General features: G+C 39.6%; 2 protein-coding genes across 5 annotated transcripts; one reads left to right on the top strand and one right to left on the bottom strand.

Annotated features, from left to right (window-relative positions):
* Window positions 1-15086: 15086 nt before the first annotated feature.
* Window positions 15087-52659, bottom strand: SAMD8 (sterile alpha motif domain containing 8). Of its 4 annotated transcripts, XM_032423591.1 has the most exons (7): window positions 52441-52530; window positions 38146-38195; window positions 32748-33340; window positions 23511-23606; window positions 21432-21549; window positions 15901-16051; window positions 15431-15735 (listed from the first exon to the last, which is right to left on the bottom strand). In XM_032423591.1, exons 3-7 carry the CDS (start codon window positions 33323-33325, stop codon window positions 15431-15433), a joined length of 1248 nt encoding a protein of 415 aa, XP_032279482.1. In that variant the 5' UTR covers window positions 33326-33340; window positions 38146-38195; window positions 52441-52530. The 4 variants fall into 4 exon arrangements, with proteins under 4 accessions (XP_032279480.1, XP_032279482.1, XP_032279481.1 ...); XM_032423589.1 differs by lacking the exon at window positions 38146-38195 and having other exon boundaries at window positions 15087-15735; window positions 52441-52614; XM_032423590.1 differs by lacking the exons at window positions 38146-38195; window positions 52441-52530 and adding an exon at window positions 35710-36190.
* A 1708-nt stretch (window positions 52660-54367) lies between these two features.
* On the top strand, window positions 54368-57081 carry LOC116644184 (dual specificity protein phosphatase 13). Its single transcript, XM_032423547.1, has 3 exons — window positions 54368-54516; window positions 55292-55509; window positions 56882-57081. Exons 1-3 carry the CDS (start codon window positions 54368-54370, stop codon window positions 57079-57081), a joined length of 567 nt encoding a protein of 188 aa, XP_032279438.1.
* The last annotated feature ends 1032 nt before the right edge of the window (window positions 57082-58113 follow it).

The raw sequence follows: 58113 nt of genomic DNA, 5'->3' as shown, positions 1-58113 counted from the left end.
ATTATGAAGGAGTCACCCCAAGAGCATCAGGAAGGCCTCAGATTTAAACAGATTCTTAAAAATGCAGGCCATGTTTATGTGGCCAGCTAGGAGGGAAAGGGCAGCACATAAGGAAAGATGCCTAGGCATGATAGAGCATGGCATGTTCAGCAAACTGCAAATAATATGGCAAGAAAGGTACAACAGATGGGATGTCAGGGGAGGAAATAGTAGGAAGAGGGGTTACTTAACAAGGGCAGGCTGGAGAGGTCAGTGGAGGCCAGACCAAGGGGAGTAGGGGCTGGCTGTCCTCAGTACTGGGCCCACACCACATCTGGAGTATATTTAGGATGATGGTGACAAACTAGGGGGCAACAACGAAGTGAGAGGGTAAATCTGGTCCCTATACTCCATCTTGGCCACAGGCAAAAGTCTAAATTTGTGATTTCTTAATAGAAAAATTTTGAAAGCATATGTGTTGGTCCATTGAATTCCAGGCAAAGCCAAATGAGAATGCATCAGTGACTCACCAATGAGATTGCATTTAAGATATACAGCCTCAGAGCCAAGACCAGCCTTGTGAAACAGCTTTCAGGACAATATGGAACTGGATATTGGCCAAGAAGGCTGGAAAAACAAACTCTGACCTCTTAAAGAAAGCCAGGCCTTTCAAAATATAGAAGACCAGTGGGAAGGGGGATTAGAAATAAAATGCTAGGTATACCAGTTATCTATTGCAACCTAAAAAATACACTAAAACTTAGTGGTTTAAAATAATAATAATTTATGTCTATGATTCTGAACACCAACTGGACAGTTCTCCTGATCTCCTGACGGCTTACTCAGGCAGCTGTCTCAGCTGATGGGTCAGCTAGAGGCTGGGCTCAGCTGGGATAGTTTGATCTGCTGGGCCTCTCTCTCCTGATAAGATTTTTCATTCCAGTTTCCTTTATGGCACAGCAATTTCAGGCCAGCATCCCAAGAGGGTGAAAATGGTAGCCTAATGAGTCACAGGTCAGCACTTCATCACATTTTATTAGTCACAAAGACACTCCTGTAAAGGGGTGGGGAAACAGACTTTGTCTCTTGATGGAGGGAGCGGTAAAATCATATTACAAGAGTGTGAGTCTACCCCAGAGGGCTTGATCCCTACTGCTAAAACACCTGTATGATGTGGGGGAGTGCCGAAGGGCTGAAAAAGAAAAGAGAGCCTTCCCCCCACTCCCTGACCATGCAGGGACAGAACACTGGCAAAGCTGAGTGGCAGAGTGGCCAAACTTCAACCAAAGCCTTCGGTGAGTACAACTTAAAGGGCCATCTAGCAGAAAAGGTTAATCAGGGCAAACATAAAGGCTAGCAAGAGAGCCCTATATGAAAAGAGGGCGTACTGCTCACCCTCACACCCTGACTCTCTGACAGAACTCAACTTTTAGGGAGGTTTGGTTCAGGTATGGTAATTGAACTAGTATGACCTTATACTCCAAAAACACCTTTTCTCTTTTATATCTGGGACTATTACCTCATTGTCTTCTTTCAAGCACCTTGTGAAGTGAGAACAGGACTCCTCTTCTTCTTTTAGAAATAAGGAAACTAGGACCTGGAGGGACTACTTCCAGTCCTCCAGAAGGTTGGCACAAGAGTCAGGCTTCTCATAATTCCCTCTCAGTTCTCTGTCCTATGCCAGGGCACTGTCCTTGTCTCTGATGCCTATTGAGGTCTCCCTCTGCAACACCCTCCCTCTCTATAATGAGGACCTAGGTCCTCCATGCCAGTTTGTGGGCGGAGGAATCGCCTGGACAAGGGCAGCTTACTGGGGCTTTGGGAAGGTGACATTCAAAACCAGCCCTTTTCTCCACTACTGGGTATTTATGCAAAGAAAATGAAAACACTAATTCAAAAAGATATATGCACTTCCATATTTACTGCAGCATTATTTACAATAGCCAAGATATGGAAGCAACTCAAGGGTCCTTTGATAGAGGAACAAAGAAGATGTGGTATATATATATATATATACACAATGGAATATCCATCAGCCATAAGAAAGGATGAGACCTTGCCATTTGTGACAATGTGATTGATCCTACAGGGTATTATGCTAAGTGAAATAAGACAAAGAAAAACAAACAGCATATGATTTCACTTATATGTGAAATCTAAAAAGACAAAACAAATGAATAAACAAAAAACAGTAACAGACCCATAAATACAGAAAACAAACTGATGGGGACACCTGGGTGGCTCAGTTGGTTAAGCGTCTGCCTTCTGCTCAGGTCATGAGCCCAGAGGTCCTGGGATTGGGCCCCATGTTGGGCTCCCCACTCAGCGCGGAGTCTGCTTCTCCCTCTCCCTCTGCCGCTCCCCCCCTGCTCGTGCTCTCTCTCTCTCTTTCTTTCTCTCTGTTAAATAAATAAAATCTTTAAAAAAGAAAAAAAACAAACTGATGGTTGCCAGAGGGGAGGTGTGTAGGGGGATGGGAAAAATGGGTGAAGGGGAGTGGGAGGTACAGGCTTCCAGTTATGAAATGAATAAGTCACAGGGATGAAAGGTACAGAATAGGGAATATAGTCAGTGGTATTGTAATAGAGATGTGTGGTGACAGATGGTAGCTACACTGGTGGTGAGTACAGCATAACATATAGACTTGTGGAATCACTATGTTATACACCTGAAGCATTAGGTAACATTATGTGTCAACTATACTTCAATAAAACAAACAGCCCCCTCCTCCTTCCAAACCGCCCCGCTCCTTCCAACAGCCCTCCTCAACCTGCAGGCTAATCACAACTAATTCCACTATTAAATGGCTTTGGTAAGGTTATAGTCAAAGGGTGGATATCACTTTTCGGTTTCAAAGTACTTTCACACTATGAACTCAACAGATCCTTATAATGTGATGATGATGGTATCTTATACTTATGATATTCCAGGTACTATTTTATATCCTTTCCATGTATTAACTCATTAATCCTCATAATAACTCTATGAACTTAAGTACTATTAGCAACTCAAAACTGAGACACAAAAAGGCTATGTAACTTCCCAAGGTTACACAGCTAGTAAGTAGAGGGGTCAAGATTTAAGTCTAGGCACCTGGCTTCACAGTTTATGCCCTTAAACCACTATACTATACTGCTTTCCAAATATTATCATCCCATCACACCAAATAAGGAAACTGAGGCAGTGATTTGGTGACTTGCACAAACTGAGGCACAGTACCATGCCATCACGTATAGGAGACAGAAGCCAGGCTTTCCCCCTGTAAATCAAGCCCTATTACAGTGTAACAGTTGATGTTATCAGCCATTTCTATTTGAAATGGTTTTCCTAACAGGAAGGATTATATGGGGTGGGGGTGGGGGTTAAGCCCAGAGTGGGAGGCCAAAGGCAGTACCAATTCTGAATCTCTTCCAAAACATGCTACACTACAGCTAGGGAAATGAAAACATAATGCATTTTAGACACGCTATTTTTCTTGAGAAGACAATGGCCATCTTTAAGTTTTGAAGCAAAGGAAGGATGAAGCTGTGAAAATGGGAGCTGCTTAGTGAACGGACCCTAGAAGCTAGTCCCCAGGAAAAGAAGCTTGACAAAGGGAGGGCCGAGGAAGGTCATGCTCCCAGTGCCAATGTATGAAGGCATCAGGCAGTGTGCAGGGAGAACACAAATGAATTACATTGATCCCGGATGTCATTTATCTCCACTCTACTACTCAAGAAAGGACAAATTTCTCTAGCCTGCTGCCTAGATAAGAAGCCCAATCTATTGCTTTCCTTTTGGAGCCCTCCATGAGAATGCAGTTACCAATTCCCATGACCTATCAAATGGGCTGAGGTCTACTTTCACCTCTGCCAAGCCCTGGTCCACCCCAAGGCTTAATCCAAGAGTCTCCTTGGATGCTACAACTCAGGTACCTGACCCACACAGGAACTCCTGGCTCAGAGTGGCAGGATTATGCTAAAGGCTAGACTCTTCCCACTCCTGGCTAGAGCCTAACCTCCCCACTGTAGGAAGGTAGGATTCTACTCTCTAGCTCTGGCCAATGAAAACTATTTCAAGGCTAGGTCTCTCTCATCTCAGGGCCAACACCCTCATCATTATTTCAGATGTCTTTCCCTTAAGCGTCCTCAGTGGTCACTTAGAATTCAGAATACTGTCAATTGCTTTGTGACTTGGTGTGTTGACTGCTCCTGAATATCATGACAGAATGGGGTCAGCAGATCTAGTTCTGGCCACCAGAGAAACAAGAATTCAAGTTGGAATGGGGGAAGGATTAAATGGTCACTATTCATTGATGGACACGATTGTCTATGACTATATGCAAAATCCTAAGAAATCTACAAAAGAACGTCTACAACTAATACAGTACAGGAGCTTGGCAGTGTCACAGGATAAAAGGCCAACACCCAGAAGTCAATTGTATTTCTGTACACTTGTACAATTGGAAACCAAAATTAAAAGATGGAATGAGAGAACAAAAAAGCTAAGCGTGATGCTTACGGTAACTATTTGTATAGAGCTTCAGTGGACAGAGTACTTTTACAACTGTCTAAGAGGAGGGAAGAAGGAACTAATGCAGGAACACCTGTATTCTCACTCCACCCCATTCTGAAATGCCCTTAGGGGAGGGGGCGTCAGACTGTTGAAAGGTCTTCAGGGGATTCCTATCACCTCCAGAAAGAGAAACAAACTGACTGGGAGCATCAGCATCTAACATCTGCATCTAACCTGGGAACCTGTTAGAAACAGAGGAAGGGGGGAGGGAAAGCCAGGTGATTCTGATGCACCCACTATGTTCAAAACGGCAACTTCCATACTTAATTCTGTGCCTGAGACCCAAGGCATCCAGGCTGCTGAGGTTTATAGCACCCTCTGCTGGTGCCCATCTGCAAAGGCCAACCTCTGAACCAAAAACAAGGCTCGCATAACTAATTTGCTAGCCTGTGAATTTTTTATTCAAGTGAAGGAATGTTAAGAAAAATCCTGTTTCCTATTCCATCCACTGACGCCTCATTCTACCATAGAATTTCTGACATCATGGTGCATTTTCCTTTGGTTCTGCTGTGGCTTTCATTTCCTTGTGCATCCTTCATTCTTCTAGACTTCTAATAAAGGACCCAGAAGAGTTTGATGAAATTTTCACAGACAACCGTCTCCAAGGCCAGGCAAGTCACCCACATAGGAGGTCTTCTCTGCCTTAGCCTAAGGGCAGTGTCACTCTGGCTACAATGGAGATGTGAGTCACTCCAAACCCAAAGTCTCTCAATGGCTTCCTGTAACTTGAAGCAAAATCTATCTAGTCTTCACCAGGACCTTTGAGGCTTGCATGATTAGAGCACTGGCCACTTCCTTCTAAGTTCACTTCCAATCATTCTTTCCCTTGCTCACTCTTAAGCTAAGTCAGCCTCTTAATTGTTTGGAGAACATGCCAAGCCTATTCTAGAGGTCAATGCACTCCCTTTTCCCTCAACCCCTAGATATCCACGTGGTTCCTCCCTCATTTCATTCAGGGCTCTACTCAAATGTCTCCTCTGCAGAAAGCCTTTCAGTGCTGTCAGATAGCAAATGCTTCCTATCACTCTCTATCCTCTTATCTGTTTTCTACTGTGTGTGTGTGTGTGTGTGTGTGTGTGTGTGTGTGTGTATCCACTTTTGGCTACCAAGAGTCAGTTCCCACCAAGCAAAGATCATGGTGTGGGGGGGGCACAAATTAGTCAAAGTTTTTTAAAATTCACGTAGCAAGAGAGACAAAACACTATTGAAAAGAATAGGAAAACTCAGTAAGAGGGTGTTAGGAGGGGCTTGCACAAGATTTGGGCTTGAGTTAGGAGATGCTGTGGAGGGTTTAAGGAAACAAGGAGGTGGGATGCTATTCTGGATTGAGTGTTTTTAGAAAACTGGGACAATTCAGTATCTTAGTTACTCATATCAATAGGGAGAGGGGTATCTGGTTATTTTTGTGTTGCATATGTTTATCCAGGCCCATTTATGAGTGAAGATGGTCCATCACAATCATGCAGAGCCCTCATCTGATGTGATATTCTAGAACATTATCCATGTTCAGTAAGGGAACACCACTGTCAGTTACTAGTTGACACCTGTCAGGGATGCTTCTTTCTCATATGTTATTGTCTAGAAAGTAAGCTTCCTGAGGGCAAGGACTTTCATTTACCACTGAAGCACCAGTGCTTAAATAGTGCCTGGCATATGGTAGGTGCTCAATAAATGCTTGATAAATATTCTTTCAAAACATTTTCCATACTTCAGGTCCTACATATCTAAAATGGAGCCCTATAATGGAGCCCTATAATGGACAGGATAAATTCAGATCCTTGGAATGTCTCATAGGTCAAGGCAGAGTAAATATTAGCTGCTGGTGGGCAGGTAGGTATTAACATTTACCCTTTATAGAACTTTAAAATGGAAAGCAACTGAGTCCTCCAGACTCTCCCTTAGACTAGACAGGACTTAGCTTCCTTCGGGTGCTTGGGAAAACAATTATCAACCCCCTGCCCCCTGCAATGGCAAGAGATGGACAAGGTAAAGACTATGCTATAAATAAAATGGGAGAAACCCTTCTCAATCTGTTAAATCATCTTCCTTTTCCCATTCAATATTTTATAGTCATATGAGCTTTTAACAAAATATATGACAGTGTGCAATGCAGTTAGTCCTCCAGAAAGATATGCATCCCAATAAAGCTGTCACGTTCCCTTACTATATTACTATTTAAAAATACTTCTGCAGCTTACTTATGTAGAAAGGGAATTAAGGATATCATTTTTAAACCTTTCAGATTGGCAAAAATGATAAAGTTCAGTAATACAATATTTTGGCAATGGTGTGGATTTACTGGCAAACTCATACATTGCTAGTGGAAGAATAAATTGGTACAACTTCTATTAAGGTCAATCTGACAATATCTAACAAAATTTAAAATGCACAAACGCTTGGACACAACAACTTCACTTTTAGCAATTTATTCTACAGATGAACTTGCACACATGCAAAGTAATATTTATTGTAGCAGTGTTTGAATAGTAAACAATCTAAAAGTCACTTCAGGGAATGAGTAATAAATTATGAATGACATCTATACAATGGAGTATCATGTTGCCATTAACAAGAATGAAGCAAATGGCATTCTTTATGTACTTATATGGAAAGAACACTAATGTATCAGGTGGGAAAGAGAAAAGCAGTTCTTGACATTGGGGAGCTGGCCTGGTATCATCAGCTAGAACTTGGATGTTGCTAGAAGCTGGCCTGGCACCCACAGCTAGGACTACTGTTTTCTTGTTGAACATAAAAAATTTCGTAGAATACCAACATATGACGAGGAGACCTGTGACCATGATAGATCAAGATAAAAACAAGGCTATCAATAATCATGTCTGAACACAGATAAAAACATGAACATTATTGAAATCACAAAAATGACCAAATATGCCTCTACCCTAATATGAGTGATTTTTGTTTCTTTACCAATTATAACAACAGCCTCGATTCATGCCTCCTGCTTTAAGATTAAGATACCCAATCAGAATTGCCCCAGCATCTTGATAGCATTCAACCCAAAGCAAATCCATGCTTCCTTAAATCTTTTCTCCCAAACCACCTAATCCAAACCCAAATCCTGAAAGTCCCTTCCCAACACCCTCCAGCAGAGATGTCCTATAATTTACCATGGTGTGCATTCTCCCTCATTTCAATGAACAATAAATCTAACTTATTCAACTAAGCTATGTCCTTGGGGGGAAGGCATTAGCATATGTTAAGTGAAATAAATAAGGTGCAAAACCATGTATATATGTGCATATATGTATATATGCTACAATTTGTTTAAATAATATAAGCACAAATAGAAAAATATATATTTGTTTGAATATGCATGGAATGCCTCTAGGAAAACATCTAGTTAAAAATGATTGCCTCTTGGAAGGAGAACTAAAGGTTGGGGCACAGGGGTAGGAAGAAAAGTTTTTAGTTCATATAGTTTGTTACTATGTTCATTAATTACTATTAATAACTTTTTAAAAAGATACTAAGAATCATGGGTGCCTGGGTGGCTCAGTTGGTTGAGCATTCAACTCTTGGTTTCGGCTCAGGTCATGATCTCAGGGTCCTGAGATTGAGCCCCACATCGGGCTCTTGGCTCAGCGTGGAGTCTGCTTCCATCCCTTAGCCCCTCCCTCCCACTGCTTGCACACGTGCTCTCTCTCTAAATCTTAAAAAAGAAAAAAAAAGATAGTAAGAATCACAGATACCCCTGTGATCAATAGTGAAAATTCAGAATCTTGCCTGGACAGTTAGGCTTATCAAATTTCTACAGGTGTGATTTCCACCATGTTGGAGTCCCTCAAATCACATCACTACTGCCAACTGCTCTCCAGCCTACAAAATCAGTCTTTGTGGAAAAACAGGATCAAACTTCAGGTACATTGACATCTTATTGATGAAGGCTGCTGATTAATCTGTACTGAAAAACCATTAGGGGGCACCTGGGTGGCTCTGTTGGGTGGGCATCTGCCTTCGGCTCGGGTCATGATCCTGGGATCCTGGGATGGAGCCCCGAGTCTGGCTCCCTGCTCGGCGAGGAGCCTGCTTCTCCCTCTCCCTCTGCTGCTCCCCCTGCTTGTGTTCTCTCTCTCTCTCTCAAATAAATAAAATCTTAAAAAAAAAGAAAAAGAAAAACCATTAGGTACACGTGTTTTCTTTAGAGTGGGATCCAAGACTCTTAAGGCTGGAATATGAACAGCTCGTGGTGGTTTTATTCTATTTTATTTTTTTTTAAGCTTTTATTTATTTATTTATTTGTCAGAGAGACAGAGAGCAAGAGCACAAGAGAGCACAAGCAGGAGGAGGGGCATATGGAGAGGGAGAAGCAGACTGTAGGAACCTGGTTCCTGGACCTACTATCTTAGGGTCTGTAGCCTTTCCTTCATCTCCAGTTTGATCTTTTATGTACTTTCATCATCTTACCTTTCTCTTTTTGACTTACACTTGTGCCCTTTACTAACTCCTCTGTCTTATTAAAAACACATACCCTGTCAGGGTGCCTGGATGGCCTAGTCAGTTAAGCATCTGACTCTTGATTTTGGCTCAGGTCATGATTTCAGGGTTGTGAGATCGAGCTCCGCATTCAGCAGGGAGTCTGCTTGAGATTCTTTCTCTCCCTCTCCCTCTGCTCCTCCTCCACCCCTGCTTGCTCTTTCTCTCTCTCAAATAATAAATAAGTAAATCTTTATTTATTTTTTAAGAACACATAAGTTTCTTTTTTTAAAAAAAAGATTTTGTTTATTTATTTGACAGAGAGAGAGTGAACATAAGCAGGAGGAGCTGCAGAGAGAGAGGGAGAAGCAGGCTCCCCACTAGGCAGGGAACCCGATGTGGGGCTCGATCCTGCCCTGGGATCATGACCTGAGCCAAAGGCAGACGCCCAACCAATTGAGCCACCCAGGCACCCCAATAAGTAAATCTTAAAAAAATAAATAAAAACATATACCCTGTCAACAATTCTCTAATACATACACAAATCCAATTTTTTGCATGACAGTAAGTCTTCTAAACCTTTCATCATGTTCTTATCAATTTCTCCTTCAGGGAAGGCTCAGTTCAAGTTTTACATGCTTAGTAAATTCTGCTTGGACCCTCAGTCCCTACTAAGCCCTTCCTCTCCCAAGCTAACATTAAACGAAGACAGTAAAATTATCTATTGACTCAGCTGTTTCCAAACATTTCCTTCCCCTACCCTCAACTCTTTTTTTAAAGATTTGAATTTATTTATTTATTTATTTATTTATTTATTTATTTATTTATTTGAGAGAGAGAAACAGCATGAGAGGGGAGAGGGCCAGAGGGAGAAGCAGGCTCCCCGCTGAGCCGGGAGCCCGATGTGGGGCTCGATGTGGGACTCGATCCCAGGATTCCGGGATCATGACCTGAGCCGAAGGCAGTTGCTTAACCAACTGAGCCACCCAGGCACCCTATCCTCAACTCTTTTTTCAAAGAGAAAGCCTACAAGGAAAATCAAATATGTAAAACACCAACTCTGCATGGAAATGGTACAAACTCCCCACCTCCCTTTCCCCTAACCCTGAAGATGTTCAACCAGGCAGTTTTAAAACTGTGGGTTTATTCCACCAATGAATGTTGTTGGCTACCTTTTCATGTCAACTTCCCAGCTAGATTATTAATTTCCTGGGGGCATAGGCCCTGTTTTATTGTCCTAAATTCAACTAATATTTCAGCATTATGTACCAGCTACTAAGCCAGCAAGGGTAGAGTACTTTCATATCTGGCCTTTAATACAACCTATGAGAAAGGCATTTTTTTCTCCCCTCCTTATACATAAAGTTAAGTGGAGCTGGAAGAAAAGACCTAATTTAATCAGCAGCAGAGATGCAACTCACGCTCAGGCCTTCAGAGTCTTCAATCAGTGCATTTTCTATTCCACCAAGTAGCCTCTAGGTCTGTCCTGGACTATTCTTTCCCAGAGTTCCCGAGAGAGACTATCTGGGGCCAGAGAGGCTGCAATTAGTAGTGGTCACGAAAATAAGTTCAGTCATGGATTAAGTCCATATGGTCCTATGACAATGCTTAGTGTTTCTTAGTGTTTACTCCATGGTTCTGGGCTACTGAGCTACTCTGAACAGCTCTTTTCCCTTCTTTCCCTGTTCATCATTATTTCCAAAGCTGACCTGCCAGGATGAAGGCATCTTCCCATATAATCTACAATTAAATCAAAACCAACCAACCAAACAAAAGCTTTAATGTGTCCAGGAATAATTAGCTATTTGCTTCTTTTCCCTCCCTCTCATCTTAATCCGCAGTTATTCTAATACCCTCAGGAAGATTACTTTTCTTTCCTAGTTCACACAAAGAAAGGAGAAAGGGCAAATGGCTTATCTAATAGACAACTAAGAATTAGTAAATGCCAGGAACTAGATACTATATTAAAATTTAAAGTTGCTGGGCCCAATCATTTGCAAAGATAAAAATTTACTGTATAAAAAATAGACGAGCTGCATTAGTAATGCAAAGACATTCAAATAAGAGACTGCAATTCAACTTTCAAATGTTTTATTTTTAGTATTTTTGAACATTTTAATACAACAAAGATATAAAATAATATATTAGTTAAATCTGGATTTAATTTAGAATCAAGATATTTACTTATATACAACACTGTGCTTCAAGGTATGGCTACCATAGAAACGTTCACATCTTCAAGTAATACTAGTTTCTCTGTGGACAGAGTTACATTTAGGTAGAGTTCTTAAAACAAAACATGCCCACTTTAGTCCAAGCTAATTTTGCTTCCCCCACTAAGTATCAGTTTCCACTTCCTTTGTTCCATATCAGAAATACTTCAATTGTCCTAACAATCCATAGATTTCTGAATAAAAAATTATTAAAATTAAGCATTTGTAAGATGACATTAATAACATGGCCTGGCTACCATTCAGACAACCCAGTAGTTCATATTGAAACAGACCTGAAATAATAATGAAATTATCATAGTATTCCCTCTCCCTTCCTATCAGGCACAAACCTTCCTTATGCTTAAACATGGAATACACTGAATAAAATGTCTTTTGGCTAATTTAGGGTAGAACATATTCTAAAACCAACTTTACTGGTAGCTAAATTATGGTTTACAGATTTCATAGATATTTTTATTGAACTTGATGTATAGTAATAGGCCACATTTTAGTTATTGGAAATTGGTGGCCTTCACTGGGCGTGAGGGGTAGATGAGAGGGGAGACCAAAACCTACTTTCATAGTAATTTCAGTCATTCAGAGCCACTCAAACACAAAGAGGGAAAAACCCTCAACCTCTTTCCTTTCTCACTGGTCACCTGAAGCAGTCTGACTTTTGATGTTACTAACAAGTCTCTATAGAGGTATAGGGGTAATTCAGGCTACACTTTTTACAATTGCAAACCATCGTTAACTGCCAAGTGAAGAAGGCATTAAAACTGACATGCTTTGCTGGCTTTGAAACTATCTAAAAGAAACTGATACTGTTTAAGAAAGCTATCGGACTATTCTAAAGGAGAACTTTCTTGTCTCAAATGCCTGAATACCTTAAAGAACTGACACATGACTCTTACTGTAATTACTCTTAGTAAGGGATAACTTAAGTCTACAAAAAGACTATCAAAGAATTAAATTTATTAGATCACAGAGTTTAAAACAAGAATATGGTTAACGTTCTCAAGCATTTTGGAACAAGAATCTTTAGAAAATGTTTACTATAAAACTCATGATGAAATTGCCTTTTGCTGAATACACTCAAAGCAGGTTAGTGTTATGAATATGACTTTGAATATATAAATAACACTTTCCAAACAGATGTCTCTAAAACAGACTGTTTCATATCAGCTATAAGAGGATTTGGCTTCTCTGTTCTCTGTTTACAAATTATAAGATTTTTGGAATTCTAAGTAACAACACTTGGGCAGGTACAGGGTAAGAAAGAACACCACCTGCAGTGTCAGAGTTACAGAACCAGGAGGTCTTCAGTCAATGGATTCTTTCTAGTGAACAGTCCACATTTCTTTAGCTGACTGGTTCTAAGGCTACTCTCATTGCTTTCTGATTTAAAAAAAACAAAAAAAAACAAAAAAACTAATAAACAGACCCAGCATGTGGAAGTTGTTTTTACTCTAACAATTCTGGCCACTCTAGCAATTCTGGCCACTGAGAACTAAGGAGGATAGCCCTTTGAGAATTCTGCAGCATAGCCAAAAAAGGTTTCTCCCAAATTATTCAGCGTTAACAGCACACTTGCCTTCTTCAAAACCTCCTCCCTATGAACTTCAATTACGCTTCAGTAACAATGCCCTGCATAGACTTAAAAAAAAAGAAAGCAAAGAAAATAAAAAAAGAAAAAAGGCTACACTGCCCCCAGGAATATAGAGAAATGCCTCAAGGACTTTCAATATAACCTCCAGTTTGTATCCCCAAACCAAAAACCTTCTTGGTTCCTTCTATACTAAGGTCTCAGTATTTAAGAATATAAGCCTCTCATAAGTCTGCAACTGTAGATAGGATCAAAAAACATGTATGTAGCTTCTCCACCTAGGCACATTCACACCCAAAATGTGAATTTAAATACCACCCTTCCAATGGTTTACACTTTAACAAGAAAAAAAAAAATACAAAGACAAAATCTGGAAATTTCTGGACAAAACAAAAAACAACTAAAATATAGGTTTCATATTAAAAAAAGAAGAGGAAAATAATTTTGTGTCAAAGTTTTCCAAGAAAGAGACTTGGAGATGATGAATTTATGTAAACACTGCCTTGTATTAGTTACAACAATAAATTATAAATCTAGCTTACCTTTTCCCCAAATCAGATATGATAAATGCAAGCTGAAAACTTATTTTACAATCCTCATTGCTGTCTGCTGTTAGGCACTCTCAATGTCAACAGCTCTGCAAAGTTACTTGCAATTTTTTTTTCTATTTTGTTCTAGAATAGAATCCACATGAAGGAAAGAAGACTGATGTTAGGAAGTTTACCATTAAGTAGCTATCTAACATTCTTGAATTAATGTTGCTACAGATTTTTTTCAAACATTTTTCCAAAAGCCAACATTTGTCCCTCCCTAGCTAAATATACGGTCTTGCTCTGTCACTTGGAAAGAATGGCAGTTACATGGCTTTGACCTTGGAGGTCAAAGTACTCTAAGTGGTACAGGCAACATCCTTCACCCTTCATGATTATGCAGTTTCCTTAGATGAAATGTTGACATTTTTGTCCCTAGCATGTATTAGAATCAACAATTTAAGATATTATAAGATTCTCAAGTATGAGATTTAAAAGCATAATAAAACTTGAATTGCGCCTTGTGCCATTTTTCAGGTGAGAAATAAAAAATAATATTCAGAGTAGACTCAAATTGGGGTCATTCAGCACTGGCTGAAATTTGTTTGCATAAATTTCTTCTCCTGCCCAATCCATTCAGGCTCCTCTGTAGCTTATACAGGGGTGGGAATATGACTCAAAGTGCAAAAATAAAATATTTCACCCACATTAGGAGCAGGTTTCTGCTAAGTGGCCTAATTTTAGACCTCAATATGCCAGCACTTTTTCTAACTCCTTGCTTTAAAATGGAATGTAAAAACTATACAATTAATATTCCAAGTAGCTAAGCTCAATCAGTTGGGGCTCAAAATCCAATTCCATAAGCATTCTACTGTCATAACTATTAACCAAAATCATTAAAAGTAAAGTGACAAATGTTACCACAAAGGTCAAATTACTTAAGGTACTAAATTTCTAGTGTTGTAAACAGCAACTAAGTTATATCACTTCCTGACTGTCAAATTAAGACTAAATAGAAAGAATGTATGTACACAATTGTATTTAAAAATGAAAAACAACAAAATCTTTTTTTCATATCCAAATATGTCTGAGACTATTCACTTCTGATGGCCAAGAATGACAAATTTCAAAAACCAGAAGTTGTATTATGCCTGCAACTGTTATAAATTTTTTAAAAATAGAAAAAATATTCTTTGCATGCATACCTCCCTACTTACGGACACAAGAACTTTATCTAACATTTGGTAAAACACTCCACTATTTTGCTCATTAAGTAACATCATTTAAAGGCATAAAATTGGGCTGTCATATGTCTAACTAACAATTATAGCACAAAGTTGTTCCAGGTACCTACCTCACTAAAATTAAGCCAATTTTATTTTTATGGATGCAGCCATTTTTCCCTCATAAACACTTAACTGACAGTCATCCTGAACCCTCAGAACAAAATAGGAACTGCATCTTTTGTTGCATTTTGGTGAAAAATGCCAATACTATACTTGTGCTTTGTCACCTCATGTATGGCCCCTTCCATTCTCTTCCTGTTTCAGACATCCTGGTATGTTCAGTATACTTTTCTTAAAGATGGTTCAGAAGGCAGAAATCATTTGTTAGTAACACAGATCACTTTCTAGAGTTGCATTTTTTAAAAAGACAGAGATTAGTTCAAAGAACAAATACTGCTCATTTGGTAGGGGTTTTTCCTTTGAAGATAATAAGGACCTTAAAAAAAATTATTTCTCGACTACAGTCCTAATGAAGTTAAAAAAAAAAACAAAAACACTTTCAATCAGCAAATTGCTTAAGTTCAATAAGCAAGTACTCAACGGGTGAGGGTAACAGCCTGACTTCAATTACAACATTAAGTCTGCCAAAAGAGAAGGGTCAGAAACATCTACTTAAGCTTCCTATTCAAACGGAGATGTAAGGACTCTTGATTGCTCTTTCTTGATTTCTACAATCACAGCCTTGCTCAGAACATGGAACTTCACTTTGTCAACATATAAGCCAAAAAGGAAGGCATCCAGGAACAGCTTAGGGGGAGAAAGCAAAGTTACTCACTTTCAACAACTACTGTATATTTAATCACGAACCCATTACAAAGACAGACTTTATCCAATTAATCTTTTCATTATTGCTGGTTTTGAAAATGGCCAACAATATTCATTAGGTACTGTACCATTCACATTACATTCAAAAAAAGAAAACATGGGAAACCAAATTCTTGCTCTCCTACTTTGCTGATATGCTCTAGTATTGGCTAGAGTATGGTAGTACAAAAAGAGTCTTGTCGTGATATAAAAAGCAATAAACACATCAATGGAATAATGTTCATGAGCAGCCAAAATGAAGAAGATTCCAAAGAGGTTGAGAACCCAAGATAAAGTGTGCAAGAAATTCCAGCTTCTTGGTGTATCTGGGAAAAGGACAGAAAGATCGTTTTAAAATCACATTCTTTCCAATGCTTCTAAGTCACATGTTTCTTAGGTCAGTCTGTTACTCTCATTCTTCATAGAACTTGACACCCTTCCCACAGCCACCTCTGCTGCCAGTCATCTAAGTCAAGTAAAGAGATACTTACATTCAGTGACAAAGAAATTCAGCATAGTTAGGACGACTGTGTGGCCACTGAACATGTAATCTCCACAAGTGTGAACACCAGTTAGGGTCATACCAAAGCCACTCCAAATGGCAAAGGCCCGGTGCAGTTTCTCCCACACACTGCCATATATCTATAAAGAAAGCTACAAATTAGTGCTTCAAGTGCTTAGGGAGGTAGGCGCTTCCAAACATCCATTCACATTGAAATTCAAATGCTAAATGACCTAGAAATAAGATCTAAACAAAAGCAACCAGACTCCCAGTCTAATTAATTCCAGACATCAAGAAAGGGTGGTCAGAAATATTCTGGTAATTACATGAAATCAATGTAATTCAAATTTCTTTTACTAAGAGCTCCTTTACAATGAAAAGGTCACTATTACACAAAATATTTTCAAGTTTTTAATCCAATAATACAGTAGTATTTGCTGATTGTTCTGCCAATAAGAAATAGGCTATGACACAGACAATGGCTACCATTCAATATCTATTCTCCCCTTTTTCACTGGTAACAGAATGAACTCAACCGAAACATTGCATTTCCTAGCCTCCCTTGCAGCTTGGTGTGGTTTTGTGACTAAGTTCTATACAGTAAGATGTAAGTGGAAGTGTAAAAGAGTTCTGGGAAGGCTACTTATAAAGGAAAGAGACAACAAGTAGGAGGAAGTCTTCTTCACCTTTCCTTCTTCCAGCCTACAACTCAGACATGACAGATGAAGCTGCAGCATCCATCTTGGACCACTAAGTGGCCTTGAGGACTCAAGCCAAGTGTTAGGACAGGAGAGTAAAAGGAGAATCATGGGTTTTTGGTAAGTCCATATAGTTACACATGACCTAATTTCAGATTTCTCTTATGAGAGAGAATAAACCATTGTTTGTTTATTAAACCATGCCATCTTGAATTTCCTGTTATTAATAGCCAAACCCAATCCCAACTCCCATATATAAGCTTAAAAAAGCAATCCATTTTGAGGAAGAGTTTGAGAGTTTGAGTAATGGTCTTTCTTTTAAAAAAAGGCATTTACCACATAATAACAGTACAAAGAATTCCTAAAATTTTACATGCCCTTACTATGTGTAAGACATGCTAAGTGCTTTATGTGTTACTGTATTTAATATCCACAACAATCCTATAAAGTGATTCAATTATGCAGCTGAGGAAACTGGCTTAGAGAGGTCACACAGCTGGTAAGTAACACAACCAGGATGTGAATCCAGAAGTCCAATTCCAAAGTTCTGTGTTTTAAAGGGCCTCTCTACTTGCCAGATGGGGTGCTGCCGAATTCACGAAATGTTTAATAAAGTCAATTAGAGCTTAAAAAAAAAATAACCTCACAAAACAAAACAAAATAAAAAAACAACCAAACAAACAAAAAAAACCAAAGTCCTATGTTTTTAAAAATTCTACTATGGCTAATTAACAACAGAAACAACCTCATTAGATAATACAATTTCATTAGAAATCTCACCTGCTGATTATATACTACCTAGCTTTCCCTTTCTGCCTCAGTGAAAGGCAGAACAGGAAAAGGGATTTATTATTAGAGAAAAAGAAAGAGAAGTTACTAAAATCCACATAGTTTGGTTCTTCTAAGACCTCTAATGAGAATAGAGTTGGAGATGGTACTCTCGTGAAAGTAAAAAATCAGGCAGTGAAGAACTGAGACTGCTAGAAAAATCTCTCTCAGACAAGGGCAGAAATCAAGTGATGCCAGTCAAAAGAAAGCAATCATTGCTCAGTTACTTAAGTCTCCTTATCCCTTCCAATTTTAAATGTCCCAAATATTCTGTATGTTCTTTCCTTAAGGTGGGTCCATTGTTACATTTCAAAAACAGGTAGGTTCTTGGTTCTGTCCCTAAACCTCCTACTTCTGGGAATGAGATTTCAAGCAATTACTTTATTTCAATGAAAATGCCCCATGGAGTTTACTGTAAGGGACTTGATTGCTAGTTACTATCACCTTAACTTTCTATTTTTAACAACTGCTACAAATAATACAGGTCAATAAGTAGGTTATATTATAATGTAAAGCAATTAACAGTATTTAGGGCAGATTTGAATAGAAATGTCCATATATAACTAACTGATAATGAAAAACAGTCATTAGAGACAGAAAAAGGGCTATCCATACTATAGAGGAATGGTATCTAATTTATTTTTGTAGCACACATTACAGCCCTATGCACATATAACATTCTCTTTAGTGGATGACCCACAATTAAATCCCTCAGCTACAGGAAATTCTCTTTTCAGTGTAATAAGCTTTTATTTTTATTCTTTAAAATCTCTTCTAATCAACTACCACGCTATTCGGGGGGAAATTGTTCTATCCCTATTTCATACCATGTGCAGAAATAAATTCAAAAGAGTGAAGATTTAAATATAAGACTGTAGGGGCACCTGGGTGGCTCAGTGGCTTAAGGGTCTACCTTCGGCTAAGCTCATGATGTCAGGGTCCTGGGATCAAGCCCAGAGTTGGGCTCCCTACCCAGCGGGGAGTCTGCTTCTCTCTCCCCGCCTCTGTCTCTCTCCCTCAGCCCCTCCCCCTGCTCATGCTCTCTAATAAATAAATATTTTTAAAACATAAAACTGTAAAAGTCTCATATCATCATCTTTCATTAATCAGAATGACAATGACTCCAATAATTGATACTAAGTAGTGCTGGCATGGGAGTGGGAAAACTGACATGCATACAGTTTTGATAGTAGTGAAAAATTTGTTTTTTCTACTGGACAGTTGTGCAATATGTAGTTAATGTGCATATTCTTTGATTTCATAATTCTACTTCCAGGAATTTATCTTAAGTAGATGATTAAATAACAGAAAATGCATAAATGCACAAGAACATTTATGATGGCACGGTTTATAATAGTAAGATTTGGAAACAACACAAATGTACAGGATTTGGAACCTGGTAAATCGTACAATGGAACACTGCAGCTATTAAAAAGATGAGATATAGCCATATGTATTTCTTCAGAAAAAAAGTAAACAACATACTATTAAATAAAACATAAACTAAAGAACAATGTCTGCAATATAATCTTATCTTTTATTTAAAAAGTATCTACTATATAAACTTATATAAAAACAGTCTTTGTGGGGGCGCCTGGGTGGCTCAAGTCATGATCTGTCAGGGTCCTGGGATCAAGCCCTGCACGGGGTTCCCTGCTCAGCCGGGAGTTTGCTTCTCCCTCTCCCTCTGACCCCCCTCCCTGCTTGTGCTCTCTCTCTCTCAAATAAAATATATATTTTTAAAGATGTTATTTCTTTGTCAGAGAGAGTGAGAGCGAGAGAGAGCACAAGCAGAGTGGCATGCAGAGGGAGAAGCAGGCTCCCCGCCGAGCAAGGAGCCCAATGCAGGACTCGAACCCAGGACCCTGGGATCATGACTTGAGCCAAAGGCAGATGCTTAACCAACTGAGCCACCCAGGCGTCCCTCGAATAAAATCTTTAAAAAAAAAAGTCTATGTGGCTATATACCCAACTGTTAACAGGACTGTTTATAGGATGGGTGAAAGAAGAGGGAATGATGTGAACTTTTACTTTTTAATTTATATCTTTTCAGAAAAATAAAACATTGCCTTCACAATAAATCCTAAGTGTCATATTAACCGTTCTCCCTTACTGGTCAGTCTCCTAATACCTAGAGAGAGTTTTGTCACCCTTCAGCTCAGGGCTGTCTTTTTAGTTATTGATCTTTGGCTGCTTAATCTTCCCTTGTTGGCATTTCAGCTATTTATATAGCAACAGAAGAACTGATATGTAATTTTGTTGTACACTTATACAAACAATATTAAAATAACAACAAATGTGCTAACACATATATTTGAATATTTGGCAATACATAACTAAAGCACGGAGGCTTAGAAAAGTAGGATAATAAATTCTTTTGTCCAAATTTAATGAATCACAAAGGCCAATTCTGTATATAAAGTACAGGTGATTTTCAGGTTTTTAAATTTTTTTTTTTCCCATCTGCATAGTCTCTCCTCTCTCAATTTAGTCAGAAGAGAAGATATTGTCTATAATATACCAAAACAAGCTACAAAATTTAGAACAAAAACAGTAAGTCAGCCATTATTTAGTATATCCCAGCAAAGAGTCAAGTTTTGAATAGTGGGTACTTTATTTTAAATGGGATATGGTCAAACTGAAAACGTTTTAAGAAGGAGTGATAAGGACATTGAAGGGACCACAGTCATGTTATATTGATGTGGAGAACAAAGGCAAAGGAAAAAAAGATTTCCTTACAACTTACAGCCCATTGACAAGTCCTTGAGACAGGCAGAGTGACCTTTCTCTAGGAACTCAGGGGCCTCAATGTTAATACTTTGCTAAGGGCAAAAGGCAATTTTAGCTTAACATTATCCTGACCTCCAAGATCCTATTAAGTCTCCTTTAACATATAAAAATTCCTTTGGAAACTTCCTTTATCTCTAACCCCCAAGATATATGTTAGTAGCCATCCTCCAAGATAATGGACCCCTGATATATATCTGAACGGTCTCATGACTAAGGTTTTACTAGACAGTAATAAGTGACCTTTTCCTAACAATAGCTAGCCCCCTCAAGGCCCTGGAAACCTTGCTTCCAAAATTCCCTAGAGACGACGCTAGTCCCTAACCCTCTCTCAACGTGAAAGAATATAATCAATCCGTCACCCACGGCAACCCCAGTGCCGCTCTTTCTGCCCAGGGTCCTGTTCCTGTGCTTTAATAAAACCACCTTTCTGCACCAAAGATGTCTCAAGAATTCTTTCTTAATCATTTGCTCCGAACCAGAACATTTCCACATCAATATGAGGAACTAAAGATGCTCAGGATGGTGGGAAAGGGAAAATGATAATTGAAAGAAACTTGTTTTCTACAGCTCCACAGCAAAGAACCAGTATCAGTGGACAGATGTAACAGGGAGGTAGATTCTGGCTTAAGATTTCTGCCAAATTATTTCTAGAGGTTTACTACAGATATTGAAAATACTAAAAAGCACATTTTAAACTTTATTTATTTATATATTCTTTAGAAAGAAGAGAGAGTGGCAGAGGGAGAGAGACAACCTTTTTTTTTTTTTTTTTTTTTTAATTTATTTTTTTGAAAGAGAGAGACAAAGCGAGGGAGGGGACACAAGAGGGGGGAGTGGGAGAGGGAGAAGCAGGCTTCCCGCTAAGCAGGGAGACCGATGCGGGGCTCGATCCCAGGACCCTGAGAGATCATGACCTGAGCCGAAGGCAGACGCTTAACGACTGAGCCACCCAGGCGCCCCAGGGAGAGACAATCTTAAGCTGGCTCCATGGCCAGCGTATGAGCCTGATGCAGGGGGCTCAATCTCACAGCCCCGAGATCATGACCTGAGCTGAAGCCAAGAGTTGGACACTTAACCAACTGATCCACCCAGGCGCCCCTAAAAAGCATTTTAATATTAAAAGCAAAGTCTTAGCCCTATTACATATATGGTGCCATCAACCCACCAAGAATAAGAAAGAATGATAAAGAAGGTAGCAGGCTACCTTTCCAGTACACTGCAGGTGCTGTCCTGGCACGGACAGGGAGGTCACAAACATGGTAAAGCAGCGAAGCAAGAATACAGTGCCCATCAGACTACAGAGCCTTCGGAGAAGTATTGACCTGTGAACAGAGCGACCAAAAAGAGAGGAAGATCAGAAGAAAGCAAACCAAAAAACTCCAGGTATCAGCGTTTACTTAAAGGGAGAGCAGACAGAAAAACCCCTAGAACTAGACTCTTTGAAGAAGACAGAAATCTTAGAGAAATCTTAGATCTGAAGCATCATTGTCCAATAGAACTTTTTGTAATGATGGAAATGTTCTATAACTGCACCATCTAATAAGGTATTTACATGTGGCTCTTGAGCACTTGAAATGTGACTGATACACCCAAGGAACTGCATTTTAATTTTATTTCATTTTCATTAATTTAAATAGCCACATGTGGCTAGTATCTGCCATGTTAGACAGTGCTGACCTAAGAGCACCATTTCATTGATAAGAAGATAAGACTAAGACAAAGTAAAGGAAATATGCAAGAAAGAAGACTAGTACCTAGCCTGACTCTTAGCTTAATGTTAGTGCTGTTATTCATATATTGCTCATAAATTATTTACTTTATGAGAGGTAAAATTAAACATGATTCTAGGGAATTTTTGCTCATTAATAACATTGGAAATTGGTTACTGATAGTAGCTATCTTAAACATTCTCTAACTTCTCCTAAAGTATAAAAATACTAAGTTTTTTTAAATACTAAGTTTTATATTAAGTACACCTAGCAAAAATTTTGAACTGCATTGTGATATCACTTGTGCTGTCATAGTATTTTTTTAAATGTCCAAACGAAAACAGACTATAATAGTCTTAAGCACAGGGACTATGCTTTACACATTTTCAAAATGCTCTTCCCACCCTCAAAAAAGCATTGAACACAAGAGATCTCAAATTTTAGTGTGTACACCTGGGATGGAGCCTAGGAATCTACATCTTAACAAGAAGCCAGGTGACTCTAATGAAAGCAGTACAAAGCCCACATTAGAGAGAAACACTTTCTTTGACCAATTAAACACCAAAACTTGCATATAATTGGCCACTGCTATACTTTGCTAAACCTACCAAACTTTCCCATACGGTAAATTCTTGGTCTGAAGAGTGGATAAATTCAAATTCACGGGGTCTTATGAGCCTAAGTTAAACCAGAAAGTAGCAGTGATATTACATGTTTTTAAACCACCTCTGGTTTTAAGCAATCCAGAGTTAAAAATATTGCTGGAAAATGGGAAAGAATGAAGCACAATACAGCCTAAAAGTGTGACAACAATAGCAACGATCAACTTTTCTTTTCACCTTCAAAGCAATGAAATAACTGCTGCTTAGGACCTAAAGCCCATCATTGGTTTACCTCAAATACTGCCTGGTGAGGAGAAAGGATAATAAATTCAAGAAAGTGTCCCTATTTCTCATTAGTGTCCATAGACAATGGATAGCAAATCTACAAACTTCATAGTTCTTCAAACTTTTTCTTCATTATGCCTTGTATTTTTACTTAAATCAAGTAATTTCCCCTCATTAAAGTAGGAAAGAAGCCTCCCTTTACATTTCAATAAAAAAATTCTTTCCTTTATATTTCTTAGTGAAAGTGCCAAAGAAGCACTTTCCCTATTCAGCAATTTCCTGTATCATCTTAAGCAAACCACACTGACTAGATGTACATGGTAAGCAAAATAATCCCTTTGCTAATGGGCGTCCTCCAAGCAGAGAATTTCTTTCATCCAAACACTGTCCTTGACCAAAGACTGTCCTTGGAGGAGTTTCTATCCTTCTACAGAAAATGACATTTCCGATTAGACTATCAGCAGTTGGCTCATGGCTGAACATCACCATCTCTCATCTTTGCAGAATATATTCAGAATACTACTAAATATGTAGGTCTTAACCTCGCAGTGACTTTCTTGTTGATCAAACCCAAAACATTTTTCATAATGACTAAAGAAGGAAATTAACAAGGAGAGAAACAAGGTTTGATGAACTTTATCCAAGACAGTCAAAATATTTTGTCTTTTAATGGCATAACTGAGGTACCTGTGTTTGTGAAGAAGAAGAACCAGGAGCCAAATATAGCACAAAATCATGCCACATACTTCTGTCATGGCAAAGGCCCATGGGATTCTAGGAACACTGGAACAGAAAAAAATTACATTTTGGACTGACAAGAAGTGTATGTACATAAATGACACCCTTTGCAATAAGATACTCTTCTAAATTGCTTCCTATAACTTTTATCTCTTTTAGGAGATGGTATTTAAAGAAACTGGGGGAAAAAACTGTTTCATAAAGATTCCATTTACCAAAACTTCTCTCTGTGAAGAGGTTACAACCCTTTTCTTCCTCCCTGCAGCAAGGTAGACCTGGATACAGAACTGTCCACAAACATCAATGGGAAAAGTTTCAATTCTTGCATGATGTGCTAACTGAAGAATCAGGGCTTGAACTTGACTCTTTTTTTTTTCCTTGTAATAAACTTGGTTTTGTTTTAGAGGCAGTAAATAGAGTTTTTGTTTTGCTTTACTCCTTTATTTCTCTCTGCCCTCTTTTGTTTTATATCCCTGTTTTCTTCTCTGTTCCACTGATTCCTCTTTCTTCACCAAATTCACAGCTCTTGTGGTTATTAGTAATGTATTAGTAATGTATTAGTAAAATACATGCCACATTTCTTAATTCAAAAAGAAAGAGAGAGGGCGCCTGGCAGGCTCAGTCCGTGGAGCATGCAACTCAATCTCAGGGTTGTAAGTCTGAGCCCCACACTGGGTGTAGAGATTACTTAAAAATAAAATCTTAATAAATAAATATATAAAAAGAGAAGGAGGAGGAGAAAAAGAAGACAGAGGAGGGAACGGGGTAAAGGTGAAAATGAGTGCAAACAGGACATCTGGTAGGATTATAGTCCTATTTTTATTCTTTGTACATTTCCACTAAAAATTCTTGTACAATGTGTTAATTTTATAACTAAGGAAATAAAGGTATTTATTAAAAAGAAAACATGAAATCTGAAAGAAAGATATTAACAGTCTACTCCAAACCTTATTCAGAGTAAGTAAAGATAGTCAATCATCTTTAGTCAGGGACTTATCTTTTATTTATTACCTCAGAAATAAGACTCCTCTTCTGTATTTTTAATCTACTGCTGCCTTATTGCATTACTGAGGAAAGGGTTATTTCACGTATCAGAAATTTTCAGATAAAAGAAAGATTCCTGAGGTGCTTGGATGGCTCAGTCGGTTGAGCATCTGACTCCTGGTTTCAGCTCAGGACATGGTCATGGTCATGGTCATGGTCATGGTCATGGTCTCGGGCTCTGTGCTCAGCATGAGTCTGCTTGAGAGTCCCTCTCTCCTTCTCCCTCTGCCCCTCCCCCCTCAAATAAATACATCTTTATAAGAGATTCCTTTAAGTGACTTTTAACTATACAAACTTTTTAAATGAACATTTTAAAAAATTGTATTTGTATGTATACATATATATGCATGTCCAAAAATATATGTAGGGGTGTGTGTGTGTGTGTGTGTGTGTGTGTGTGTGTGTGTGTATAACAGTTTTACAATGTTTAGGATGAGAATAAGTTTTCTGCCCCACCCCCTACCTAATTCTTGCTCCCCAGAGGCAATCACTTCCACTCTTGTGTTTTATTTGTGCCCCCCACTCCCATTTTCTCTCCCCTAGTCTCAATATTGTTTCACAGTATTTTTAAAAATAATTTTTGGCTTTTACTTAAGTTTGTAATTATCATTTGCAGCTGAGTCAGTAGAGAACAATGATTAAATCCCTTTCTTGTAGTAGAAATTCTTATAATTCTCTAGAGCTAAAATATAACTTTTTTTTTTTTTTTTTAGTTTGCTCTGTTTCTTGTGTGCCTATCACCATTCATCTTCAAACTATTCTATCAATTTCAATTTTTCCTTTTGGGGCAATTTCTCCTAGAGCTCTTCTCCTTTTTTCCCCAATTTAGCATGGTTGCATTTTCTAGTCCTCCTGTATGGCTCTTTTTTGAAATAAAACTTGACCTTCATCTTGGAAATTCCTCTTTTCTGTATTAGATTCTTTGTTTCCTGAATCCATGTTCTCCTCTTTTTCAGTTTACTCCTTAGTTTTTATGGTGTGTATCCTCCAGTCGTTTTCTGAGAAACACAGGTGAAGGATAAACTTGGTTGTTGCTGTTTGTTTTTTTAAGGGGGAGAAAGGGCAGAGAGAGAATCTTAAGCAGGCTCCGTGCCCAGCTTGGAGACCCCACGCGGTGTTCCATCTCACAATCCTGAGATCATGACCTGAGCAGAAACCAACAGTCGGGACGCTCAACTGACTGAGCCACCCAGGCACCCCCTAAACTTGTTTTTAATGTTAGTTTTATTGAGGTTTAATTATCAACCAGAAAAAATCACCCCTGTTGGGTGTACAATTCAATGAGTTTTGACAAACATATTCAGTCATATAACCACCACCACCACAATAAAGATATAGAATATTTTCATCACTTCAAAAAGCTCCCCTGTGTCCCTTTATAATCAATCCCCTCTCTCATTTCTAGCCCTGGGGCAACCACTCAACTGATTTCTGTCCTATATAGGTTTGCCTTTCCCAAAATGGCATATAAATGGAATCACACAGTACTTATCTACATACCTTTTGTATCTGGCTATTTTCACTTGGCATAATATATTTCAGATTTACCCATGTTATTCCATGTATAAGTCTATCCATTCTTTATCTATAATTTCTTTATCCATTCACTGGTTGATGGGGATTTTGGATATTTGATGGATATTTGGATATATCCAGTTTTGGCTGGTTTTGAATAAAGACCACTACAAGTCTTTGCTTGAACATATTTAGGTAAACACTTAGCAGAGAAACTGTTGTGTCCTATGTTAAGGGTATGTTTAACTTTTTAAGAAACTGTCAAACTTTTAAAGGCAGTTCTGTCATTTTGCATCTCTACCAGCAATATATGAAGAGTATCAGGTGCTCTGGACACTCATCAGATGTTGTTACCAATTTTTTTCATTTTAGCAATTCTAGTAGCTGTGGGGTTGGAAAGTAAGTATTTTAAGACTTGCAAACTTAAAAATTTCCTTGGGTCTAGCCTTATAACTAACTGGTAGTTTGCCTGGACAGAGAATTCTAGGTTAGACCTTATTTTCTCTCAGAAAGTTAAAGAAAATTGCTCTTGTCTTCTAGCTTTCACTGTAGTGAAGAAGTTGCATGCTATTTGGATTTCTAATCTTTGTATGTTACTTTTTCTGTCTCTTAAGAAGCTTTTAGGATCTTCAGTCTAAACCCAGTGTTCTGAAATTCTCCATTTCTTGTACTGGGTGCTCAGTGGGCCCTTTCAATCTGGAAAGTCACATCCTTTGAATCTGGGAAATTTCCTTGTATTATATCCTAAATAATATCTTCCCTTTTTCTAACTACGCTTTCTTTCTAGAACCCGTATCTATTTACTGCCGGGCCAACTGGACTGATCTTATTTTTTCTCCTCTACTTTTTTTTTTAAAGTAATCTCTACACCCAATGAAGGGCCTCAAGCCCACAACTCCGAGATAAAGAGTCGCATGGTCCACTGATTGAGCTAGCCAAGAGCCCCTCTCCACTACTTTTCATCTGTTCTGCACACTGGGCAATTTCATCAAATCTATGTTCCAGCTATTCTGCTGGATTTTAAATTTCTACTTTCATTTTTTATTTTCCAAAAGCTTTTTTTTCCTCTGAATTTTCCTTTTTTATAGCCTACTGTTACTGTCTCATAAAATGCAACATCTCTTATCTGTGAGAATATGCGTATTTTTTTGAAGTGTTCTTCTGCTCCCTATTTTGTGTTTCCTACTTTGCTTTTTTCTGTTTGCATTGGTCTGTTTTCCTTAAATGTCTGGTCATTCTTGACTGACCATTCATATTTGACAGTGAAGTACTAAAAAAATAGTAAGAATAATTTGACGCTCTGTGTGCACAGACTGAGCTTATGTTGTGGGTTTCACTGTAGAGTGATTGAGCAGAGGTCTGGTTGATGAGATGGAGATATCTCCCCTACCACAGTATCTATAGTCCTTTTCTCTTGTGCAGGTTTTCCAAGGAGAGGAATCTGTTCTGCTTAGAGAACTGGCACTGGGTGGGAGTGGGAACGGGAAGTCTGGCTACTTAAGGAAGAGAGCTAGAAGTCTCAGTGATCAGTATGTAAATTTATAGTAATCACCTTGAAAACATACTGAAAACAGGCACCTTTGTTCTCATCTGGGCATGGTATCCCAGAGTCCCTCACATTTAACTAGTCTGGAGAATATACCACCTACCTTCTGTTGGAATAGAGGTCTAAAAGCTTCTTAAATTGCTTTTTGGCCAATTCTCCCATACTTATCTGTACCTGGTTGTGAGAGATGCTTGGTGCCACCTGTTTGGGGAGTTTTTCTGGAGCTCTGAAATACAAATAAACTCACCTCTTGGACACTCCTAGTTCCCATTCCCAATCTTACAACAGGCACTCAGCGTTCTACTTTCCAAATTTTCATCATTATCACCGTTTTTGCCTTCATGGGATTATAGGGTTCCCCCTCATCTCCTTTTACTGTCATTTTAGTGAAGTGTTGTGAGGAAATGTTTATTCAATATCTCATATTTATTTTGATGCAAAGTTTTCTGAAACGCATTATTACATGGATATGTCTCTTTTTTTCTGGATAAAAATTTAATTTTCTTTGGTAATTTAGTCATGATTGTGAACACTGATTATTGCATTGAACACAGTAATGACCTCAGGGACTACTAAGAAATGAAGGTTAAGCTCCAGACTAGAGTAGTTTTTCCTTTATTTATGTTTGCTTTTTATAGTGCTTCTGGTTCTTCCCTTGCTTTTATGGCTATCAGCTATCCCTTCTCACTGTTGTAAGTGGGCCTGCCTACAGAGGCATCCATCCCTTTCTCCTTCTAATTTTCTATTTATGATGTGCTGAAGGTCTTGGAATTGTGTGACATAAGCTTTAGAAGCAGACTCTGAAATAAAGACCAGTGTGAAAGTGAGTAGGAGCGTTTCCAAGAGAAACCTTAGTGTAGTGAGGAAATGAGATCAGGAAGGCAAGTAAGCAAGGCAAGGGTGAGACATTAAACAAAGCCTTGTGGAGTAACTATGGCAAGGGTTAACTATGGCTCAATCCTGTGGAGAATTTGTGAGACAGTGTAGGTCTGACGTAAAAGTTGTCCCAAATAGAGTAAAGAGAAAATATTTATGCCCCATCTCATCAGTCATTGATTAAGGGCTGTTGCTGGTGGGATGTAAAGTCCTAAGCATGTTTGCCTCTCTTTCCAAGCAGGTAAAATGTGTTCAACAGCTCAGATGCAGCTTTTCAACAGAGACACATTTGCTGGATGTTGGGAGTATCCGTGTGCAAGAAAACGAAAAAGAGATCTGAGAAAATGAAAAAGAACACTGACAGCACCAACTATAATTCTCCTATGAATAAAGCTTCCATGCTTAAGAGCATGAAGATTTGTAGTGGGAGGCACTATAGAGAGTTAGGCAAAACTTTCAAATCCCATTGCAAACTAAGAATCACATATAGGTCTACACAAAACTTTGTACATAAATGTTCATAAGCAGCATTATTAACAGTAGCCAAAAAGTGAACAACCATTCATCAACTGATGAACAAATAAACAAAATGTAGTATATCCATATAATGGAATATTATTCTGTAATAAAGAGGAATAAGTACTGATACATACTACTATATGGATGAATCTTGAAGACATTACGCTAAATCAAAGAAGCCAATCACAAACAAAGGCCACATATTGTATGATTCCATTTACATGAAATGTCCAGAATAGACGAATCCACAGATACAAAAAGTAGATTAGTGATTGCCAGGGAATGGAGGGAGGAGGGAATGAAATGGGACTGATAATGGATAGGAGTTTCTTTCTGGGGTGATGAAAATGTCCTGGAATTAGCGGTGATAGTTGCACAACTGCAAATATACTAAAAAACCACTGAATTGTATACTTTAAAAATAAGATCCTCATTTTTCTTCCAGGCCAGTTTTCCTCCTTTCTCCCACTATGCCTTGGTTATAGTCTATATAAAACCTCAGCCTCAGAACTGTTCCATGTTCTGGATTTGTCTGATAATTTCCTCATGATTAGATTTAGGTTATATTTTTGGGGGGCAAGATTATTATATAGGTGATGTTGTGAACATCACCTCCAATGCACATGTCACTTTGTCCAATAGCAATGCTACATTTGATCATGTGGTTAAAACGATGCATGTCAGACCATGCCATTGTAAAGGTACCTTTTTCTCCTTGTAATTAAGTAATATGTGTGATATTTTCAGATTATGTGAACATCTTTGACCTTTCACCTAATGAGTTCAGCATCTACTGACGACTTGCCTGAATCAATTACTACGTTGGATGTTGCAAAATAGGCCATCTATGTTTATTCGTATTATTTTGAAGAATATCCCCTCTCAATCCACCACTTTTTGTTTATCACTATGGATTCACAGATTCTCTTACTCAATATATTAGAATCCACTACCATCATTATGCTTTTTGATGTTCCAACTGTCCCAGTTTGATCAGTGCAAGTCCCTTCAAACCAACTCATATGCTCTTTTGACATGCTTTCATTGGTTTTGTGCACTCCCTTGCTTTATGGAACAAGAGCTGTTTCACTCATTTTATACTTTCCTTGCCCCACACTGAAAACCAGTTCAAAACAGTTCTTAGAAATCTTCCTCATTCTTCTTTGATTAAATAGTACTCTGCTATATAGATGTACTATAGTATATCCAACCAATTTTCCATGGATAAGCATTTAGATTATTTCCAATATTTACAATTACTACAAATAACATCACAATGAATAACTTTGTATATATGTTGTTTCACATTTGTGGATATATATCTTTAGGTAAATTCCAGAAAGTCTCCTATTCTCTTTTGAACCCATAACAATTAGCTTTTGTTCTTATTAACTCTTGTGAAGGTCACAGATAACCAACACGTTGCTAAATCCAGTGGCCAATTATCCATTTTATTTGATCCCTCAGCAGAACTTGACACAGTTAATTATTAATTATTCCTGCCCTCTTACAATACTTTTTTTAAGTTGGCTTCCAGGATACTACTTTCTCTTTCTGCCCTGACATTTTCAGTTGTCTTTGCTGGTTTTGCCTAACTTCTCAGACTTCTGTTATAATGTTCTTGGGCTCCATCTTCAATCTTCTTTCCTCTTCCAAACTCATTCCCTAGAAGACCTTATCTTACATCATGGCTTTACCTATTTTGGCAACTTCCAAATTTCAGCCTGTATCTCTCTGAAATCCAGAGAAAGAAATCATCTTTCCATCTCTTATGTGACATCTGCTTTTGTGTAAAAGATATCTCAAATTTGACATGTCCAAAACCAAATCCTTACTTTTCTCTCCAACTCAGCTCCTTCCACAATCCTCCCATCTCTGTAAAGGGCAACTCCATCCTTCCAGATACTCAGGTCAAAAATCTTAAGAGTAATCCTTGACTTTTCTTTTTCTTACACCTTACGTGCAAATCTATCAGCAAATCTTGTTGGCTGCACTTTCTAAATATATGAATAGAACTTGACTCTTTCACACCATCTCTCCCACTACTATCCTCATCCAGTTCACCTCATTTCTGTCTAGATGAATTCAGTAATTTAATCCCTGCTTTCCCACACCCACATCCATACCCAGGCAATTCTCAGTACAACTACAGTTACCTTTTAAAATGGAAGTTAGATCACTGTACTCTTCTCTTAAATACTTTCCAACGGCTTCCCTTTTCATTCAGAATGAAAACTAAAGTCCATAATATGGTCTACAAGTCACTATACAATCTGGATTCCTGTCTCCTCTCAGACTTCATCTCCAACTGTTCTCCCCATCCCTCACTTGCTGTTTCCTGAACATGCTAAGTATACTACCAATTCAGGATTTTTGCACCTTGCCATTTCCTCTGCCTAGAATACTCTTTCCCCAGATATCCACATGCTTTCTTCCTTACTTCCTTAAGTTGTTCTGTTTATAGTTGGGAAAACTGTATAGAATAGGGATCTAACAGCTTCTTAAACAGTTTTCACTCAATTCTTCTTATTTTAGCACCACCCTTTCACCTGCAGTATCCAGAACTTTGAGAAATCTGTAACATAGACTGGGTTGGTTTTGTTTTCCTAACTGCTGTTTTAGAATTAGGTTATTTTAGGTCTGTTAGTTACCACTCATCCATCTACTTTCAAACTTCCAAAAATGTATGACTGCTTTCTCCTCTCTTATCTGCCCCATCCTTGTAGGCTTACAACTTAAACAAAAAAAACCCTCTTTACTATACTTTTAGTCAGGGTTTGAAAGGAACAAAATATGATATGTACGTCATTCTGACATCTTAATATGGATACTTTGATTCATTTCATTTTAAAAAACATGTACTAGGGGTGCCTGGGTGGTTCAGTCAGTAAGCGTCTGCCTTTGGCTCAGGTCATGATCCTGGGGTCCTGGGATCGAGCCCCGCATCGGGCTCCCTGCTCAGCGGAAAGCCTGCTTCTCCCTCTCCCACTCCCCCTGCTTGTGTGCCCTCTCTCGCTGTGTCTCTCTCTGTCAAATAAATAAATAAAATCTTAAAAACAAAAACATATACTATAAGGCACTTTCAGAAGGATAAAACATTTTATAAAAACAAACAAGAAAGCTCTACAAACTTTAAAAGCTTTAAAAAATCACAAATATAAAAACTAATAGTTTTGAATTTTGTTCTATTCTTATTTTTCATATGCATATACTATATTCTTTTTTATATACTCAGCATTTCATAAAAACAAGATACTATCAATGAATCAGTTTGTACTATTTATGATAATCTCAATTTATGTGGTGATAGAGGAGCCCTCCCCCTACTTTTGGAAAGGCTGAACCCCGTTCATCATAAAAAAAATGTAACCAAATTTCATTTATTAGAGAAAACATTCCACGAAACCCTTTTACAATCTGAACTGCCCAAGGAGCTATAATATAGCTATTAAAAAAAATAAATAAACTAAGCAGTAGCCTTTCCCACTCACATAGGCCTAAGGTCTAATTTACTCTAGGACAAAAAGGCAATTTCAAAGCACATCTTCATGTATTACCAGATAAAGTAAACAGAAAGTGTATATCAACCAAAATAATAATAAACAACATAATTATCATAAATACATTATTATCAATTGCTGTTATAGCAATTTTCTACAAACTTGGCAACTAGAAACAAAACTTACCTGTCTAAGAAGATATCTGGGAGTGGTGGGTAGGTCTGCATATCAGGCACTCGCTCATGGACTATAACCATAATGAAAGATGTAAACCCAAATACTATAAAAACATATATACAACTCAATATGGTCTTCCAGTACTCTGGGTCCAATCTTCGAATAGAATGTTTGTTTTTACCATTCATGTACTGGTACTGATCAGAATTCAAATCAGTGATGGGTCCATCACAGTCATGTGAAGGCTCCCCATTACAGAGCCACTCTGTGCTCTGAAGAACACTGATGAAAGGTGTCATGGAACCCATGGGACTGTCACTGTTGTATCTCATCTCTTCTAAAACATCAATATGTATTTTCTGCAATTTTCGGACTGAAAGCATTAACCTTTTAATGTCCCCTAAAATTTTGATTTCCAGAGGAGGAGACCGGAGATCATATTCAGTCAATGTTAATAATGTGATTCCATCAAGTCGATGCTTATTACATAAAATGTCCACATATTCAAAAAAGCCTTCATCCTTTAGCCAAACAGCTACATGCTTGGTAGTCCAGCGACGAATACAGAGGTGATTAGGAATAGCCATTTCCTCCTCCACTGCCTGTCCAGGGAAAACAGGAAAACAAAACAGAAACTTCAGTGTGTCCTAAAAACTCCTTTAAGACCAAATACATGTAAACATACCAGAAACAATAATTTATTTACATTGATCTACTGGCTTCTAGAAGAGAGTAAAAGGAACAAAAATTACTCAATGATTGGTTTTCAGTAGATTAACATTCTAATAATTTTATGCATATAAACCCAACAGCAGGCTAATGACTAAACATTTTTACAAAAAATTACTCTACAAATGGCCTTTCCATACCATAGCAACCATAATTTAATTAGAAAAAGCCTACTGTTGGAATAATTGAGAAAAATCATATATTAATGCTTTTCATAAAATGAGATATAGAAAGATATGCAATGCATAAAAATAAAACAAATTTCAGAAATCTTCATGTTTGATCGAATAAGTATCTCCTACTTCTCCAAAATGAGAAAACAAAAACAAAAACAAAAAACAACACAAAGGCAGACAGATAACTAGTTTTAGGAAACTCCTTAAACATATTTCTATCCACTATACAAATAATGATTTCTACAATAGATATAAAGCCTGTAAACCAAATATGAATATCTGTATCTTAATAGCTCAGTTCATCCTATACCTTGAATATACCATTATAGAACCGAATAAGCAATTTCCTTCTTAAACTATCACTGAGATTTCAGTGACAAAATTTTTAAAAGACAACTGTCATTTTGATGTACTCACAAATTTGAGGACCCAAACTTTATATTGGCTTGTAAAAGGCCAATAATGTACTGTTTCAAGAAGTACTAATAATTTTTACTACTTTGATCCACACAGTTCTGTTTATGTTCTTTTTCCATTTTAAAACTTTCAGTAACTTGGGCCTCTATCAGGTTTATAAGATACACAGGAGACAAAGGCCTACATCAAAAAAAACCCTATTTCCCTAAAGTACGTTTTCTCAATTACTAAAGCATGTGGGTTTTATGACATTTTCCAGATTTCTGAAGATCCTATTTCCTTCTGAGATGATTTTTTAAAAAACACAGTAGGCAAACTTTTTTAAAGCATAACAACAACAACAACAAAGAATGATACAAGAAATACCCATGTGCCCACTACCCAGCTTGAAAAAAAATATAAAATAATTCCAATACAGATGTTCTGTTTCTTAATCTGGGTATTAGTTATACAGGTCTGTTCACTTCATAAAAATTCAAGAAGCTGTATACTAATGATCTACACTTTTCTCTACATATGTTAAACTATATTTTAAAAGTTTGCTTTAAAAAGCCAAAAACAAAACATCAATACAAGTGACTGTCCCTCTCTGATATCATCCTCTTCCTCCCCCTTTCCAGATAAAGTAATTCTTGATTTTGGTGTTTATCATTTCTTTATAACATGTATATCTGGCTATGAAAAACCTTCTATGCTTACTTATGCTGAAAAAAGTGAAAAACTGCTACTGTCCTCCTTTCTTCCCCTATCCACACAAACTTTTGCCATGAAGACTCATAATCACTTGAAAAAGGCAGATACTTAACTACATGAGCACCACTTACACCATCAGAAATACTCAGCCAGCAAGAAACACTCACTAAATATTTCTAAATTGCTAAAAAAGCAATCCTAGTTTTTGGAAGCCTTAAATCATATTTTGTTTCCAGAGTTTTTCATATTATCAATCCACAACAGCTTTTCAGTCTGAGGAAATTAACAGCACATCCACCTATAAGGATCTGTATGTTTTAAAAGGCTGTATAATTCTTACATACTATAGAGCTACAAGAAGTCTCTCTTACTCAGCTCTTTCTAGCTACACTGCCTTTCCTAAGGCCAAGGAATTACACGTTTTATGAATTTTATACATACTAATGTATATCATTTTATATAAGTTATTACATATATAAAATTCCATTAAAATATCATTTTGCGGGGCGCCTGGGTGGCTCAGTCATTAAGCGTCTGCCTTCGGCTCAGGTCATAATCCCAGGGTCCTGGGATCGAGCCCCACATCGGGCTCCCTGCTCAGCAGGGAGCCTGCTTCTCCTTCTCTGTCTGTCTACCACTCTGCCTACTTGTGCTCTCTCTTTGTCAAATAAATAAATAAAATCTTTTAAAAATAAAATAAAATAAAATATCATTTTGCTGTTTTAGTTCATATATATACCCAGATGGTTTCATCCCACCCACTACATACATCTTTTTCCTGATATGCTCTGAATAAATTATTTCATCTTTGAATATCCAACAAGCACATGCTACAAACTCTGTAGCAGTAACAATGTAGCAAATTTGGTAAGCTCATCTCACACACAAAAAGGCCAGATTTCTTCTGTCATTTTATTTTCTATTCTGCTGCCTTTCTCCTTTCTCAAACAGCTTACCACCAATGGGTTCCAAGTCACTCCCATCCTTGTAGCATTATCCTTCAGTACGGTTTTGTCTCATACACTGCTCAAAATGATCTTCTCTCTCATAGGTTTTTTCCCCCGTCTTATATCACCAGTTCTCTACACCCTCAATCAGGCTAACAAACAGGCTTTGAAACTGGTGCTTTAGCTGCTAGAAAATATGAGTTACACAAGGAAGCCTTCCGGAAGTCTTTGAGCCTGCTGTGGCAATGCCCTAAAAACATGACACACTCCACTAATGTGCTTCATCAGGTCAGGACATGTCCTTTAATTGTATGCTACCACATATAGTTAGAGACCCATATTTAGCTAACACTGTGAAAACCTGCTCTAAAGAGGTATATTAAAAAGATGATAAAAGGCTTTAGGGCCAATTTAATATTTCTATTGTGCCATAGAAACTACATGAAACAGGAGAGTTTGAAGTTTCATACAAATCCAAAAAATGAAGAAATTAGGTTAGTAAGTTTTTAAAAACATTTTCAGCTTTTTTTTTTTTTTTTGAGGGGGAGGGGCAAAGGGAGAGGGAAAGAATCCCAAGCAAGTTCCACGTGAGCGTAGAGCCTGATGCAGGACTCTTATCTCATGACCCTGAGATCATGACCTGAGCCCAAATCAAGAGCCAGATGCTTAACTGACTGAGCCACCCAGGCGCCCCAGAACACTTTCAACTTTAATCAATAATTAATATGAATAAATTATCAGTTAAAGGGACTGTTTCTGACCAAGATATAATAAGAGGGACCAAATTTACCCACCCACCTCAAACAACCAAATGATAGACAAAATATATGGGGGGGAGAAAAACTAGCTTCAAGACATTGGGCATCGGACAAAAAAGATCCTTGAAAGACGGGAAACAAAGTGAGCCCTACTGCCCCAGCTTACTGCCTTGAGAGTTTTTTTTTTATATATATATCTATATAGATATATAAGAGATTTTTATTTATTTGACAGAGAGAAACACAGAGAGAAGAAACACAAGCAGGGGGAGTGGGAGAGGGAGAAGCAGGCTTCCTGACCAGAGCCAAAGGCAGGCGCCTAACAACTGAGCCACCCAGGTGCCCCTGCCTTGAGAGCTTCCAAGTGATGTGTGGCACAGGACACAAAATGGGTGAGGCCTGGCAGACTTGCTGAGTTGAGGAGATGGAGCTGAGAGTTTGGGGAGATGCAGGTGGCTAGTGTTCATGAAATAGAATACTGGAGAGCAGAAAGATGAACAGAGAGAACTTGTTATGGACTGAATGCTTGTGTCTCCCCAAAATTCGTATGTTGATATCCTAGCCCACAATTAGGAGGTGATTAGGTCATGAGGCAGAACCCCCATAAATGGGATTAGTTCCCTTATATGAGATATCCCAGAGAGTTTTATCACCCCTTCCACCATTTAAAGACAGAGCTAGAAGATGACTGACTATGAAGCAGGAGGCAGGCCCTCACCAGACACCAAATCTGCTGGGCTTTGATCTTGGACTCCTCAGGCTCCAGAACTGTGAGAAATAAGTGTGTTTTGTTTAAGCCACTCAGTCTACAGTAATTTTAGTAATTTTGTTATAGTAACTCAAAAAGACTAAAACAGAACCCCAGAGATCTGCAGACTCTCCCTTGAATATGCAGCTGAATACTGATTATCACATATACATGAGGAAACAAAATAGGACAGAAAAAAGAACCACCCAGAAAGATTAGGGGGGAACAACATCCAATATACACAGAAGACCGATTAAAGTGCCTACCCCAAACAGCCAGACTAGAAAAAAAAAAAAATCTCACAATCCATGGGGCATTGGGCAAAGCACACAGGAAGATCTTGTCATAGTAGTGAGACAAAATGAATCCTAAAGCAGTAGTTATTCAATTGGGGGCAATTTGCCACCCCTCCCCACATTTAGCAATTTCTAGAGACATTATTCGTTGTCACAACTGGGGGGGTCACCTAAAGGTTGCTGTTAAACATTTTACAAAGCACAGCATAGCCCTTCACAACAAAGAATTAACTGATCCAAATGTTATAGTGCTGATATTGAGAAACCCTGCCCTAGAATGAACATGTCTCTGGTCCAGCCAAACAAATCTTAAAAGCAAGATCCAAAAGGATCAAATTGTTTTCCAGTAATTTAACTACCTCCCACAACAAAGCTCAAGAATATTACTAGGAATACAAAAGTATTCAGCACCAGATAAAATCCATAATATCTGGCATCCAATCAAAGATTACCAGACATGTAAAGTAGGAAAATTCACCTATAATGAATAGAAAACCAATCAGCCAAAATTGACCCAAAACTGATACAAATAATAGAATTAGCAGACAAGGAAATTAAGTTATAAGAACTCTATTATGTATGTTCAAAAAATTAGACATGGACACAAAGAACATTCAATTCTAACTTCTAAAGATGAACTTACAATATATGCAATGAAAAATATGCTGGATGGGATTAACAGCTGATTCTTATCTGTAAAAGATAAGAATAATAAACTTGGAGACATAACAATAGGAATTATTCAAAATGAAATACAAGAAATATCATTTTTTCCTATCTTCCAGAAAAGGAGAGAACCAATCTTTCCCTCTTTCTTTTCTTTTTCCTTTCTTTTCTTCCTTCCTTCCTTTCTTTCTTTGAGGGAGGGGAAGGGAGCAGAGGGAGAGGGAGAGAGAGAATCCTAACATGGGAAATGATCTTACCATCCTGAGATCATGACCTGAGACGAAATCAAGAGTCAGATTTTTAACTGACTGAGTCACCCAGGTGCCCCAAGGAGATAATATTTCTGAATTCATTCCATAAGGCCAGTATTACCCTAATACCAAAACCAGGCAAAGACAGCACAAGAAGAAAATAAACTATAGCCTGATAGCCCTTTAAGAACATAGATGCAAAAATTTTAAAATCTTAGGCAATCAAATCCAACAATATTTAAGAAAGAATTAATACATCATAACCAAGTGGTATTTATGCCAGGAATGCAAAGTTAGTTTAACACTTGAAAATTGAAATAATTCACCATATTAATAAGCTAAAACAGGGAAACCACATGATTATCTCAAAAGACACTAAAAAAGTTGGGGTGCCTGGCTGGCTCAGTTGGAAGAGCATGTGACTCTTGATCTCAGGGTCCTGGGATCAAGGGCTCCCTGCTCAGTGGGGAGCCTGCTTCTCCCTCTGCCTGCTGTTCCCCCTGCTTGTGCTCTTTCTCTTTCTCTCTCTAACAAATAAATAAATAAATAAATCTTAAAAGCCTTTGACTCCTTTGCCTATGCTCCAAGGAATTGATATATACAATGGTTTTCAACCTGGCTACACATTTGAATAATCTGAAGTTTATTTTTTATTTTTATTTTTATTTTTTTTAAAGATTTTATTTATTTATTTGACAGAGAGAGAGACACAGCGAGAGAGGGAACACAAGCAGGGGAGTGGGAGAGGGAGAAGCAGGCTTCCCGCGGAGCAGGGAGTCCGATGCGGGGCTCGATCCCAGGACCTGGAATCATGACCTGAGCCGAAGGCAGACGCTTAACGACTGAGCCACCCAGGCGCCCCTAATCTGAAGTTTAAAAACATGCCTGTTCTACTGCCCATGCCCCACCCCAGAACAATTGGATCAGAATCCCTGAGGGGACAGAAGCTTGACATCTGCATTTTTTAAAAGCTCCCCAAGTGATTCTGAAGCACTATATTAGACCATCCAATCTAATTCTGCTTGTTCTTCTATTTCTGGCTTAGCTAACATTTAACCTTTCAAGTCCCTTCACACACATCTTATTTTATCCATTACATGTTGATTTGGTGTTGAGTAGCTGTCTCTCCTATATTATAATCTAAATGATACAACTGAATAAAACAGTTAAACATATACATAGAACTGCTGGTAAAGAAGTATCACACTCTAGGGTTGACTGCTGATATGTATTAAGAAAAACTGCATTTATTTTACACTAAAAATAATTCTTTAGAATCTGTTTATAATACCAAAACCTAATACCCAGAAAACAGAGAATTTTTATTATTTTATTTTTTAAGATTTATTTATTTGAGGGAGAGTACGCGAAAGAGCGAGCAGGGGAGCGGCAGAGGGAGAGAATCTTTAAGCAGACTCCTCGCTGAGCAGGGAGCCCCCAGGGCTTGATCTCATGACCCATGAGATCATGACCTGCGCCAAAACCGAGAGTCAGATGCTTAACCACTGAGCCATCCAGGTGCCCTGAAAATTTTTATTATTTTTAAATAACTGATCAAATTTATCCACAATTTATATATTTCTGATAATTATAAGGAAATAAGTCTTCAAAATATAGTAAGAATGCAAAAAAAAAAAACTGTAATATTTTTAAATCTGTAAGTCCCTGGTAGGATTTAATAGCTTTATTTTCAACCTGTCCTTTAGCTTTAAGGAAAAGCAGCATGATATGGTGAAGAGCAGCAAACTGGTTGTCAAAATTCTTGGAGCTTAATTTCATTAATATTAACACTTTAGGTGACTAAACTTTGTGGCATCTAAATACCTAATCTGTAAAATGAGGGGGGAAAGAGCGAGCTAATAGAAGGAAACTAACACTTACGAATATCTATTACAAGTCAGACACCGTCCACAGTTATTTCACATGTGATTTCATTTAATAATAACAATAATAATAATAGCAATAATAATTCCTGCTTGATCTTTGCCTAGTTGCTTTGGGGACTCTGCCTGACTGGACCTGTTTTATCTTTTATTTATTTTTTTAAGACTTTATTTTTAAGTAGTCTCTATATCTATATCCTAAATCACACACTCTAAATTCTGACCTGTGTTCAGTGCATTTTCAGGAAGTAACAAGAGGCAATAATTAGATTAGCTAACATTTTAAGACTTTTACAAAGTGCCAGGAAGTGTTCAGTGTTTTACGTGTATGCTCAAATAATTCTCACAACCATATAAAGTAGGTATTATTATCTTCCTCACTTTACAGATGAGATAACTGAAGCAGATGGATTAAATAACTTGCCAAGATAAATGTGTACTAGTAACTACTACAGACAAGTTTTCCACCCAGGCAATCTCATTTCAAAGTCCATGTTCTTACTCACTACACCACACCATCTCACATAAGCTGAAGGTTCTTGTACTTCTGTAGGGATTGAATCTCATAAATATTAAATATTTTCTAGTTATCAGCAGAGGAATTTATCAAAGGTTTTCAGTTACAGTACATAAAGATTACATAAATGAGACTGCCTAATGATGAAAGCTTTTTTTTTTTGATGGAAGCTTTTTGAATCACAAATTTTACACTGTTCAGTCTCAAACATTTACTGTCTGCTATATGCAGATGTCAAGTAATAAGGCATTGGGGATAAAGACAGTATTAAAATGCCCTCATGTTATGTTTGTTCACCTATTAAATATTTATTGTGCACATACCATGTGAAGGGTATTGCACTAGGCAAGTGGCACTTACCTAGATGAATCTGAAACAGAGCCTGCCCCCAATGATTTTAATCTAGAAAGGGATATTAAAGAAAGTCATTTTTTAAAAAAAGGTAAAATCAATTACAGCTGCTAGTTCTTTATATACATTAGCTTGCTTAATCCATAAAACATAACAAAGCAGTTTACTTAATGAAACGTTTAAAAAATTGGAAAGTTAAGGGAGTTGTAAAAGAGAAGTTATTTCCAGTTGGTAAGATCAGAAGAGTTCTTGGAAGTGACATCTGAGCTGAGCCTTTAAGGAAAGATGAAACTGTGGATAGAGATGGAGAAATAAAAGTACACCAGTAGAGGAAAACTGCATGAACAAGGGTATGAAGACAAAAAACAATGAAGAACCATTAGTGTCCACAGGGCATAAGGGAGTACTGGAATATTAAGTTGAAAATAGAAATTGGGGGCGCCTGGGTGGCTCAGTTGGTTAACTGACTGCCTTAGGCTCAGGTCATGCATGATCTCAGAGTCCTGGGATTGAGTCCCACATCGGGCTTCCCCTGCTCTGTGGGGAGCCTGCTTCTCCCTCTGCCTTTGCCTGCCACTCCCCTGTTTGTAAGCACACTTGCTCTCTCTCTCTGTCAAATAAATAAATAAAATGTTAAAAAATATATATATATATAAATTGGGGCTAGATCATGGAAACCTTTAATTGTCAAGTTCAGAATATTCTATAGACACGAGAGATTCTTTTTTTTTTTTTTTTTTTTAAGATTTTATTTATTTGACAGAGACACAGCAAGAGAGGGAACACAAGCAGGGGGTAGTGGGAGAGGGAGAAGCAGGCTTCCTGGCTGAGCAGGGAGCCCGATGCCGGGCTCGATCCCAGGATCCTGGGATCATGACCTGAGCCGAAGGTAGACGCCCAACGACTGAGTCACCCAGGCACCCCTGGACACTAGAGATTCTTGAACAAGAGGATCACATAATGCGTGTGCTTTACAGAGAATAATTGTCAGAAAAGTGTAAAACAGATTGTGAGGACTGAAGCTAGCATAAAAGTATTTAACAGACTGAATGAAGGAAACAGCTTCTAAAAAATGATGATGAAAAAATGATGAAAAATGATGATGCAAGAGATGAAGGAACTACTACACGAGATGAAAAAATGGCAGCGATTACACTCTTTCTGACAAATACATTTTTAAAAACAGCATATGTAGGGGCGCCTGGGTGACTCAGTTGTTAAGCAGGGAGCCTGCTTCTCCCTCTCCCATTCCCCCTGCTTGTGTTCCCTCTCTCACTGTGTCCCTGTCAAATAAGTAAATAAAATCTTTAAAAAAAAAAACAACAAAACAGCATATGTAGACTTCTGCTTGTGGGAAGATGGAGTAGACATACTTTTCCCTATTACTCCTGGACAAACCACAGACCTGAGAAAGGACCCATATCTAGAACATATAAAGAATTCCCAAAATTCAACAGTAAAAAAACCAAAAATCCAATGAAAAAATGGGCAAAAGACATATAAATAGGCTTGTCATCCAAGAAGATATATGAGGTACACCTGGGTGGCTCAGTCGGTTAAGAGTCTGCCTGCGGCTCAGGTCATGATCACAGGGTCCTGGGATCGACTCCTGCGTCAGGCTCCCTGCTCATCGGGGAGCCTGCTTCTCCCTCTCCCTCTGTCTGTCACTCCCCCTGCTTGTGTGCACTCGCGCACCTGTGTATCTGACAAATAAATAAAATCTTTTAAAAAAATAAATAGGATATATGAATGGCAGAGAAGTACATGAAAAGATGTTCAGCATCATTAGCTGCTAGGGAAATGCAAATTAAGACCATGGTGAGGTATCACTACACACCTGTTGAACTGCTAAAATAAACTGGGCCAATATGGAATGCTATCAAGGACGCAGAGAAACTGGACCTCTTACACACTGCTGGGGGAAAGTAAAATTGTACAGCCATGCTGGATGATAGTTTGGCAATTTCTTTAAAAACTGAGCATACACTTACCATACAGCCTAGCAACTGTACTCCTACTCCTGGGCATTTATCCCAGAGAAATGAAAACTAAGGTTCACACAAAACCTGTATACAAATGTCCCTAGCTTCATTACTTGTCATAGCTGAAATGTGTATAAAAACAAAATATCTCACAATATGTAAACAGTTAAACTGTGGAACTGTGGCACATCCATACCATGGAATACTACTCAGCAATAAAAATTAATAAACCATGGATACACACAATCGATGGGACTCAAGGGCATTGTGCTAAGTGAAAAAAGTCAATCTCAAATTGTCACATACAGTATGATTCCCTTTATAATATCCTCAAATGATAAAATTATATAGGTAGAAAACAGATTAGAGGTTGCCAGAAGTTAGGAAGAGTATGTATCAGGGGTGTGGAGGTTAACCCAAGGGAGATCTTTATAGTGATGGAATAATTCTATATGTTTTTAAAAAAATTTTTAGGCTTTTTAAGTTTTAAAATTTATTTATTTAAGTAATCTCTACACCTGACGTGGGACTCGAACTCACAACCTGGAGATCAAGAGGTACATGCTCTTCCAACGAGCCAGCCAGGCGCCCCTCTATATCTTGATTGGTACAATGGTTAAACAAATCTACTCATGATAAAATGACACACAACTATACACACATTTTGAATGGTCTTGATACTGTACTATAACTATGTAAGATATAACTAGTGAGGTAACTTGAGTGAAGGGTAAGTGGGATCTCTCTGTACTATCTACACAACTTCCTGTGAATCTAATTATTTCAAAATTAAAGTTGAAAAAACTTTTAAAGGAGCAAAATGTCCTAAAAAATAGTACATGTAGCCTATGCATATATCTTTAAATAAGTAAAATGTCCAACTATTAATAGTTACTCCTCCAGTGAACTCTTTCACTCTCTACCTTAAATATTTCTAAAATTCCTGAATTTTATACAATGAGCATGTAATACTTGATATCCAAAGGGAAAAGACTCAAGAAAATGACAACAAGGGGTGCTTGGGTGGCTCAGGCAGGTGGGCGTCTGCCTTAGGCTTGGGTCATGATTCCGGAGTTCCAGGATTGAGCCCCGCATTGGGCTCCCTGTTCAGCTGGGAGTCTGCTTCTCCCTCTCCCTCTGCTCCTCTCCCTGCTAGTGCACTCTCTCTCTTTCTCTCTCACTCACTCTCTCAAATAGGTAAATAAAATCTTAAAAAAAAAAAAGAAAATGAAAACAATATTACTTCTCAACTGTTTGAAGCACATCACACAAATAGATATGAATAGAAAATTTAAAAAATCAATTAAATTCAACTATTAACCCATGTATACATATACACACTAAATAAAAGGTAAGAAATACTGAGGCAACTAACAAGACCAAGAATTCCAAAAGAACATCTGATTATATATCCAGCTCCATTACCCATTAACAGTATGACTTTAGAAAATGACTTAACCTTTATACTTTGAGACCAAGAGATTACAAACAGAAACTAATTAGAAACATTAAACATATAATGTTTTGTAAATCAGGATGACAGAATTCTTAAAATGGTAGAATTAGGAATGATCTGAAAGATCTAGTATAATTCTTCAGAAACAATAAAGGCTTGAAAGTTAAATAAATTTCAGACAGCTATTCTGCAACAGAATTTGATATAAAACCCAGAAAGCATAGTAGTTAAGAATGCTGGCTCTGGAAGAGAATGAAGAGAATATTAGTTCTTGCTCCACAGCCTTGTTAAGATTACCTGGAATAATACATGTAATGCACTTATAATAATGCTTGGCAAATACAAACTGCTCAGTAAATGTAAGCTAGTATTGTCATCCTCATCAACTCCTCTTTCTGCTAGTGTTGCCCTAGGCCTGAAATTAAATCATTAGGATAGTCATCTATAATTAATAGTCAAACCCACTCTTAACTTTTGAAATCTTTGGGTTAATATGAAATAATTTTGAGTATTTGAAAACAATTGTAAAGTCTTATAAAGGTTTTGCTCAAGGTGGAATTACCTTTTAGGGAATCAACAGTGTAATAAAATAACATAAACAAAAAACCAAAATAACAACAGTGATTCCAGTTAATCAGAGTAGAATTCAACTCAACAGGAGTTCCTCATATAAAGACTTATTTAATACCAAGTTTAACTTAATAAAAATATTTCAACAAGAGCACAACAACCTCTAAAAAAATGTTATCGGTTGATGCAACTGATTATTGTTGGTATCTAAAAGTACTTCTAGGGGTGCCTGGCTGGTTCTGTCAGTGGAGCATGTGACTCTTGATCTCCGGGCTGTAGGTTTGAGCCCCACATTGGGTGTAGAGATTACTTAAAAATAAAATCTGAGGAGGGGCGCCTGGGTGGCTCAGTTGGTTGAGCGACTGCCTTTGGCTCAGGTCATGATCCTGGAGTCCCTGGATTGAGTCCCGCATCGGGCTCCCTGCTCTGCAGGGAGTCTGCTTCTCCCTCTGACCCTCCCCCCTCTCATGTGCTCTCTCTCATTCTCTCTCTCTCAAATAAATAAATAAAATCTTTAAAAAAAAATAAAAATAAAAAAAAAAATAAAATCTGAGGGACGCTTGGGTGGCTCAGCCGGTTAAGCATCTGCCTTTGACTTAGGTCATGATCCCGGGGTCCTGGGATCGAGCCCATATCAGGCTTCTTGCTCAGCGGGGAACCTGGTTCTCCCTCTGCCTGCAGCTCCCCCTGCTTGTGCTCTAACAAATAAATAAAATCTTAAAAAAAAATAAGTATTCTATACTTTAACAATTTGGGAAGAAATTGGGAAAATTTCCTCAAGTGACAGGTACTAATAACTGGAAAGACACAAACTATCCTGCTGGTTTTAATTATGCAAACACATAATTTGGTTATGTGTTTCTAATTTATCATTATGCAATCTTTAGAATACAAAGGATGTATCAACAGGAGCACGCAGGTGGCTCAGTTGGTTAAGTGTTCAACTCTTAATTTCGGCTCTGGTCGCGATCTCAGGGCTGTGGGATTGAGTCCCTCCTGCGCTCTGTGCTCAGTTAAGGAGTCTGCTTGAGATTCTCTCCCTCTCCCTCTGCCCCTCCCTCTGTGTGCTCTAAAATAAATAAATAAATAAATCTAAAAAACAAAACAAAACAGGGGCGCCTGGGTGGCTCAGTCGTTAAGCGTCTGCCTTCGGCTCAGGTCATGATCCCAGGGTCCTGGGATCGAGCCCCACATCGGGCTCCCTGCTTAGCAGGGAGCCTGCTTCTCCCTCTCCCACTCCCCCCGCTTGTGTTCCCTCTCTCGCTGTGTCTCTCTCTGTCAAATAAATAAATAAAATCTTTAAAAAAAACAAAAAAACAAAAAAACCCACAAAGGATATATCAGTAAAATGAAAACTTTACTTTCTGTGTGTCTTATAGAAACAATGCCTAGGTTCATATAGTGACAGTGGTTTTAAATATGCTGGATTTTCCTTGTGGTTTCACTTATCATGTGTACTCTAAAATACTAGAGTACAGGGGCGCCTGGGTGGCTCAGTCGGCTAAGCGACTGCCTTCGGCTCAGGTCATGATCCCAGGGTCCTGGGATCGAGCCCCGCATCGGGCTCCCTGCTCGGTGGGAAGCCTGCTCCTCCCTTTCCCACTCTCCCTGCTTGTGTTCCCTCTCTCGCTTTCTCTCTCTCTGTCAAATAAATAAATAAAATCTTTAAAAATAAAATAAAATAAAATACTAGAGTACAGCCTGAAGCAATTATCTTCTTTAAAAAACATACACCGTCTTAAAAATCATACATTAAAATGCCCCTAAAGGAATTTAGAACAACTGATGAAACTTGATTTATAAATATAAAATGTCTTATTTTTGAAAGTTATTACTGATTTGGTATACAGTAAAATTTTTATTTATTTTTTATTTTTTTAAAGATTTTATTTATTTGGGGGGGTGGGAGAGAGCACAAGCCTGGGGAGGGGCAGAGGGACAAGCAGACTCCTTGCTATGAGCATGGAGCCCAAAGTGGGGCCCAATCCATGATGAGAGCTGAAGTCAGATGCTTAACCAACTGAGTGACCCAGGCACCCCTACAGTAAAATTTTATTTTTAAGTGTCCAACTCTTTTTATTTATTTATTTGAGAGAGAGAGTGAACGAGAGGGAGAACACGAGCAGGGGGAGTGGGAGAAGCAGACTCCCCTGCTGAGGAGGGAGCCCAATGCGGGGCTCGATCTCAGTACCCTGGGATCATGACCCAAGCTGAAGGCAGTCATCCAACCAACTGAGCCACCCAGGTGCCCCCCCTTCAGTAAAAATTTTAAAAATTATAATTTTCAAATGATGTATAAAACCTAAAAAATAATATCCACATCTCAAGAGAAAAAAAGGGGGAAGAGATTTTTAAAAAATATATTCCCCTTCAGGCAATTATACATTATAATTGAACTCACACTAAAATAAGCTTAAGTCTAATTTTACCTAATAAAGCTTAATTATAATGCACACAACAGAGACAAATCATACCAGTCTGCAGATCCATAAACCAGAGCATAAAATTAATTTCTATGAAAGTAAAAAGCCTAAACTACAATGTTTACTTTGGGCATTTAACTCTGCAGTTTGTAGTATTTAGGACTATGAAGCTTTTTTTTCTAATCTCATCTTTATTTAATTCTAAATTAAAATTTTTTCATTGAGCAAACATAAAACTATTATTGTCTCTTTATATTTATCTAAAAATAGTTTACTTTTTCTTAATAAGCACAGAGCATTGTTTCCAAAACATCTATGAAATCTTCTATAATTACAAGACAGTTACAAAGACCCTGAACCAATTTCTACCATCAATTTTTGAAACTCTAGCAGTGATTCTCTACTGTTTTGTTATGTTCCACTTTTAAGCAGTAGAGTTTGGGGCAGCACATTTGAAGAAAGGCTGTACTTCAGTTCTCAGATATTTTTTGCTGCCTGGACCATGCACTCTTACTATGCTATTAAAAAAAAAAAAAGTTGTCATGTATACCAAAGAACACAAACTTTTTCTGGCTCCAACTTGCCTTTAGACTAAGACTCCCACTAGCAGGTTGCACCTAATTCTATTATCACATCCAAAACCGTCTCAGCTCAACGAGTAAGAATCTAATAGATAACACTGCCCAGTTTAAATCCTCAGTTACAGTAAAAGTCTTTACACAATGATGAAAATTTAGTAGTAAATTTGATGAAGGGTTCTTGATCTGGCTGTATGCCAGTACAAAGAAATACACCAGCAAAGAAGCATATAAAATTCTAGTTCTTATTCTAATCACTAAAATGATATTTAGAAAGGCTAGTGGTTTGACATATTGATTAGTAAAATCTTTATTTTTAAATATGCTACACCTCCAAATCAAATCAACATAATGGAAAAGGAGAAACTGGCTCAAGATTTCAAAATCTATTACAATATTGCGAAAATATACCAGACTTGGGCCCCAAATTTAAAGTATGGTTCTGGCAATCTTTGACTTTTATGACAATATTATATTGATGAAACTGACATCGATTTAATTTAGTCTCAAACTACCACTAATTTGCAGGCATTTCCAATAACTCAGTGATACAGTTTCACTTATAAGAAGACCCGAAATTAGTAGAATTCATGGTTCTCATCTCCTACTAGAATGTCTTAGCTGTCAAGAATTTTAAGAGAACAAAGGGTCAAGAGAATAGATACGTTAGTACCTCTCTTGACCACTGCCACAATTCAAATGCTTAATTAAACCTACTATAAAAATTTGAGACAAATATAAATATAGGTCACTGCCTTCACAACACCCCTTTGAGGTACATAGGATAAAAAACTGTTCTGTGAAACACTGTGATTAAACTATTGTTAACAATTAAACTATTGTAAACAAGTTTTCCCAGTTTCTACTGTCCTAAGCAAGAGCAAAGATAAACTCATGTTACATTCTGTACTGAAGTGATTTTATTACTGGGAGGACCCAGTGTGTAGTGAAGTAACAGAACATTTCAATACGGAGGCATGAAGTCTAGAGTCAGCTAGAAGGGGTCAGGCTTAAGATCCAGTGATGATGGTGCTGTATATATGGGGGGAGGAATATTGATACCACAAGTCTGTCACAAATCCATATCCCATACTCATATAACAAATTACGAACCAGTGACAGAAGCATCACGTAAACACTGAATTGATCTCCAAGCGAGTCTGGTTCATGCTCTCCAATTTTTGTTAACTTCTGGACTTCTCAAAGCTAAGAGGACAGTAAGACCTAAAGTAAGAATCACTGTCATGATTAATGGCCATGTTAGATTCACACTACTATTAACTTCATATCCATCAGGCCTGGAGGTAAGAATTTTCAAAGAATATCTAATTAATATGGTCATTCTTATAAGACAAAATAACAGTAATATTCATTAGAACATCTGTGATACAACAACTTCTCAAAAACAATGTTCAAACTTCAATTCTCAAAAAAGCCACGAAAATGTCTCTAAATCAGCTATGGCAAAGTTTTGAAAAAGCAGTGAAGATTTAGTGGTTAACAAAATAAGAATGTTTACAAGTAGTTGTGCAATGTGAATTAGAGTCTTTACAGAATGGAGAGTACTACTGAAATCAAAACTGATTTATCTAAATATATCTGCACATTCTGCCATTGTGGTCATGATGGCTTCTTCTTGTCTTAGGGAAACTGCTCAAGCACAAAACTGATTTTCTTTACAACTAAGTGTGAGAACTGTCAAAGGGAAACAAAAATAACTATTAGGCATGCTAATATATTAATTGTACAACTCCATTTAATGGTTTACTTAATTTCATAGTAATATTAAGATGTAACCTTAATAGAGAGTTCTATTTCAGTTCAATTCCATAAATTTTTAAATGCTGAGACTTTTATTTAGAGCTAAGTATGAAGACATGGTCTTTAGAGAATCTCAGTCTGGTGTCGGTTAAGCAGAAACATAAACAACAGTAATACTATGTAACTTCCAACTAAAGATCATTTGTATTAAATTAGAGAAAAGGGAGTTAATCTTTTGACAACAGTTAAAGGAAAGAGAATTTATCTCTCCTTTGAAGAAATAATTACTAGTCCACTGAAGATATGACACAGTCTATACACATAAACTAATATTTAAAAGATTTTGCAATCAGTACATTTTCACTGCATGAAGATTAAACAGTAGATACCCGTTTAGAGAAGAAACACTTGATTAAAAGTTTGTTTTGAAATGGCCAACGAATTTGCAAAATGTATAACCAAATAAAAAGTTGTAAAAGTAATCTTATGAAACATAGCTAAAGACTTCCTGAAGCCATGTTATAATTTAACAATTACAAAAGGAAACTAACTTATTTCTACTAAAGTGAATGTAAGTATTGCAATCATTTTTTTGGCACAATTATTGTTTTGGTACTATGTCTTCTATAAAAGGTATCTATGGTACCCACCTACCCCAGTTCTGTTTACTGCCTACTACAAGCACCCTCTATTCTTATTTTTCTAGATCACTCTATTAAAAATATTATTCAGGGGCGCCTGGGTGGCTCAGTCGTTAAGCGTCTGCCTTCAGCTCAGGCCATGATCCCAGGGTCCTGGGATCGAGCCCCGCATTGGGCTCCCTGCTCAGCGGGAAGCCTGCTTCTCCCTCTCGCACTCCCCCTGCTTGTGTTCCCTCTCTCACTGTGTCTCTCTCTGTCAAATAAATAAATAAAATCTTAAAAAAAAAAAAATTATTCATACAATATATGCAAAATTGCATTAATATTGGTCCTGCAAACTTGTCAAAAGTACCCCTTCAATTTTCAAGAGACCCCAATCCTGGAGTTATGAGTGAGAGAAAGAGCTGGTATACCTGGACTGTGGTGATTTCACATATACAGCTGACCTTTGAACAACAGGGTTTGAATTTTACGGGTTCACGTATATGCAGATTTTTTAAAAATAAATACAGTACAGTCCTGTAAATTTATTTTCTCTCCCATATGATTTTCTTAACATTTTCTTTGCTCTAGGTTACTTTATTATAAGAATATAATACATAATACACATAACTTATAAAATGCGTTAACTGTTTATGTTATCAGTAAGGCTCCTGGTCAACAGGCTATTAGCTAAGTTTTTTTTAGATACCAGAAAAAAACTTGCATGCTTCTAAACCCCTGTTATTCAAGGTTCAACTGTAGTTTTATAAACTCTTTTAACCAGACACCTGCACTGACCATATTTTTACCCTGTAGTAAATGTATGTGTCAACTCAAGTTGTCAAAGTGTAACCAGTCAATACGGAGTATCTGTAAAACCTAAGTGTCCAAATTCTTGTTCTGCTTTTTTAAATTTAAAGGTAACGTATTAAATCTTTTTTCTTAAAGATCTAAACTTGTCTGGTATCTAAAATAAACTTTAAGAAAAAAAAATACAAAGAAAAAACCCACACTATTACTGTTAGAAGAAACCCAAATGATATCTTTATTGTCAGAATCACTCCTTTCACTATCTTTTCCAAACATCACTTCCTTTTTACTACTTTCCCCAAGCCGTTGCGGCAAATCAGTGTTCAACACCGTCCCAGATTCTTAAAAGGATCCACTGTCCACAAACGAGAAAGCCCCACAATCCAAGCATATTACCCTAGTGATCTTCGGCGCTTTCAAAGACACCTGTGAAAATGCCAAAGCCTTGAATTAGATCCCCAAGGGCTCCTTTTCTTTCTTGACCCCATTTCTCTTTTTCTGGCCCTCCAGGTCAGATGACTTCCTAACAGACAGCCCCTCCCTCTTCCAATCAAACCTAAATCCTTCTCCTAATTAGCAAACCTCCCCCCGCCCCCCACCTTCGGTCAGCTACCTCGTCCGTCACAACCCGGTCCCGTCTCTCTCGCCAGGCCATAGTACCGACCGTGGTCCTGGCTGCTCCGATCCCTCGCCCCCACCTCCAAATCCCAGAGCATCCCTTCCTCCGGCCCCTCATTCCCGCGGAACCCCTTGCATGTGCTTCCCTCACTACTCGGCTTCCAATACCCTCCAAACCCTTGCCTCTTCAAAGCCTCCTCTCCCTCAGGTCTCCCACTACCCTCGCCCCTCAGCCTCCAGCCATCGTCACCCCCCTCAGGCCCTCGGCTCAACAGCCTCCATTTCCCAGATTCCATTCTAGAGCAGACTCTCCCGGCTCCCTCAACCGTCTCCTGCGGCCCCTCCGGATCCCAGTCCTAGGCAGCCCGGCTCCGCCCCTGACTCCCAACTCATCCCCGGCTGCGGGCGCTCCCCAAACTCCCCTCTCGTCAGGCACTGATCCCGCTCACCTCCGCGGTCCGAGTCGGGCTTCCCCGACCCACCTCCGAGTCGGCGTCCGAACCGCCGTCGCAATCACCGGCCCTTCGGGCCTGGCCAGCGCGAAGCGCCTCGAGCGGCGGAGGCGGAGGCCGGGGAGGCGAGCCGGAGTGGAGGCGGGGGCGGTGGCGGCTGCGCGCAGGCATCGCTTCGGCTAGTCTCTGCGGCTCCCGCAGCCACTGGAATCCGAACCGGAACTGCTTCGGGAGGAGGGGCCCCATGGGCGTGAGGCGGAGCCATACCGGCGGGGGCGGGGCCCAAACCGGAAGGGTCGCGGGATTCAAGATGGGCGAGAGAAGGAAAACCGCAGCGAGGAAACCCGAGAGCGCATGCGTCAGCCCCAGAGCCAAAGTGGGAGAAAAAAAGGGGCTGGTGAAGATGGCCGGGGGCCTGAGATTAGTAGATGAGGTATGGGAGCAAGAAGAGGTTACCAAATTCCTTTGGAGGGAGCCAGCTCCTCCGCAAGAGCCAGCATCCAATGATCATTATTACCATTTATTGCCCCTTTACTCTCTGACAGTCCTTATTCCAAATGCTATATAAATATCTCACTTAATCTTTGTGCCAACTTTGCAGGGTATTACAACACAGAAAGGCCAGGTAACCTGCTTGAGGTACCGCAGTTAATATGTCCTAAAGCCAGTATTCCTACTTAAATCTGTCTAACTTCAGAATCTGCTCCTCTCTATTATCGGAAAGTCCCCAACCCAGGCCTAGAATTGGCATAAGCCAAATCCCAAACCACCTGCAACCTGGGCTCCAAATCCTCCTTGACTGTCTTCCTCGTCAAGTGCAGGGCAGACTTCAATGGCTCTGATGGGGTGGAGACAGGTTCTAGAGTGGACATGAGTGCATACTTTTCCCACTGGATCCCCTGGTGTAGCCCTTACCCTCAAGCTGGACTCAAGACCAGGGGCAGCTGGGAGCCTTCCCACTGCAGCTCATACTCCTTCCATCCCATCAGGGCCTTCATGAAGTCACCTGAGAGTGGGCAAGTCATCTTACCTCTTCTGCAGGTAACTGGCTCTGACAGAAGGACAGATATAGACCTTTCTCAGTTTCTGTTGTGGGGGCAAAAGCCCTTGTAAGCAGGGGAATCTCCACCCCAAAAATCTTTCTGATGACAGTCCCTTTGGCTCTTCAGAAGGTCTAGGGCAACATTCACTTCCCTTCTCCCCACTTTGATATACATGGCCCATTTCAGCCTTCTCTTTTGAGAAATCAGCTATTTTAATTATAGAACCATTGTTCAAACCTTCCCCCACAAACCCCGTGAGCATCCTTTAGATGAAATCCTCCATGCCTCCTCTCCATATTTCTCTGACTCTACAATGCAGGAAACTTCCCCCCTGAGCTGCATAATCCGCAGGCTCACTCAGCAGCCATATGGTTCCCACCCAGTTTGTGGCCCACCCAGACCTGCAGAGCTTTTTTTTTTTAATCATTCATTGTTGAAACCAACCACCCCCCGCTCCACCCTGGATCTCCACTTTAACTCAGTCCTCAGAACTAAATAGCCTTATTCAGGGCCCTAAGCCTATTAGTTCAACAAATGTTTCTTAGGCATCTACTATGTGTTAAACACAGAATATCCTTTGTTTCATTTAATCCTCATAATTCTTTCAGGTAGGTGTAATTATCCTTACTTTACAGTTGAAGAAACTGAGGTAGAAATGTAAAGTGACTTGCAGAGATATGACTGATTCCATGTTGTCACGGAGTTTGGGGTTAGGGGGGTGACTTGGGGAAAAAATGTCCTGTTCTTTCTGGAGGCCTCTGTGACTTGCTGAGTCACTTGCCTCTGTCCCACCTGTTCCTGCCAATCTCCGGGAAGGAGAAATGACACTGGAGAGACAGAGAGGAGTGACTGCAGAGACAGAGCGGTGGGTGGGCTGGCCCATGGCTGAAGCCTCGGTCCCAGAGCTGAGGGGAGATGCCGAAGCCAAGCCTTGCCCCAGTGTTCTGGAACTGGAGGAGCTCCTGAGGGCAGGGAAGATTTCTTGCAGCCACGTGGATGAAGTTTGGCCCAACCTTTACATAGGAGATGCGTGAGTGGTAGCTGGTCGAAGGGGTGTGGGGAAGGGGACAAGGAGAGACAGTTCTTGAGCTCTTTACCAGAGGTGGGAGCCGGGTGGAACAAGGAGGAATAGTTCTGCTCTGCACATCCCAGGCCAGGGACTTGCTCCAGGACCCCAGTGTGCTGGGGACAGAGCAGTGATCAGGTGTGACCACCAGGGGGAGCAGGGCTTTTGCCTGCCTGGATGATTGGAACTCCCAGAAGATCCTGAAGTCATTCTGATATATCCAGGACAATTGGCGAGTCTTGGGGACAGAGGCCTGGGGAATGGTGCTTTCAGGTATGACATGGGATGGACAGAGAGCTCCCCTTCCTGGTCCCAGCCTCCCTCCTCTGGACACAGAATGGGTGAGAGAGGTGAATCAGGGAAGGTGTCACCCATTACACATTAGGAAATTAGAAACAGGTATGAGGTAGTGGCCAGGAGAGGCCAGATGTGGGTGGGAAGGCATGGGGCAGGAAAGGAGGGGCAGCTGGATTCCAGGACTGAAGCAATTCTTTCCTTCCTGTCTTGGCCAAGGCAGGAGCAGATGGCCTCAGGAAGCGAAGAGGCTCTAAAGATAACTCCCTATACCACCAACTCTTCTACCAGAAAGCTCTGAGGGTGGGGCTCAAGCTTACTGGGTTCCTTGTGGCTCCCTTTGGACCTTTATGGCTCTGTCCCTCTGAAGCAGGGGGCCAGGCAAAACCTCCTTCCTGGACCCCATGGCTCAGCCAGCACCCAGCTCTATTCTTCCCCTTCCTAGGGCCACGGCAAATAACCGCTTTGAGCTATGGAAGCTGGGCATCACCCACGTGCTGAACGCAGCCCACGGGGGACTCTACTGTCAGGGTGGCCCTGATTTCTACGGCAGCAGTGTGAGCTACCTGGGGGTACCAGCCCACGACCTCCCCAGTTTCGACATCAGTGCCTACTTCTCCTCCGCAGCCGACTTCATCCACCGTGCCCTCAGCACACCTGGGGGTAGGACTTGGGTCTGAACCCATATCCCATCCTGCTCACTCATGGGGGGTGATGTCCAGTTTCCCCTCAAATATCAGTGCCCTCCCATCTTTAGTTTTTAAAAAGACTTCAGGTTTGTAAAAATCCTCTGCTCAGTGCTCCAGCAATTTATCCAACCTTGTTGCTTCAACAGACAGGGAAACTGAGGCCTAGAATCCAAAGTCATGTCATGAGTTAGGAGCAGTCCCGGGACTGGAAGCCAAGTCTCCCAAACAGCAAAAGTTCTTTCTCTCCATCATTCAGCCTTGAGAAATTGCCATTTAGTACCTAGATGTCTGGTTTCCACCCCAAAGTATTTTCAAATGGAAAAATAAGACAAAACAACAACAACAAAAAACCCTTCTACTCCCCAGGGTAGAACAGAGGAGCCTGGGGAAGCTGGAGCCCCTGCTCTGTGTGCATCCTGGGTGAGGGTCATGCCCCTTGCTCCCTGCCCCTGGGTTAGCCAGTGTCTCTCTCTGGACTTCAGTTTCTTGTCTACCTGACAGGAAAGACAAGACTATGGCTCACGGCACTTTTTAATATCCAGAGCGCTTTGACATTCATTTGTTCGTCATCTATTCATTTACCCGCTGTTTATTATCTTTTCTGTGCCAGGCGCTGAGCTAGATACTGAATCCACACTTAGACAAGGCAGAGTCCCTGCTCTTATGGCTCTTGTTGTCATGTGTTTCATGGAAAGACAATCATAATTATGAGTACTATTCAAATGAATGGGTAAATGTGAAGAGCTCTAGGAGAACAAGAACAGGGCAACGGTGCTTGATCCAGGGGACCAGGGAAGTGAGGGGCCCACCCTCTACAACAGTATTCACTGGGCCACAGGCAAAAAGGATGAGCTGCTCTGTGATTCAAGTGATACCATGAGTGATCAGGAAAGACTATACAAGGAAACCATGTCTTAGCTGAAACCGGACAGATGAGTAATAGACATTAGACGAAGAGCAGAAGAAGTTTTACAGGTGGTTGGAATAGCATGTGCTAAGGCTGGAGGCCAGAGCCCCGAACAGCTTCAAGGAACTGAAAGTGAGTTCCTCAGGGTGAAGGTCAGGGTTAGGCAGGCTGAGATGAAGCTGTAGGGTCCGCAGGGGCCAGCTCACGGAAGGTCTTGTAAGCCACGTTAAGGAGTTTGGACCCTATCCCAAGGGTAGGCTAACTAGGTGTTGGTATACCCATCTGACAGATCAGGAAACAGAACCATAAAGGCTGAACAGTTTGCCCGGGGTTACCGAGTACACCCATGGCAGAGCAGGGAAAGGCACGTGGGTCCCTACCCCTGCCCCGGGCGGGCCAGCAGGTGGGAAAGGGTCTTTCACCAGGATGTTTTCCTCAGCCAAGGTCCTGGTGCACTGTGTGGTAGGGGTGAGCCGCTCCGCCACGCTGGTCCTGGCCTATCTCATGCTGCACCATCAGCTGTCCCTGCGCCAGGCCGTGATTACCGTGAGGCAACACCGGTGGGTCTTCCCCAACCGAGGCTTCCTCCACCAGCTCTGTCAGCTCGACCAGCGGCTGCGGGGCGCAGGCCGGAACTGAGGGGCCAGGTGAGGGCTGGGCAGGGCACGAGGGGTGAGGGGCAAGGCTGGGTGCCGTGAGAAGTCAGGTAAGGGCTGCACAGGGAATGAGGCAGGGAAGACCAATGAGGGCTGGCAGGGGACATGGAATGGGACCAGCTCAGAGGTGGGGTGTCAGGGTTGTGTGTGGCCAGAAGTGAGGGTTGAAAGGGGCCTGGCCCACTCCTCAAGCTGCTGGGCTCCCTCACCAGCCCAGGGCCTCAATAGGGCCTGGCAGAGGCAAACTTTCAGAAGGACCCGCCCTCCCCAGCCCATCCATATTCTTCAGACCACAGAGAGGATGGAAAGGCCAGGGAGGAAAGAGGTGGAAAGCATAAAATGGAAGAGGTGAGGCCTTCTTACCAGGTCCTGAGGCCCTGTCCCCCTTCCTTGGCTAAAAGCCTGTGTGGGCTCACCTGAACCCCACCACGGTAGCAGCACAGCTAGCCCTGACACCGGGGGGCTGTCTGGGCCTTCCCACAGCTCTGCGTCCCTTCCCCTCGGGTCCGGACCCCAGCTACAGCTGCAGCTGTCACTCCAGCCTTAGTTATTTTCAGGTCAGCCCTGCGTCTCCTTCTCACAATGGGGAAGGAGAACAGGGGCTCCTGCCACCAGCCATGGCCCCCTCACATGAGCCGTGCTTGATACCCAGTTCTCCTGTCACCATGCCATTCCATTCCCTGCCTTGGACCCAGCACCCTGCTCCCTATCTGCACCCCCCGCCCCCCCGGACAGTCTGATCTCAGAGATCCACAGAAGGAGCCTCCCTGACTTTGCTCCCTCTCTGGTTCCGGGGAATCCCTGTGGGACATAGAGGTCTTCTGGAAGTCTATCCAGCTCCTTTCTGCTTCCATTTACCCCCTGCCCTGCTGCTCTGTGTGCAGGGCATTTGGAGCATTAGCAGACGTTCCTTAAGTTGCATACGAGGAACAGATCCTCAATACCTCCTCCCCTAGGTCTCCCCATTGCTGCTGGAGGCCCCAGTGTGCTGCTTCAATTTCCTTGGCATCTGGAA

The sequence above is a fragment of the Phoca vitulina genome, unplaced genomic scaffold (genome assembly GCF_004348235.1).
Source record: "Phoca vitulina isolate PV1807 unplaced genomic scaffold, GSC_HSeal_1.0 scaffold29, whole genome shotgun sequence".
NCBI classification, from domain to species: Eukaryota; Metazoa; Chordata; class Mammalia; order Carnivora; family Phocidae; genus Phoca; species Phoca vitulina.
Note: the sequence above shows the minus strand (reverse complement) of the source record. Positions and strands in the feature narration are given on the sequence as shown.

What these genes read in the sequence shown, in the direction of transcription:
- LOC116644184 (XM_032423547.1), top strand. Translation starts at nt 54,368, where the DNA reads ATGGCTGAAGCCTCGGTCCCAGAGCTGAGGGGAGATGCCGAAGCCAAG. An exon ending in AACCTTTACATAGGAGATGC is followed by an intron (nt 54,517 to 55,291) that starts GTGAGTGGTAGC and finishes TCCCCTTCCTAG; the next exon opens with GGCCACGGCAAATAACCGCT. An exon ending in TGCCCTCAGCACACCTGGGG is followed by an intron (nt 55,510 to 56,881) that starts GTAGGACTTGGG and finishes TGTTTTCCTCAG; the next exon opens with CCAAGGTCCTGGTGCACTGT.
- SAMD8 (XM_032423589.1), bottom strand. Translation starts at nt 52,614, where the DNA reads ATGCCTGCGCGCAGCCGCCACCGCCCCCGCCTCCACTCCGGCTCGCCT. An exon ending in GCCCGACTCGGACCGCGGAG is followed by an intron (nt 33,341 to 52,440) that starts GTGAGCGGGATC and finishes TTCCCTGGACAG; the next exon opens with GCAGTGGAGGAGGAAATGGC. An exon ending in CCAGATATCTTCTTAGACAG is followed by an intron (nt 23,607 to 32,747) that starts GTAAGTTTTGTT and finishes TTTCTGTTCCAG; the next exon opens with TGTTCCTAGAATCCCATGGG.